The 72,089-nt window shown below is 36.2% G+C and overlaps 2 protein-coding genes across 4 annotated transcripts; one reads left to right on the top strand and one right to left on the bottom strand.

Moving 5' to 3' along the window:
• Window positions 1–19,961: 19,961 nt before the first annotated feature.
• On the top strand, window positions 19,962–34,342 carry LOC129257089 (solute carrier family 25 member 44-like). Of its 3 annotated transcripts, XM_064097257.1 has the most exons (5): window positions 20,177–20,296; window positions 20,821–20,922; window positions 25,637–26,319; window positions 26,941–27,080; window positions 30,059–34,342. In XM_064097257.1, exons 3-5 carry the CDS (start codon window positions 25,722–25,724, stop codon window positions 30,248–30,250), a joined length of 930 nt encoding a protein of 309 aa, XP_063953327.1. In that variant the 5' UTR covers window positions 20,177–20,296; window positions 20,821–20,922; window positions 25,637–25,721; the 3' UTR covers window positions 30,251–34,342. The 3 variants fall into 3 exon arrangements, with proteins under 3 accessions (XP_063953326.1, XP_063953329.1, XP_063953327.1); XM_064097256.1 differs by lacking the exon at window positions 20,821–20,922 and having other exon boundaries at window positions 19,962–20,296; XM_064097259.1 differs by lacking the exon at window positions 20,821–20,922 and having other exon boundaries at window positions 20,005–20,296; window positions 25,695–26,319.
• A 3,218-nt stretch (window positions 34,343–37,560) lies between these two features.
• Window positions 37,561–69,255, bottom strand: LOC129255525 (uncharacterized). The gene is made up of 17 exons (XM_054893875.2): window positions 68,422–69,255; window positions 60,347–60,508; window positions 59,360–59,584; window positions 52,494–52,688; window positions 51,511–51,756; window positions 50,676–50,808; window positions 50,039–50,399; window positions 48,117–48,329; window positions 47,469–47,715; window positions 45,658–45,848; window positions 44,791–44,946; window positions 42,507–42,742; window positions 41,995–42,170; window positions 41,028–41,185; window positions 40,657–40,763; window positions 39,931–40,141; window positions 37,561–38,669 (listed from the first exon to the last, which is right to left on the bottom strand). The coding sequence occupies exons 1-17, from the start codon at window positions 68,699–68,701 to the stop codon at window positions 38,406–38,408; spliced, it is 3,561 nt and encodes a 1,186-aa protein (XP_054749850.2). The 5' UTR covers window positions 68,702–69,255; the 3' UTR covers window positions 37,561–38,405.
• Window positions 69,256–72,089: the final 2,834 nt, after the last annotated feature.

Below are 72,089 nucleotides of genomic sequence, written 5' to 3'. Positions count from 1 at the left end.
TCTTTTCTTTGAATGATGATGACCTTTTTGATTTACTCCAATCTTTGCCAACTAGTCATACAAATTCTATTACTGATGCTGCATATAACCGTTTTGCTGCAAGTACCTTAAATTCAGAAACCGAAACTTTTGATTTGCACCCTGATGAAGACGAAATTTTAAGTCCTTCATCTGAATATATAACCCAGTCTCAATTTAAAGAAATTACCAATCAATTCTCTGTAGATATATACGTTTTCTCTTTTACACTTTAACATTAGAAGCATAAGTAAGCATTTTGAGGAATTCCAATTGTTATTAGATAATCCTTCCAAACTTCCCTTTACTATAATTGGACTTTCGGAAACTAAGTTATCCAGTGAGTCTAATCTTCCATTTGCACTGGATGGCTTTGATTTTATCGTTAATAACAGGCAAAATATGTCTGGTGGAGGGGTTGCCCTCTACGTTTCTCAAAATTACAATTTCATAACTCATAAAGAATTTATCAAATCAAACGAAATTGTAGAGTCTCTTTTTATAGAAATAAATATTCCCACTACTAAAAATATAATCATAGGCATTATGTATAGACCTCCAAATTCTAATTCAAATGATTTTCTCCTCTACCTTTCAGATTTATTAAAAGATCCACTCTTTGTAAACAAAGACGTCTTTATAATGGGAGACTTTAATATTGATATTTTGAAACATGAAAATAATAACATATCCCATGAATTCCTCGATGTATTCTTGACTGCCTCATTCTTGCCTTTGATATCGAAACCCACTCGTATGGCCACTCATTCCGCCACACTTATAGATAATATTGTTTGTAACACCCTGCCTTTGCCGGATTCTTCTGTAGTCATATCCGACATAACCGATCATTTTCTCGCTACCCCAAATAGCGATTTCGCCGAGATCCGGGAAAATCCCTGTAACGCGCATTGCATTATGGGATAGCTTTTCGGTATTACAACTTCCTGTTCGGAAGTCCAATGCACTGTTTTGCCATTCAGATCAACAGTGCCGTCATGCACAACAACACAACGTCGCTTTCGCTCGGAAAGTTCGTGATCACAACCCTCTATTTCACGATACAGTTTAACGGCCTTTTCTGCTAAAGTCACTAATTCTGCCCGACGCTTTCCATTGCACGGGATTCATCTGTCAGTTAAGATTTTTTTAAGTTCCGAAACTGATTTTTATCAATTTTGTGGTCGACGAAAAATTGAACGAAATGAATGCTGTATATATTTAGCGTCTAGTTGAATACGATCGTGATGTCAGGCCGGTCGCTAAATGCACAATTTTAATATATTTATTATTTGTTTGATTTTTTATAACCAAATAAAAACATGAATAAAAATTATTTTCACGTGAAATATATTTTTTATTTTTATTTATAATTCAAATGGAATAAAAACTGACCAAATGTAATAAAAAGTATTATACTCTGTACAAATTACGCTGGTTGGCATCGATTTCAGCGTGGTGGAAAACTCAGTATCGCGAACCTCGCGCCAGCATGACTCTAAACCGGAAGTGGTGATGACGACCCGACGGAGTGAAAATTATCTCGTCTCGCGCATTATGAGATTTTTGTTCCTATTTGGGCGACCATTGAATAATCTCCACCGGCCATCAAGACGAAGACCAACTCATGAAAACATAGCCCGACTTGACGCCTCTTTAGAATCTTCAGACTGGTCGCGTGTCTACAACACAGATGATGTTAATGCATCATTTGAAAACTTCCTTGATATATTTTGTAATAAATTAGATACTTACATTCCAAAAGTAAAAGACAAAGAAACGGCGTACAAAAAACACAAAGACTTCCATGGATCTCCAAATCAATTTTACGTTCTAACAGAAAAAATAATTTGTACTATAAATTCAAGATAAAAGGTACCGAGCAAGCTAAAATTAAGTATTCCAGATACAAAAATATTTTGACTAAAACAATATGACTAGCAAAGAAAAATACTTCACGAAACAATTACATTTATATAAGAACGACATGCAAGGTACACCTAAGATTTTAAAACATGCCATGAATTTATCAAATAACAAAACTATAACTAAAATAAGGGATAATGACGGAGTAGTTAAAGACTCTGAAATTATTGCCAATATTTTTAACAACTATTTTTCTTCTATATAGGGGTAAACTTAGCTCATGAAGTCCCTCCTTCAAACAAAAAAATTTCTGATTATCTGGGCATATCTAATGCAAATTCTATATTTTTTACCCCTGTTGTTGAACAAGAAATTATCGATATTGTGTCTAGTTTGAATAACAAAAAAAGTCCTGGTAATAATGATATCAACAATTATATTTTGAAGGGTGTAATTTCTTCTATTGTTAACCCTTTGGTGTATATTTTAAACCTTTCATTCCAAAATGGTCAAGTCCCCGACAACATGAAAATTTGTACAGTAATACCTCTTTTCGTGATAAGCTTAATGTCAATAATTACAGACATATTTCCTTATTATCCTCCATATTTAGTTTTGTTTAGTTTGAATGCGGCTTTTGAGAAAGGACGTTTATCGTACACCCAACGGCAGGGTATAACATTATTGTATAAAACGGGAGATAAAGAAGATATCAGTAATTGGAGGCCAATAACGTTACTCAACGTTGACTACAAGCTGGCTGCAATGGTCTTAGCTAATAGATTGCAAAATGTATTAACATTACTGATAAATGAAGATCAAGTTGGTTATGTAAAAGGTAGAATTGGGTATTGTAATGCAAAAGTGATTCAGGATATTATTGACTACACACAACTTGAAAAGGTTGATGGTCGTCTTATATTTGTAGATTTCTACAAAGCATTCGACAGTCTGGAGTGGAATTTTATAGATGAATGTTTAGAAAAATATGGTTTCAAAATAATGTTCAGAAAATGGGTCTCGATCCTATATACACAAATATCGAATTGCGTTCTTTTGAATGGATATTTTACAGAAACATTTTACCCCACTAGAGGGATAAGGCAAGGTTGCCCGTTATCTGCGTTACTTTTTATCTTAGCGGTTGAGTTTGTCAGCAACAAAATCAGAAGTGATAAGGATATAAAGGGAATTTCCTAGGCATAACTGTTGATAACAAACTTTCGTGGAAATATCATATTGAAAATATTTGTAAAGCGATCTCACGCAACATCGGCATAATAAATAAACTGAAATTTCATTTTCCACCATGAACCTTATTTATGCTTTATTCTTCTTTAATCTTACCATAATTGAACCACGGCATTCTTGTTTGGGGCAATACCCATCAAGTTTTATTAAACAGACTTCTTTTATTGCAAAAGGAGTCTCTCCGTATAATTAACCATTCTTCATTTCTTCACACACAGACCCATCGTTTGCTGAAAACAAGCTAAGAATAAATGATCTATATCTGTTTAACTTAGGCCAATCTATGTATAAATGTAATAACAATTCACTTCCTCACGTATTTGATTCAATGTTCCTCAAAATCGTTCATTTCATTATTACCCTACGAGACAGTCTAACGAGTTTCATTTACCTCTTTTTAGAACAATGTTAGCTAAAAAAACATTTATATACGATATTCTCAAATTCCACAAAAATTTCGTGATTCGTTCACGCATGTTTCAAACATAGATCATTTTGATTCCCGCTCAAGTCATCAAATATTTATTCTTAAACAAAGAAAAAAATAATCTTCCAACACACCGTTTGTTATACTGGCCCCAAAATATGGAACGAAATTTCGGATTACATAAAAACAACTCTATCAACAATTAGCTTTAAGTATTAAAAAAAAAAATGCTTTTGTCATCCTATGTTATGAATATCTTCCATCTTTCTTTTCCTCTTGATATGAACCATGAACAATTGTTGTTGAGGCATTTATATTTTGCCCCCATTGATACATTTGTTGAGCACTCTATTTTATTAAGTAATTTTGTTTGTTTTGAATAATATTTTATTCCTCTTCCAAATCAATAAGTTAGCAATCACATTTCATATAAATCAAGATTTTGTACATGTATACGAAACAAAGAAATATATCAATATCAATGAGATTACGAATTTTTAGAATTATTACAAATGAAGTTAACTGCCAAAGTTTTCTTCCATAACAATGTGAAAGCACAGAAAAAATCATATCAATCGACAAATAAAACAGACTTTGTTAAAGATGATTTTTTTTCCATTAACAGAATAGAAATAATCTCTTTTGCACATAATTGTACAAGAAAAAAAATGGATAAAAATTATTTTAAAGGTTAATCAGAGCAAGAAGATTTTATGACTGGAGTTCCAACAGGCAACAAATCTATGCAAGCAGCTCTTCATTTCTAAAGAAGCACAAAAGAAAGAACGGCAGTAATAAGGACCTTTTTTATGTCTGCCTTCGAAGCCGCCAGTTTCAGCGAAGAAATCAGAGGAGTTAAATTTTACGTATATCCATTTGTATAAGTTTTCCATCTTTCATATCAAGTAGCAAACTGAAATTTGAACGCATTACAAGACATCAAAAACCTAGCACTATTACGCCGAGATGTTTGCCAAGATAATATTAATTAACCTTTAATTAGTGAAAAAAGTAAGAATTTGACCTTTACTGAAGCCAGATTTTAACACTTTTCCGATCGTTTGCGGCGAATGAAAATTTCAAATGTGGTCGGTGGAATATTGTTATTCATTATTGTATATGCCAGATGAGTCCCGCACATGCCCAGTCGAGTAAATTTGAGTCATATTTCAGGACACATTGCAGAGTATATTCTCGCATGCCTCCCAATTAGGTACTACACATTACAACCAGACCAAGATGCGGCGAAAAGTAATTATCATTACAATAGCATATTTCCCTTTATGACCTTTTTTATAGCTGCGGAGTCATGCGGGAATCATTAATTTGTCTACACAATTGCAAGGGATGTTGAGCAAAGTGCATGCCTTTCTGCTGGCGGGTTTTAACCTTGTTCAAAGGGATTTTATTTGCTTTTACTCCATATCATTTGAAACCTCCTTGATTAGAGGAAGGTTATTTTGCCTAAAACGTCCCTACACACTCATCTTACCCATTCCCCCTCGTCTCTCTCCCCCAGACACTCACTCATGCTCTTTTCAAAACTCACCACCACCCACAACTCCCCCCTTTCCCCGTCACAAAACTCACACGTCCATCGACACACGTACACCCATACACTATACATGTATATCTGGTACAACTACTAGTATCTGTATTTGAACAAATAAACAAAACAGAAAAAAAATAAAGCAACCAATACATCCATAGTATTAAGACAGGTATGCATTGATTTGTTACCATTTTCTTAAGTGCACCCCCATCTTGCCCTTTTTAAACGCTATTTGATATTCTGTATCTCTTTATTCTTAATTAATATTAATTCGTGCCCGTCTCACCGCTCATGTCTCGTTGCCTTTCCTTCTCTTCCCTTTTCTAGCCCTTCGTCTTTTCTTTGTATTGTTTACTGTATTGTATTTATGTTGAAGGCGTATCCCGCCACAAGACTTACGCCAGAGGTCAGTGGTATATACGCCTTCTTCTGTAAAGCTAATATGTACATATTTACATCCTTCATGACAAACTGATTTTTGTATAAATTTATGTTTACGAAAAATGTCGAAATTTGTGAAATGGAAGAAAATAAATGTTTATTTGAATTGAATACTCGCTCTTTAAATGATCATTAATGTAGATGTGTTTTTTTGTGAGGGCGCGTTTAGCGACCGAGCGAGCCTAATATTTTCGAATCTGAATAGTAAAAACTTTGATTTTAGATCACTTGACGACATGAATGAAATACTACCATGGGCGTCAATCGGTGGGGGACGGGGGGGGGGGGGGACGTGTCCCCCCATGATTTTTTCAGGGGGGACACAATATCAAATGTCCCCCCCATGTTTTTGTCACAAAAGAAGTGTGACCATCTGGGGGGGCGGGGAATATGTGCATACCTTCTCAAGGAAATGAGAGTTGATTCCCCTTAAAAAATATAAAGAAAAAAAAACGACTGTCATGTACTTTTCGATGCAATTAACGGTGGGTAAATTCGCATTCAAAAGCAGCGCAGCTAGCCGTCTATGAGGCTGCACGGGCCTAATCACTAGTGGCAGGCCATAGATATTCATTCGAGCCAACCCATTGCTATTTTTTATAATTTTGATATGGCTGATTGACAAAGTGTATGCATATGATTGTCCATCTAACACTGATTCTATTTTTGGTAATTACTGAACTTCCTTTTCCCAAATTGGGAAGAAATATCACAAATTTTGGACTATATTTTGACTGGCGGAATGATTAGGGCTATTTTGCTGTTTGAGGTGATGAATCTGCTCCCCCCGACGATGTCTTCAAACACGCCAATTTATTTTTAAAATGAGCCGGTCGAGGGACCCTTTTCTGGTCAGATATGGATTGCCAGATATATATCCTATCCACTGGTAGTAAACATTCGATCCCAGAATTTCATCCTTATTTTTTATGAATTTTTAAAGTGCCAATTTAACACACGAGTCTATGGGGAATGAATTAGGCCTGTGATACCATGAGCCGTTCCTGTACGTACGACGCCGGGGTACACGCGAGCACCCACATGGAGACCCGCACGTGCGTGGTTGTTTTTTTTTCATGTGGGTATGCACGGCATGACAGCATAGGCGGATCCAGGGGGCCCGAGGGGCCCGGGCCCCCATATTGGCGGAGCAAAAAAAAAAGGGGAAAAAGGGAAAGAAAGAAAAAAAGAGAAGAAGAAGGGAAAAGAGAGGAGAAAAAAAGAAAGGGAAACATAAAAGGAGGAAGACGAGTGAATAAGATAAGGGGAAGACTTGGAAAGTAATAATAAAAAATCTTTCATGCCGGGATATAAAATTTTTGCTCGCGCTTCGCCTTCGCATCGCCTTTTAGGTGATTTACATATCTTGCTCAATATGGAGCTTAAATATCAAATCTTGAAGTCAATATACAAAACATATTTCAGCTCGAAAATTTAACTTTCATTATTTTGTTTGATTTGCAAATTTGATTTTTAAAAAGTGTTCTGTAAAAATGTTTGTTTTATGGTCTGAATATTAACATTTTCTGCTTGCGCTGCGCGCTCGCAAATTTTGATTTGTAAGGTACCTATTATTTTCCTGTATTCCATAAAGTTATCAAAATATCCCTATTCAGGTCAGATTGTGGAAACGTATCAGCTAGCGCTGCATGCTCGCATTTTGATTGATGAGTTATGTTTATCTCAATATTAATTCTAAAACAAACTACTTAAAATCCCCATTTGATCACATGCAGTTTATCAGAAATTTCGGCTCGCGATTTCCGCTCGCATTGATTATTGAAATATATCAACTCATGCATCTTATTCATAATTACAAAAATGCTTTAAATGTCCAGTTTTCAGGCCATAATATTAAGAGATTTCGCGCTCTCATGCTTAGGAAGAGAAATAGGAAGATAGTCATCATTTTCATATGATGACATAATGTCCCGGTCCTATGTCAAAACTCAAAGTAATAATAATGAAACTTATCAGCTCTTTTTAACTGTGATCCATATCCACCTCACAATTTTCCCACAAAGTGCTTGAAAAACAGAGCTTAAATTGACCCTTTTCAGAGCGGAATATCACATATTTTTAGCTCGCGCTTTGCGCTCGCTTTATTGATTTTCATGATAAGAAATGTATTTAAATTACCCTAATTCTACATGTTCTAGGTCGAAATCTGAAACACGCGTTTATTTAGATACGCAGCTTGTTCTCTATTTAAATCATTATCCAGTTTAAGATCACAATATAAAAAATTGTCTGCTCGCGCTTTGCGCTCGCATTATTAATGTAGGAAAATTTCCAATTACTAATTTTCATGATGATTTACAAATAATAATAATAATAATATAGGGTATTTATATTGCGCACATATCCACCTTGTTAGGTGCTCAAGGCGCTCCTATATTACCCGGCTAAGCTAGGCGTTCATAGCGCACACAGCTTCTTGCACAGCGCACACAGCTTCAAATCATGAATAGAGTGGCCAGAAATTTTCCGTTCGCGCTTCGCGCTCGCATCAATAAATTTAGTTATATACTTATCCTTTACACGATTACAAAAAGTGCTTAGAATTTCCATTCTTGAGGTAGAAATGTCAAAATTTCCACCTCGCGCTTCGCGCTCGCATTATTTGGTAGTTAAAATATGTAACGTCATCATGGCTATCACGCAGCCGTTAACAGATCAGATCAAAGCGTATATCAAAAATAAATAAAACAATCTGTGCTCGCGCTTTGCGCTCGCATTATTAATGTAGGAAGCCGATTTCCAATTGCTCATCATTTTCATGATTTACAAAATATGAATAGAGTGTCCAATTTTTAGGTTTGAATCTCGAATTTTTCAGCTCGCGCTTCGTGCTCGCATTAATTATTTAGTTATATAATTAACCTTTTTCATTCTTCATGTAAAAATGTCAAAATTTTCAGCTCGCGCTTCGCATTATTTGATAGTTGAAATATGTAACGTCTTCATGGCTAACAAGCTGCCGGTAACAGATCCTTTTTTATCAGATGAAAACGTATATTAAAAATTTTTGCTCGCGCTTCGCGCTCGCAGCAATTATTTAGTTAGATACACATCTCGTTTAGGATCATAAACATTGCCCAAAATATTTTAATTTTAAAACAAAATACATGTACATAAAATAAACAAAAAGCTCACACTTTTTAAATAAGGCTTATATTATATATTATATATATAAATATATTACCCCTTCAAAGAAACAAACAAAAATTAACTTCGAGCGGCCGATCGGGGAAAATGTGGGTGAAAAAATATTCCGGGCCCCCCTATTGGCGAAGGCTGGATCCGCCCCTGTGACATACGGTACATGTAGCGGTGGAGTATGACGAAAGTGTAATGGATCTGGAAAGTATACCTATAAAAGTGATTGTTGCTTTTGTGTCCCCCCCATGCTCAAGTTTGGATTGACGCCCATGAATACTGCATTATGTCTCTCTTTTAACATTCTCCTACTATTCCGGGCCCCCCTATTGGCGAAGGCTGGATCCGCCCCTGTGACATACGGTACATGTAGCGGTGGAGTATGACGAAAGTGTAATGGATCTGGAAAGTATACCTATAAAAGTGATTGTTGCTTTTGTGTCCCCCCCATGCTCAAGTTTGGATTGACGCCCATGAATACTGCATTATGTCTCTCTTTTAACCTTCTCCTACTATTCCGGGCCCCCCTATTGGCGAAGGCTGGATCCGCCCCTGTGACATACGGTACATGTAGCGGTGGAGTATGACGAAAGTGTAATGGATCTGGAAAGTATACCTATAAAAGTGATTGTTGCTATTGTGCCCCCCCCCCCATGCTCAAGTTTGGATTGACGCCCATGAATACTGCATTATGTCTCTCTTTTAACCTTCTCCTACTAGTACGAGAAGGTGAAAAGATGACTGATGTCGGTGTGTGAGTGAGTGTAGGTTTTTCCACTAATAGCATGGCCTAGCATTTTTCCTGTCATAATGGCAAGTTGATAGATCTAAGCCTAATAAGGGTACGTACCGGCAATTTGAAGGTACTGATTCATTTATGCCAACTCGAACGACCACAATTTTGTAAAGATGAAGTCCCCACGCATGCGTACTCTTATTCCGACGACGCAAGTCATGAATATTCATATTGGCTTCCACAACTGCGGTGGGAAAAATAATTTCGCGTACGGCGGGGGGGGGACTCGATATATAATGCGTAGTGGGTATGTGCCCGGGGGAGGGGGAGTCAAATATATTGTTGTACACATGCGTGATAAAAAAAAACGCGTTTAAAGGTCAAGTCCACCTCAGAAAAATGTTGATTTGAATCAATAGAGAAAAATCAGACTAGCACAATGCTGAAAATTTCATCAAAATCGGATGTAAAATAAGAAAGTTATGACATTTCAAAGTTTCGCTTATTTTTAACAAAATAGTTATATGAACGAGCCAGTTACATCCAAATGAGAGAGTCGATGATGTCACTCACTCACTATTTCTTTTGTTTTTTATTGTTTGAATTATACAATATTTCAATTTTTACGAATTTGACCATTAGGACCTCCTTGCCTGAAGCACAAAATGTTAAAATAATGGAATTCCACGCGTTCAGGGAGGAATGAAACTTCATTTCACATGACAATGACGAGAAAATCAAAATATTTCATATTTCATATAATAAAATACAAAAGAAATAGTGAGTGAGTGATGTCATCAGTTCCCTCATTTGCATACCGACCGAGGTGTGCATATAACTGTTTTGTGAAATGAAGCAAAACTTGAAAATGTCATAACTTTCTTATTTTACATCCGATTTTGATGAAATTTTCAGTGTTATGCTTGTTGAATTTTTCTCTTTTTATTCAAATCAAGTTTTTGTTGGGGTGGACTTGTCCTTTAAAGGGGTGTTTTTTGCAGTTTTGGACGAAGGCCACGCATGCATTCGTTAAGGGTATCAAAAACACTGATTTTCAATAAAAAGGGTGGTTTTGAAAGACTGGTCAGTATGGTCAATCGCGGGGTCAAACGTATTTAGGGTATTTTTTTCCAAAGCTTTTTTTTTAAGACTATAGCCAAATGTGTTTAGAGTATGTTTTCCCTAAGCTTTTACCCCGGGGTCATATTCTGGCGACAACTTGTGTCGGGGCCAAAATGTGTAAATAAAGCCCGCGAAAAACTTGTTCAGGGGGTTATTTTGCACACAGAGAAAAAACTCGTTTAGGGGGTATTTGGAAATAATTTGGCCACGCGTGCCTGTGTTTACAGGAATGCATTTGACTGCCCCCCCCCCCCCGGGTATATGTGCCGCGGAGGGGACCCCCATACTTACACTCAAATTTCAGTTCCAAGGCATAGCATTATTATCTTAATTATTGAGAAAAAGAACACAGAAAGCCGCTCCAAAGCAAAGCATTTTCTTTTTATCGAGAAAAAAGAGGAAAGAAATCTGTACTGAAGCTTAATTGCAATTTTTTTCGTTACGACGTTCCGGCCGCACTGATCCGCTACAGCTATGAGCTGCAATTTTGGTGAAAAGCGGCCGCAGAGTAGTCTACTGGGCAAACCTTCAGTGGCAGTTCACTCGAGTTAAGGGTCTGAATGTGCAGCCTACTCATGCCTTGTGTACTGAAGGCTCTCTCGCCCTGTATTAGAACAGCAAGTTTTGTATGTTCTAGTCTTTGCGTGGAGGCACACTTGTTGATCACAGTTCCAATCAGGGTCTGTGCCTGCAGACTAGCCGCAGAGCGCTGTCCGAGCCCACCCGCGGCGCCCGTGCCGCCGGGCTAGCTGTATGCACGTTAGCCCATTCAATAGGGTACACGCAGGCGACCCGTTCCACACAGCAACAAAAAATTAAACAATGCTGTTTACTATATGAACCTTACAGCAATTGTTTATACAGTTTAAACAAGTGTTTAAATCTTAAGCAACAAAGTTTAATTTTCAATATCTAATCTTCAATAAATTAAACATGATTGTTTAAATGGTTAAACAAATACCAGTTGTAAGGTTCATATAGTAAACAGCGTTGTATAAAATCTTAAACAGCGTTTTTACTGTGCAAGGACCCCCGTTTTCACAAATATTTGTAGTTCCGAAGCCCGTTCCGAGGGCGACGCGTTCCGAGGACCCTCCTTTTTACGATAAGCCTGCTCCAAAGCCCCCGTTTTTTGTCTCGCCCGCAGCACATAACCGCCACATTTTGGGTCGAGTACGGCCGGGGGGGGGGGGGGGGGGACTCACCCCGGGGTCTTACCAGTCTGTGTTAGCTCCGATAGTCTCACCATAATTTACACAGCACAATTCGGGGAGCTATTACAAAGAGTATATTGCTCCACGATTCGGACAATCATTCTTCTTACTCATTATACCATGTCCGATGCTTTCATGTATTACGTATCAGTCCCACTCATATGGGCAGCCAAGGGCCACAATCTAAAAAATAAAGCTACTCTAAGAAATAAATGTTGTATCTCAGAAATACATGTAGTCTTTCAGAAATAACTGCAGTCTCTCAGAAAAAAAAAATCGTATCTATGTGCTTGGTTTATGCAGCTACGCCCTCTATTGCATTCAAATTGTCAATGTAAATGCGAGTTCCAAATTTTTATTTTTCAGAAAGAATATTTATTTGCGAGTTCCAACTTTTATTTTTGACAACAAACACTTATTTCGCCTTAGACTCTATTTTCGGCCGTTTCGTATATTTTTGTGATAACATATATTCCTGCAAAAGCATGCAAATATGTGAATGTGTTTATTTCCAAGAATTGTTTCACATAATTTCACACAAACTTATGATTCTGCGGTTGTCTTTATGTCTGTGGCTGTTTTTATTTCTGTAGTTTTCTTATTTTTAAAAAATTGTTTTATTTGCAAGATTATCTATTTCTGAAAGATGACATTCATTTGTAAAATATACTGCTATTTCAATTACGATATTTTTTCTGAATGAGTCTTATATTTCTAAAATCTTTTATCTATGTTTAACAAGGCTTATTTCTGATGTGTCTTTTATATCTCAATTATATACTTTTCTGGTAAAATAATTTTATATCTGACTAAAATGTCTTATTCGTCCGAAGTACTGCATTTATTTCTGATAGACTACATGTATTTCTATGATACTACAATTATTTCTGAGAGTTTCTTTATTTTTGAGATTGTTAATTTTGGCCCTTTTGGCTGCCCATACACTCAGTCCTCCCCACAAATTAAATGCCTGTCATGTCTTATCTGTAAGAAATATTGGGCATTCGGCGGTGGTGGCCTAGTCTAGTGGTGGCCCGCAGCTGTTATTGCTGTTGCTCCTTAAATTGTTATGAAATGGGTTTGCACTATGGTATAGATGTGCAACATTTTGGATGACCACAAACGACATAGTAACCTGTTAATGTCCACGAAATTGGAACTTACCTCCAAAGTACCGTACCTAGAAAACAGTCAAGATTGTGAAGCCTTATCGTGAAATTAGTCTATCGTGTGTGTCGCTAGAGGGGGGGTATGGGGGGGTGTGACACCCCCCCAACATTCGTGGCAGTCGGCAAAATCATATACCAGTTGGCAAAATGGAGGATAGGGGAGAAAAAGACAGAAAGAAAGAGAGAGAGAGGGGGAAAGAGAGAAAGAAAGAAAGAAAGAAAGAAAGAAAGAAAGAAAGAAAGAAAGAAAGAAAGAAAGAAAGAAAGAAAGAAAGAAAGAAAGAAAGAAAGAAAGAAAGAAAGAAAGAAAGAAAGAAAGAAAGAAAGAAAGAAAGAAAGAAAGAAAGAAAGAAAGAAAGAAAGAAAGAAAAGGAAAGAAAAATAGGGGTACTAACTTCGAAGAAGGTTACGACTTTTAGAGTAAAGACAACCAATTGGCAAATCCAAGTCCATGTAGCCAGGCTTAGAGTCCTACTAGTCAGCAAAATACTAAGTACAAAACAGATGGAGCTATAATAACACACAAAGTAAGCCCCCGGTCCTCCCCCAATATGAACAAGCTTGTTAGTTTGCAAATTATACCACAATTATTGACGATTTAACAAACACATTAGTTTTGTAAAATTAGAGGCAAGACTAGCTACATAAATATTGGGTGGGATGAATTTCCAAGGTTTAAGTTGAATAATCAAAGCCAAAGTATAGTTGGCAAATTATAAAGTGGGCCTATTAAAGTGGCAGAACACTATACGCTCTACCAGTCAGTAAAGTGATGTACAAGTACTGCCCCGTTTCAGATCTGAAAAGAACAGAACACATGACTTAAAAAAACTGGTAACTCTGCAGTTGGCAAATTCATGAAGACAAGTCTACAACTTGTAGACTTGTCTACAAGTTTGCAGTTGGCAAAAAACACAAAAATGTTCTAAGTTATTTTTACTAAACTTTTTTTTTAAGTTATGGTGTCAGAAGGTGCTTAGGGTGGGGATGGGGGCAGGTTGGGGTTGCATCATTCCTGGTGCTCGCATTGTCTGACTAATGAGATATATAGTCCTGTTGTATTTTAAGCCCATAAAGATTATGCACCAAACTATCTCCTTGCACTTCAAGTTATCATTGTTTTATGTAGTGACATATGCTTTTTCATGACTATATACTTAAAGTGATTGCCCCCTTTTAAGGCCTTAATAAAACATTTCTAGTCTGTGCTTACGTTCGCATTGGTGTGGACCGATATAGATACCGGGCTGGTGTTAAATCAACACCGGCGTTTTTGCAGTGCACGAATTCCTAAAGACAGTCCTTAAAATGTCCCTTTTTCTGATCTAATTATAACAAATTTCAGCTCGCGCTTCGTGCTCGCATCACTTAATTAGTGAAATAGTAAATTCCTACAAACAAGCCATAGAATGCCCCTCTTCAGGTCTGAATTTCAAAAATTGTCAGCTCGCGCTTCTCGCCCGCAATATTTCATTAGTGAAATACGTATCATGTTCATGATTACAATGACCACAAAAAGTGCTTCATGTGCCAGTGTAATTCTAACAAAATCAGCAAACGCTTGGCGCTCGCATTAGATGACTATGATGAGATACGTACGCACTTCATAAATTCCAAAAGATAGTCCTGAAAATGTCCCTTTTTAGGGTTAAGTTATACAAAAAATTTCAGCTCGCGCTTCGCGCTCGCATTGTTTGTTTTGTAAGACGGGTACGTATCATGATTACAAAACTTTGCTTATTATGCCCCTTTTTAGGACTGAATATCAAACATTTTCAGCTCGCGCTTCGCGCTCGCATTATTTGATCACTAAGATACATATCCTTTTAATAACACAGTCCTTAAAAGTCCCTATAAGGTCAGTATACCTGGTAATTGAGCGCGCTTCGCGCGCCCACTTAATGACTCTAAATTTTTGCTGGTGCCCCCCCCCCAATGCCGTGACCCACGGTACGCCACTGTTAGCAGTAGCACTCTTGAAATTTTAGTTGAGACATCTTGCACAGAAGGTCAATTAAAAATTAACAAATCTTTGATTTTGATATTATTAATGCATAGGGTATATCATTATACTGCAAGTTAGCAACTACGGCACACTAGCCTTTCTATTTTGATCCAAAATGTTTATTTTTAAAGTGCAAATATCTTTGTATATCTTTGTATAATTTACCTTAAAGTATTCACCAAATGCCACTAATTCAATTCTAAAAATTCAAAATCTTTTAGCATGTGATTATTGTAGGGGGGGGCACATCCCCCATCAGACTCCCCCTGTGCTCACGTTGGCGCTGTCACGCCAAATTTAGTTGGCAAATTTAGCTGGTACACCCCCCCAACAAAATGCTTCTGGCTACGGCCCTGGTGTGCACTCGTTGTGTACGAAGTAAATGGGAGAGGAAAGAAGTCACAAGCGCTGAAGAAATAAACGGCAGTTAATGGAGTGGTGACTTTTATCAGGAAAATGCCGGTGTGCATGGGAACTGAAAAATAATGACAGCAACAACGCACATGCAGTAACAGAGGGAGAGAGGGAAAGATTACAGGAGAGAGACCGAGGCAGCAAGAAAAAAAAAGAAACCAGAGAATTTTAATGAACAGTGATTGAGATCAGTAGAGGGAGGGGGAGTAGGGGCGGATCCAGCCTTCGCCAATAGGGGGGGGGGGGGGAGGGGGGCCGCGCCCGGGATTTTTTTTCAGCCATATTTTCCCCGATCGGCCGTGAACATGAATCGAACATGAATTTTTTTATTTTTTTCTTCGAAGACGAAGGGGTAGTCGTAATAGTTACTTCCTCGCTTTATTTTTATAAATAAACATAAATATATATCATAATCCTTGTTTATATAATGCGAGCGCGAAGCGCGAGCAAATTTTTTTGAAATTTTATGTAGTTTTTCCTAAAAATTTTGACATTCTAGGCAATGTTTGCTATCCTGAAAAAGATGTGTATGCAACTATACTACGAACGCGAAGCGGCCGGAGCAGAAATTTTTTATACACGTTTTGAACTGATCGAAAAGGTAGGCCTACCTACTGCCAAGTTGCAGTTAGCCATGAAGACGCTACATATTTCAACAATCAAATAATGCGAGCGCGCGAAGCGCGAGCTGAAATTTTTTGACATTTCTCCATGAAGAATGGAAAATTTTTATCAATATTTGTACTCGTAGGATATATATATAACCAAACTATTGATGCGAGCGCGAAGCGCGAGCGGAAAAATTCGAGATTTAGACCTAAAACGGGACACTCATGTTTAGTAAATTATGAAAAGGATTAATGAAATCATCGTATCTGACAATGGTCCTCCTTTCTCCTCTAACGAATTCGCTGAATTTGCCAAAAAGCTTGGAGTTAAGCATATAATACCATCTCTCCATACAACAGCAAAGCTAATGGCAAAGCAGAGTCTGCTGTCAAGACTGCAAAAAGACTATTTACAAGATGCAAGGATACCGGAGATGATGTTGATCTAGCCTTACTCAACATTCGCAACACCCCTACACAAGGTATCCAGAGTAGTCCAGCCCAGAGATTCATGGGTCGTTGGACTCGTACTCTCCTCCCCACTTCGATCGACTCGGTTGCTTGCACCTGATCGCAACCCACAGGCTGATCTTGAGAGACTGAAAGAAAGCCAGAAACGTCAAGCAAAGTATTTCAACAGAGATACAAGAAAGTTGAAAGATCTCTCACCAGGAGCAGTCGTACGAGTCAAGCCATTCAACAATGACAAGAAGTGGAAGAAAACAGTTATCCTTAATAAACTGGATGACCGTTCCTATGAAGACGTTCGCTGTGAGGGCTAGGTTCTCAGAAGGAACGGAGAACACCTCAGAGCCACATCTGAACCACAAGATGTACATGACACTGGTCCTGCTCTTTTCAACTGGAGACGTTCTGATGGTAATCCTCAACCTGATGTACCAACTACTGAGCGCCATACTTCCTATACCAGGACCCAGATATCCCAAGCCGCAGATATCAACAGTCCGGAGAAGTCGCGTGATGCAAACTTAAATACCTCAGAAACGGCGGAACCAACCAACCCAGCTTCGGCCCTAAGACGATCTAGACGTCAGCGACGCGAACCGCTTAAGATGAGGGATTTTGTTACGTTTTGAACATTTAAACCAAAGAAGGAAAGAAAGTGAATGCTGAAATAAATAAACTGAACACTAACATTTCTTAAACAAGTTTTTTTTTTTTTTTTTTTAACTCAAGCGAATTTTGAAGTCAGAACTGAAGCAACAACCAACTCATTTATCAACTCATCTATCTGGACTTTTTATTTTGTGAAATTAACCTGGACAATTTAACCTGGACTTTTAAAACATTTTGTTTGCAACTGGAAGAACTGTTTTTAACTCAATTATTCTTTTTTGCAAGTATAATTTTTGTGCAACTACAAAAATGTGAAAGTCTCATAAATTGGTATTTTGGTTTTATATTTTGGAAATATTTACATACATTTAATTGTTTGGTTTATGATTGATTCTTTTTTAATTATATACATTCTCTCTAGCACAAAGCTCAAAGAAGGGAGGATGTTACAATATCTGCATGTTTATGAGATTTGAGGAGCATGTAATGATCCTGCCAAAAGAGGGCGCTGCAAACGTTTACTTATTAAATGTTAAATGCTACTCCCTCGACTATACAGAAGCTGTGTAATTCTGTTTGATTCTGACTGATAATATAACTTGAAACAATTTTAAGGACTATTTTTTTAAGGAATCAATTAAGTGTATACATATCTCACCAGAGTCATCTTTTTTTGTCTCCAATAAGAAGATTTATTTACATTTATAACAAAGCACATTATAAAAATGAACATACATAATAATTATGACAGGACATTTTGAAAAATTATATTATATAATTATATATAATTATATACAAAACAATTACATATAGGTATGCAATCATTCAATACTCTTACATAAGTTATAACATATTGAAGCATAAAGTGAAAACAAAAGATTTACTGAGTTTCATACTTCGGTAATTTCTCTAGGTAAGTAAACATATCTTTTTTTTGTACCGAGCTTTCATTTCTATACTCTACTTTCTATTTCTCTTAAGATTATAAATTTCAAATTATCTCTCTTTTTTTCCAGATATGTTTCTTGAAACAATTACTTTGTGAATGCACCAAAGTGCAATGGTCAGAATTAAGACCAAATTTTCGTCTACTTCATCAGTTTAAACAAAATTTTATAATTGATTTCTAAATATTTATGAAATAGTTTTTTAATAAATTCTTTCAAATATTCAAAACATGATTTATTCGAATCACAAGAAATGAAAACGTAATGGATATCTTCCTCCATTTCACAATGCGAACATACGTTATCATTTACTAAACCCCATTTGTGTAGGTTTCTTCTCACAGGTAATAAGTTATAAAGAAGTTTGAAATTAAATTCGCGTAACTTGCACTCTTGAACTTGATATAGATTACGTTTAAAAATAACTTCCCAATCGAAATGGGTTCCCAGCTTATTTTCCCAGTAAATACAACAAGTATTGGTGTACATGTAATCGGGACAAAGCAGTTTATATAAGAATTTGCTACTATACATTCACTGATGTTTTTTTCTTTATCTCCAATGATCAAAAATGGTATTTGTAAATGTGGTGCTAATTGCTTTGGCTGAGTATAGGGAATCGAAGTGTCCCAAGTTTTGGGTATCGATTAGAGTAATAATAATAATAATAATATATATCAAAATTTATAAAGCGCTTTATACGAAAGTTTCAAAGCGCTAAGAAAGAAGGAAAAAAAAATATAGGTACAAGATATCTCAGTAAAAGAGCAACAAAGAAACTGAAAGTGAAAACCCCATTGCGAAAAATCGATTAGGCATACAAATAAATAGATAATCGGCGAATATACAACTTAAAGGAGAATGAAACTCTTGGAGCAAGTTAGCTTTTGTGAAAGCAGCCCGGGGGGGCCACTGCCATTCACGAGTGGATACCATGCGCGACCATGGGGTCTCGAAAAGCACCCTAAACACGTAATTTCCATATTCTGAAAATGCACCCCTTAACAAGTATTGGCGTCTAAAACCCTACCCTTAACAAGTATTGGAAATAAAACGATACTCTTGGCAAATATTTCCTGAAATGAACCCCTAAACAAGTACAGGAATGTTTTATTGTTACGGGTCCTTCGGTCTTCGTCTTTAATTTATTTGGTTTAGTACGACCCCACCTTCTACACCTCGCGCAAATCGGACTCTAAACACGAAGTGTTGGGGCAAAAAGGACATCCTTTAGAAAACATTTTAATTTTGTTTTATCATCCCCGAAAATTCGACCCTAAACACGTAATTTTCCTAGCGAAATAGATACCCTTTTTTCATTATTTTTGTGATTTTGACACCCTTATCACGTTACGTACGTAACGTGCCCTATCGTGAAAAAGACATCCTTTTTACGTGTTTTTTTGGTCGCGCATGGTATCCACTCGTCAATGTAAGTGGCCCCCCCGGGGAAAGCAGAAAAATCAAAGAATAAGATCAACAAAAGTTTGAGTAAAATAGGACTAGCAATAGAAAAGTTATGAGCATTTGAATATCGAGATCTCTAATGCTATGGCTCCCATTGGCAATGCGACCAAGATCTATGATGTCACTGATGAACAAATCTCCCCTTTTGGACACTGAAAATATACCCCAAAACATCTCTTTTTGCTCATTCTAATCATATGACAAGCGATTCATCAATGATATAATGTTGTGACACCTCTGTATTTGTCCTCTCATAAAGAGAACACCTCACCTTGTGATAGACTCTATAAAAGTGAGAATATAAGTGAAATAAGTACTAAAGTAATGAGGGAGTTGTACGTGTGTGACATCACAGATCTTGGTCGCATTGCCAATGGGAGGAACTACATGGCATTAGTGATCTCAATATTCAAATGCTCATAACTTTCTTATTATTCATTCAATCTTCCTCAAACTTTCAACAATATGTTTCTTTGATTTTTCTCTTTGATATGGATTCAGCTGGTTTCAAGGGTTTCATTCTCCTTTAATAAAAAATGTCAACCTATTCTGTCAAATTATCGAAATGCGTGACATCCTTTCACATTTCACACTTTCACGCAAATGTGCGCTTGGCATACTATTCCTGGGTATTTTAGCAAGACTTTTAGCTGGGATGCCAAGCGCAAGCATTAACAAATTTTGCCGTCGAATCTTTGGTTTTATTCCAGCGGTACGGAAAAAAAGATCATCAGCGCCTTTGGCCGCGCGCGCCGGCTAGCTATACGCTAAAATTGCGACGTTCTTGCTTCTCGTGTCTAATTTTTGAGTCATATGGATTATGGTAAGTAGATCATTGATCCTATTGGGTCAGATATAGCCTTTAATGAAACTATATTTTTTACTTCACTGGGAAATGCATTACAAAATTCAAAAAACGTACATTGCTCTTTGAATTCATGAGACATCTCCTTGATAAGATTAAGACTAAAATGGCACTGACACTCTTGAAAGTTGAAAGCGGCATTTTCATTATTGCAGTCCCACATATTGGGAATTGTGTTAGGATTTAATATAATAATTGATAGTGACCCGAACCCTCGTCACTCGAGCTTAGATCATAAGACATGAGTAGGCCTAGTTTTCTTTTCAGCTTAATATCTAAAATGTGGGCGCTATAATTGCTAATGCAGTCTCGCACCCGCTGACCACTCATTCAAAATTTCAATGAACAAGGTTATGACTTGTGATATTATAACCTAAACCTAGTCCGACTCCTAGGCTAGACCAAAACTTTCAAAAGCTTCGGTCTCTGTTATAATGTTGGTTGTTCAGCTGAACTCCGTTGGCTTCACTCACCAAATACAGAGACCAAAATTCTAGCACGATCTGTACAGGGGACTCAATGGCCATATGTTTATGGATATAAGTTCGGATAAAACAGGGAGGTGAAGTTGCGCGACAGCCGAGGTAAGTCACTGTTTAAGTGTTTTTGTTCCTTTTTTTAACTTGATAATATTTCCCCGTTTTTTGGCAATTAATGCCAAGAGGGAATATTTGCATTTCGGACGCGTTAATTTAAAAAAGTTTCATTCATTAAAAGACAAAAATTGAAGAGCCCCGACGGGGGGATTTTGCATTGTAACTGTAAGTCACCTAATGGTGGCTGCACGATAGCGAGCCGCTTGTGTACGAGGAGAAATAAAAAAAAAAAAAAAACTCCTCGAAACATACGGCTGCCAGCTGTCTAGATATAACCATGTTCTCAGTTATAATATTAATTATTATATCTCCATGTGTGGCAAAATAAGGGTGGCAATGTTTGGCTTATTTTCTCTTTTTCTTTGAGACAAATGCTTGATTTTTTTACACTGACAGTTTCCATTACACCTATTCGTCATACAACTTGGCCCTTATGTAAATTTGATTCTTTAAATTATTTTTTTCTTAATTAAAAATAGAGATAAAAAATGAAAATTTTCTTGCCATATTACTTTCCACCAATAGAGGGCATACACAAAAATATGCCCAAAAATCAAGTTTTTGAGCGCTCTGGTGAATACAAAAATTATTCCCAAGTTACTAATGAAAAATAAATTGCAACTGTATGGAAATTAGTAATTTTGGTCACAAAAGTGATATTTTAATGATTTTTTAAAGTGTGTGCTCTCACTGCTCTGTAGGGCATTTTCATGGTAACTGACATTACACGGCACAATGTTTTCGCACCTTTCATTGTGTGTATCTCTAAAACAACAAATGATGGGAGTTTGCTTTTGATAGAGTTAATAAAGTGAACCTTGCTGTATACTCTGATACTAAGTTTTCGTATGTACCTGCATTTTTTTACGCATCGGCAAGCAAAAATGTGTCGGTAACTGACATTACGCAAAAGGACATGCAATTTCAGGGTGTTCATTAAAATTGAAATATCTCATGTCCCTGAGTAGATAGAGTAATAATTTGAATATGTAAATATACCTCCGTTACTAGTTTAAGATGTGTCAAAATATTAAACAATTCGTTTTTGTCTCGCCTGCATAGCAGAGCGAGACTATAGGCGCCGCTTTTCCGACGGCGGCGGCGGCGTCAACATCAAATCTTAACCTAAGGTTAAGTTTTTGAAATGATATCATAACTTAGAAAGTATATGGACTTAGTTCATGAAACTTGGACATAAGATTAATCAAGTATTACTGAACATCCTGCCTGAGTTTCAGGTCACATGACGAAGGTCAAAGGTCATTTAGGGTCAATGAACTTAGACCATGTTGGGAGAATTATTTTCAAAATCTTAACCGAAGGTTAAGTTTATGAAATGACATCATAACTTAGTAAGTATATGGACCTAGTTCATGAAACTTGGACATAAGGTTAATCAAGTATTACTGAACATCCTGCTTGAGTTTCAGGTCACATGACGAAGGTCAAAGGTCATGTAGGGTCAATGAACTTTGGTCAAGTCGGGGGTATTTGTTGAATTACTATCATAACTTTGAAAATTTATGGATCTAGTTCATGAAACTTGGACATAAGGTTAATCAAGTATTAGTGAACATCCTGCCTGAGTTTCAGGTCACATGACCATGGTCAATGGTCATTTAAGGTCAATAAACTTTGTCCGTGTTGGGGGTATTCGTAAAATTACCATCCTAACTCTGAAAGTTTATTGATCTAGTTCATAAAACTTGGACATAAGAGTAATCAAGTATCACTGAACATCCTGTACGAGTTTCAGGTCACATGACCATGGTCAAAGGTCATTAAAGGTCAATGAACTTTGGCCGTGTTGGGGGTGTTTGTTGAATTACCATCCTAACTCTGAAAGTTTATGGATCTAGTTCATAAAACTTGGGATATAAGAGTAATCAAGTATCACTGAACATCCCCTGTTAGTTTCAGGTCACAAAACCAAGGTCAAAGGTCAGTTAAGGTCAATAAACTTAGGCCATGTTGGGTTAATTGTTGAATTGCCCTCATAACTTTGAAAGTTTATGGATATTATGAAGTATCACTGAACATCCTGTACGAGTTTCAGGTCACATGACGATGGTCAAAGGTCAGTTAAGGTCAATGAACTTTGGCCAAGTTGGGGGTATTTGTTGAATTACCATCATAACTTTGAAAATTTATGGATTTAGTTCATGAAACTTGGACATTAGGTTAATCAAGTACCACTGAATATCCTGTGCGAGTTTCAGGTCACATGACCATGGTCAATGGTCATTTAAGGTCAATGAACTTTGGCCGTGTTGGGGGTATTTGTTGAATTACCATCCTAACTGTGAAAGTTTATGGATCTAGTTCATAAAACTTGGGATATAAGAGTAATCAAGCATCACTGAACATCCCCTGTGAGTTTCAGGTCACAAAACCAAGTCAAAGGTCAGTTAAGGTCAATAAACTTAGGCCATGTTGGGGTAATTGTTGAAGTGCCATCATAACTTTGAAAGTTTATGGATAGAGTGAATGAAATGTGGACATGGGTGTAGTTGACAGTCTAAAGTCTCCGTTCAAATGTCATTAATGGTCAATGAACGTGGTATTATGTCATTATATGAATGATGTTTTTGTGAATGATTATTTTATAGTAGTTTTCAAAGTTAGCACTGCTGCTATATTAAATTGCGTAATGCAGGCGAGACTGCCAGAGGCGTTCCACTTGTTTATTATCATATACGATTTGGTAACCTGGGCTGTTAATGGACACAACTTTTCAATTCGCCTATATGTAGATCTTATACCTGATATGTGGTCAATTTCTGTTGTTGGTATTGGCTTATTGCTTACAACTCTGTACCGGTATTTGATTTCAGTACTGAAAATATTGATTCCTCTGTTATCTATGATAATTTAAACAGCATCAGTATATTTAGACGCATTGGGTATACAGGTCTCTAGAACCTAGAAATTGTGTAAAAAGTATAGAAATAAAAACCTTATTATCACTAATGGCAGATCGACGGGAGACCATAATTAAAAATTTACTTGTAAAGAGTACTAGTTGATTACTTTATTCATTTCCCCTGAGATCTTAGAAAAATTTGAAGTGCTTGATTTTGGTCCGCTCTTACCTGACATGCACAATTCAGTTCCAGCTACATTTAAACGTTTATACACTGGGAACTTGCGAGATGAGCAAAATCTGAAAGAGGACGGAATTAATAATATGCCATCCAATATTAAAATACAACGACTTAATTTAAAACCTGAGCACAATATATATCTCATCGATAATAGAAATGGAGAAACAGCCCCCCCCCCTCATTGAATGAAATCTTAATTCCTTTATTGAACATATAATTCTGAATGATGAGATAGCCATTAATGAAGCAATGATGTTTATGAATAATCTTTTATTAGAAACAGCCAAAATTATTAATGCTAATCCCCTACTAATAAAAATATCAAGATAAGACAAAACATATTTGATTAAATCTTGGTATAACCACAGCTGCTATAAATTGAGAAAAAATATCGAAATGCTAAAAAAATAGAAAAAAAAATCCTTTACAAAATCGAAGACAGACTATAATAAAACATGAAACCCTTGGAAAAGATATTTGAAAAAAAATAATTAAAAGGCAGAGATTCTTATTGTAACTGTACAAGGTCTAGATCTACGATGGTGATGATGATGATCATTATTATTTATATTCAGATAGATCCTTAGGCTACTATTTGATTGGTTGTTTGATGTTTATCATTCAGCCAATTTTACAATGACGTCATCATCCGTGCAATTTCGGATCCATAAGATTTTGTCCATTGCAAGCTCACGCCAACACCACTGGCAGTACACGTAAAATACGGTGCGCATGTTTTAATATGCGACAATCAACAGACTGCGTTCGCACTGATCCTCAATGCACTTTTGCATTCAAATTTATTAATACCCATGACAAGGATCTATTTTTAGGTGTCATAAAAAACAAATAATGAATGTTATTTTCATCCGTGCAATGGACAGAATACTTCAATTCAGTGAAAGATTAAATGAGTGATCCATTCAACTCGGCTATGCCTTGTTGGATGGATCATTTTATCTTTCACATCATGAAGTATTCAGTCGATTGCACTCATGAACATTCATTATTTGTATATTATTGACCAAATCATGATACTAATAACACATGACATACAGGTAGAATGGAGCAGTGCTACATGGTGGTCAGGGGTGATAAAAGCATAATAAATAGCTGTTGCTCGGAAGCATATCACCCCCCCCCCCCCACACATGTAGCACTGCATACAAATATCAAACTTACAAAACATCCAAATTACAGCAACAAAAAATCCAATTCAGCGTTTAGTGAAATCTTTATAAGAGAATAATGAAGGGCAATTTATGAATAATGAATGATGTTTTAAATTTAACTCGAGAATGATTGAAAAGTAGTAATTACAAAGGTGGTCGACTGGTAATTAATAATTTATACAGACTGGTGAAATAAATGATGGGAGTATTGTCTGTTCTGAGTCTGTGTGTAATTTTCACCTGTACAGGGCAGGGGCCTCATTACTTTCTTATTTCATTTTGGATTTGTATGTTTTTGAATTGCAGTAATGTCTCGCCTCATTGTGTCATGCAGCATTCTGTATAAAGTCACAACAAAGAAAAATACCTCTGATATATATATTATGATACAGTGAGTTTCCTTCTATTATGGTTTCCCTTTCACAGATCAAATGGAGCTTATAAGGTGAAGGGTGAAGGAATCAAATTAAATTTGTTCTGACAGATTACATTTTACCAGAATTCTTCAAACATGGCCACCAAGAAAAGAGTCATTCGAATCATTGAATGGGATGACATGGACAAGCGAAAGTTCTTTGGGTTTGGTGCCATGCTGTCATTTGCTGTTCGGACTTCAGTCTATCCTTCCCATCTCATCAAGACCAGACTTCAAATGCAGCATCAAAACAGCCTCTACAAAGGGACATGGGATGCATTAAAGAAAATCATCAAATATGAAGGGGTCAGAGGATTATACAAGGGTTTTGCTGTGAATCTTGTATCTATAGGTTCAGAGCAAATGTACATTCTTAGCTATGAGATGATGCGAAAGGCTTGTGAGAATATGGACAACACCCCTCGTACTTTCATAGCTGGTGGATTTGCCTCTCTGGTTTCACAGACAATACGGGTGCCTGTTGATGTTCTATCCCAGAAGACTATGATGCTGGGACTAGCAGTTGATGCAAAGACAGTAACCAAACCCGTAAGGTTCAATGATGTTTTTAAACTTGCCCAAGAAACATACCATAATCATGGGTTCTTTGGATTCTACAGAGGATATGTTGCTTCCCTATTGACATTTGTTCCTAACAGTGCTCTTTGGTGGACATTCTATCACAACTACACAGGTAAGCCCTAAAGATCAAATTTGAACCCATCAAAAGATCAGATATAATATTTAGTGGAAATAGGGATGAGGGTACAGACTCTCCATTAAACTCTGAATGCATTTATATAATTTTCTAGTCTTGGACCACCTTAATGATGAGCAGTCTGCAGGTACAAGCCCTGATTTATAACAAGTGGATGTTTATAGAAGCCTAGCACAAATTTCACCTTGTCATGTCTATTTAGGACAATCAACAGTGCACAATCACATTCCACACAGGCAGTCTGGAAATTGAGACCACTCTAATATTTTTTTTGAAAAAAGGTGTCTGCAAACTCGATGCTGATGGCCAAACTATGTTATTTCTGCTGTTCCATGAACCAAGTAAAACCTTGAAATTTAGAGCAATATTGGACATGGTGACTTTAAGCAATAAAGTGCCTGCCGCATTATGAGAAATTTATGGAGTACGTTTATATAAAATATGACCTGTCATCTTGGCAGGCATTCAAGAAAAGAGAAGGACAATAATATGTTGTGCAGAGCCTGCTGGAAGATCAACTGAAGTAACTATCCTTGTAAAATGAGAGTTATATTTTTGTTATTACTCATTTATAATTTTTGTCATTTTTATATTCAGAACTAATTGCCTCCTGCCTGAATACCAGTCTTCAACTCCAAGTGCCTATTCTAGCTATTCAGGCAGTCTCAGGGTCCTGTGCAGGATGCAGTGCAGCATTTATCACAAACCCTATGGATACTGTTCGGACAAGATTACAGGTAAGTTGCTATTGAATTGTGCCGTTCTTGTTATTCAATGTTTCATGCCTAGTGCAGCCATGAATGAATTAAGAAAAAAAACTTGTTTTCTCAAAATTTCCTCAAATCTGGCATGTTTTGCATCATCTAGCACAGTGTATCTTCTCATGCACAGATTCTATATGGCCAAACAACGTGCTGCAGAGAAGCTTTTAACCCTAAAAAGGTTGGATCACCCCCCCCCCCCATTGAGATCTTTGCCGCCGATCATGCGAGCGCCACAATGCATAATGGTAGTGTGCGATGTAATCTACAGGACTGTATTGTTAGGTTTTCCAAAATAATAAGATTTGCATAGAATGCCAACCCTTACCATTAAACCCAATCACTCAGTTAAGTAAAAGGATTAATAGCGGCCATCTATGCAACAGTGGTCTGAAAATCACTGTTGATTTTTACTTAGCCATAACAAATTTTTAGGTTTTTGTCTCACCTGCATAGCAGAGTGAGACTATAGGCGCCGCTTTTCCGACGGCGGCCACGTCAACACCAAATCTTAACCGAAGGTTAAGTTTTTGAAATGACAGCATAATTTGGAAAGTATATGGACCTAGTTCATGAAACTTAGCCATAAGGTTAATCAAGTATTACTGAACATCCTGCCTGAGTTTCAGGTCACATGACCAAGGTCAAAGGTCATTCAGGGTCAATGAACTTAGACCATGTTGGGGGAATCAACATCAAAATCTTAACCTAAGGTTAAGTTTTTGAAATGTCATCATAACTTAGAAAATATATGGACCTAGTTCATGAAACTTGGACATAAGGCTAATCATGTATTACTGAACATCCTGCTTGAGTTTCACATCACATGACCAGGGTCAAAGGTCATCTAGGGTCAATGAACTTTGGCCAAATTGGGGGTATCTGTTGAATTACCATCATAACTTTGAATGTTTATGGATCTGATTCATGAAAGTTGGACATAATAGTAATCAAGTATCACTGAACATCCTGTGCAAGTTTGAGGTCACATGATTAAGGTCAAAGGTCATTTAGGGTCAATGAACTTTTGCCAAATTGGGGGTATCTGTTGAATTACCATCATAACTTTGAAAGTTTATTGGTCTAGTTCATAAAACTTGGACATAAGAGTAATCAAGCAGTCAGACTGCAGGTCCCAAGAAAGTGGCTTCTTTCATCCAAGTGATATTCATGACTTGAGATGTTTTGCATATTTAATGAGCTTGATGCGGACCAAAACACCTCTTTTCATTCGGTCATTGCTGCTCTAATTGTGCATCGAATTTCATGAATTTGGTACCATTGTAAAGAAGAAGAATCATTCTTTTAGGTCATGTGTTTGGATTTATTCAAAGATTTTGTAATATAGGCTAAAATTTTGATCTAAAATATGCTACAAAACAAATATTTTCACCTGACAAAAGCTGCTATTTTCACACTTTGTTTTTGTTTGAGCCCAAATGATTTTTATATCATGATAAAGCTGAATATGTATGCTTTAAAATGATATAGGTTTCAAAATAAGAATTGGTTTAATCAGGTCAAGATCACACTTTTCATTTGCCAAGTACATAAAGCAGCTTGAAAACAAGAATACTGCACTCTGATTGGTCAAAAAGACCACACAATGGCAAATTCCAACGGTTCCAGTGCCTGGGTTCGTGGGAAGATCACACTTCCCATGTGAACCTTATCCAGCCTGTGAACCTTATCCAGCCAATCAGAACTCTGGATTTCATGCAAGTACAAAATTTCAGAAATCTCGTCTTGTACCTTGGTGGGAAAAGTGTGATCTTGACCCGATTAAAAGGTGCCGCATATCAAGAGTGGCATTGTGAGAAAGTACAGAAGTTCAGCTTTATGGTGATATAGATATCATTGAGGCTCAAAATAAAAAGTTTTGCACAATTTGCAAAAGAAAACAGAGGAAGAAAATTCAGTCTTGAGGCACATATTCAGGCCAGAAATTTACTTATTTAACAAAATATTGTATACAAAATAAATGACCAATATGAAAGAGTAACTTTTACTCTATCTGATGGTGCAATAATATTTCATTTAAGTTGAGGTTAAAACAGGTAAATTCTTAGAGAAAGAAAATCTCATGAATCACGAGATTTTGCAAGGAGGAGGATTCAGCCACGAGATGATTTGGATGAATCTGGCCTTTTTGCTCATTAGCATAGGGACCTGCGGTCTGACTGCAAGTATCACTGAACATCCTGTGCGCATTTCAGGTCACATGACCAAGGTCAAAGGTCAATGAACTTTGGCCATAATGGGGGTTTCTGTTGAATTACCATCAGAACTTCGACAGTTTATGGATCTGATTCATGAAACTTGGACATAAGAGTAATCAAGTATCACTTAACATCCTGTGCGAGTTTCAGGTCACATGATAAAGGTCAAAGGTCATGTAAGATCAATGAACTTTGGCCAAGTTGGGGGTATTTGTTGAATTACCATCATATCCCTGTAAGTGTATTGGTCTAGTTCATATAACGTGGAAATAAGAGTCATCAAGTATCACTGAACATCGCATGCGAGTTTCAGGTCACATGACAAAAGTCAAAGGTCATTTAAGGTCATTGAAATTTGGCCATTTTAGAGGTAATTATTAGATTGCTGTCATAACTTTCAAAGTTTATAGATATAGTGTATAAATTGTGGATATAGGGTAATCAAGTATCACTGACAAGTTTTAGGTCACATGATCAAGGTCAAATATCAATGAACGTAGTATTGTATCATATGAATGGTGTTTTTTGTGAATAATTATTTAAAAGTAGTTTTCAAAGTCAGCACTGCTGCTATATTGAATCGCGTGATGCAGGTGAGACCGCCAGAGGCATTCCACTTGTTCAGGTTTTTAGCTTGTCTGATGAATAAAGGTACTCTTGAACATCTGCTACAAGAGCAGACAAGTGGCAAATACATGTACCCTCTATTAATGAAATTCCTTTCCTTACTGGCAGGTCACTGGTCAGAAGTCCATCACTAAGACGTTTCGCCAACTGCTTGCAGATGAAGGCATGGGGGGACTGACCAAAGGATTGACAGCACGCCTCCTGTCTACCATCCCGACCAGTCTCATCATTGTACTAGGCTATGAGACCATCAAGAGATTTAGTTTACGGAAAGAACTCATGGACAGTATCCAATGGTGACATTAGTTTTTGGTTTGTAGTTAGTTACAATATGATTATAGACTCTTACATGTATAATAATGGAATATTTTATGAAATATGTATTTTTTTAAGTCCTATGATTTCATACATGCATGTACTTGTATGTCGTTCTATCAGGCCCCCTGTGTGTGGTTGTACTTTGTAAATTGAGGTTTCTGTTTCTGATTTCTTTACTACCGTAATAAATGCTTGAGTATATAGATGATTGAACACTTCAACATTAAAAACAAAGAATTATGGAGATTAATTATAAGAAAATGTATTGCAACTTGTGTCTGCACCTGAATTTTAACCATATGGCTATGAAGATTTTTTTTTTTCTAGGGGGGTACTGAATAACCAATCTTGTCTTTTAATATGATTCATTTTTTCACCATTATTTTATGAATTTTTTGTTTCACATCTAGTGCATATTTTGAACACAATGATTTTGCAGTTCCAGAGCTGTTCCCTTTGATTTGTGTTAAGATGTTCTGTAGGGAATGTTTCCAAGTACATTTTCCCCCAAACCCTGCATCTCATCATAGGTCTAGAATTTAAATTTTCTTTGGGCAGTGCCCCCTTTCTCTTGTTCACATTAAAGTACAGTGGAAAATTTAAAAAGCTGTACAGAGAAAACCAAAGGCCAATGTAAAGGATACTATTAGTTGTCCTGGATTAATGTCAGCCATAACATCAGCTCTAAGATTGTAGGATTATGTTTTTGAAAAAAGTTGCATATACATGTAAAACAAACTATTTAACAAAATGAAGTATTACATAGGAAATTATATAACAGGTTCAAGGATGTAGCCAACAGTGAGTGCGTGTACAAGTCACATTTTCATGCTTTTACCCTAATAATACTGGGGGGGGGGGGCTGATTCACTCCCTCAACATTTTTCGCAATAATTCCGCCGCACAAATTTCTTGACCATGTCGCTCACTAACTTTTTACTTTCATCATTTGTATATTATAAGTAGAGACATATAAATCAAAATCAGAATTTAGCCCCAAATTTGAATATATGCAGTCATTGGTTTGAATAAAATATATGACAGTATTCATTATTTACAATTACAAAACATGATTGCTGAAAGGTGCATGTACTCATAATACCTCATTATTAACAATGAAGAACACTTGAATGAAAATAAGCACAGAAATTAGAATCAATGTATTTTTAATTTCATGAGAAATTTGCATATGCATCTATATTTGCATGATTAATTATGCATAATTTAAAAATGAGACAGGGTATCATGAATCCGAAGATGATTTATTGTATATTCTGTGTTATGACTAGTGCAATGCATACCAATTTTGTTAAAATTCGGTAGATTGATAGCTGAGATCTTAGGAGGATGGGGGGGGGGGGAATTTGTAGTGGTGGGCTATGTCATTATTCTATTTAGGTGTCAAAATAACCAATTCTTTTTAGGGTTAATTTTTTAGTCTCCTTGCCCCCTCACAGAGAGTCTTGAATTATTGTAAGATGATGCTGATATTGGTTCCAGTAATAAATATGTGCATCTACTGCCTTTTGTCAGTTAAGTCGATGAGAAACATTTATTGCCAGTTGCTATGATATTGTTACATATTTTAAACATAAGTTTTGATTTTATTAAGTAATTCAGTAAACTTGTTTTAAGTTCCTAGTCATTTTATCATACACCTTTACATTTATTTTACAGTGAATATATATCTTTGTATGTATCTTTTTAAAATTATGTCTGTTTATATAAAGCAATGTAATCCTCTTCATTGTGAGAGCGTACAAAAAGAAAATAGCTGTAGAATTTCTACAAATTTTATGTTAACTTTCAAGATATATTTCTTATTCACCACCTCATCCCAACTGTAATGAGAATGCCGCAGTAATGTATGGAATATAATTTATTCCACATAACATTGACATGTCCTATCACAAGAATTAGTAATTCCTCCATTTGAAAAAAAAAATTAATTGTCATACAGCCAGTTGCCTGGTTACCCAACGTTCATTTTGATTTCTCAACAACAACTCTCCTGGTTTGGATTTTTTGTTTAAGTTTAACATACCTTGTCCTTATTAGATGATAATATGGAGTAAAGTAACTTTTTACCTCTTTTTGTGTCAGTGGAATAAAGGCTGAAACACAAAGAGGATCAGACTCCAGTAAGAACATAGATCATACAGTCCATTCATGTACATGTACCATGTGTTTTAGCTCATGCTGGCACAAAGAGCTGTGCATAGTGGAAATGACCTTACCAAGGTTTCGACATTTGACCTGTCCATTATGGCTATAATCATGTGATAAAATAAATATCAATTAACTTGGATACCACTAATTATTTCAGAGTTAAACATATACAAAATATTGACATTGCAAAAATCATATGGATGCAGTCACAATATTGGACATGGACAGTTGCCCATCAACAAAACCTCAGTCTGCAACAAAATAATAATACATCAAAATCTTTCAACAAAAATATTCCTAATAAAAAGTACCAGTACCAGAATCCAGAGATTGCAGCATTTTTGTATTTCATAATGTGTTTGGGTCTCAGGGACTCTGAGTCTGCTGGAAAAAAAATGACTTGATTTGCAAGAGCAAATTATTTCACTAAGTCCATATCTAGGCCTCTTGTAAATTTTTCATGTTTATGATATTACTTTTCTTTAAGAGTCCAATAAAAAATGACCGCTGTAAAAGGGTACATTCTTATAAGACATTTGGAAATGAATGTGCTAAAGACTGCGATAGATCTTATCTTTAAAAGTAAAGAAATATCTTTTTGTTAATCTTAAAAATGCTCCCTCTCTCATGTCTAGCTCATCAGTGTGAACTATGTAAAATATATGTTTTCACATGAAATGGTATTTTATATTTAATGTAGTTTGATTAATTTATTGTGTGGGAAACTTTTGAAATGGAAATGATAGCCGAATACTTTTATGATGTGTTTATGAAGACTGTATTTTTATGTTCACTTCATTTAAACTTCCATGTATAATGCTAGGTTCCTACAGTTGGTCTGTCAAATCTGATCTGACCCAATCCAATTCCTGTTTGTTCATGTTTGGCATGGTAATCAGTAGCAATCAACCTTTCAATAGTATCAATCTACCATCACCAATATCACTGGCGATCCATAGTCAGAGAAGGAATCCAGATTGCTATGAAACAAGTAAGACTTTTCTTATTCATACCATCCAAACACCAAATCATGCATGTAGATATGCAGTGGGATCTAAGTCTCTTACAATCCACTTACACTGCCCGAGAAAGGAATGTGACATGCAACTATTATGTTCCCTATTTGTCTACCAATACCTCTTCACTTTAAAGTTCTAACCAGACGTAATGTCTTTCAGGGATTTCTTCGTTATTGGAATATGTTGGTTTGAATATTTCCAATATCTAAAAGAAACACCACGGGTAGCACAGTTTATTATGGAAACTATCGTTTACCACAGAATCGTTCTTTATTTTGTTTTCTAATGTCTTCTAAAGATTGATTGTGCATTAATGAAACCACAACTTTCACGTTGTGTACATAATGATGCCAATATTATTGAGTCACTGGATACAGAGGGATGTTTCATAAAGCTATTCTAACTCATGAGACTGTAATAGCCTACTGTTCACCAGAAATATGTGATGATTGAATTAAAGTTAATTTAACTTGCGGAACTGCATAATTCATGCGATTATGTAAACCATAAACAATCTCAACACAGAACTGAAATTATGTCTCTTTATAGTTCTACTAATGTATGTGTTATGAATTATCTTCAATTGAACTGACATTCTCCTTAATCCTCATGAATATTTAAAAGTTCATATTCAGTTTTGATTGGAGAAATATTGTAATTTTTATTCGTGAACAGGATTGTGTTTGGTTGTGTGATTTCTGATGGGCTAATCAAGAGCACTGTCTCTGAACAGGTTTCTGAGAAACACTTGTGAGAAACAGGTCATTAAAAAGATGCAATATTATGTATATTTTAAACAAATGTCATGTTGTTTGAAGCATTTAATTTATCACGCAACTTGAAAATTATCTATTAAATGACTATACTTATGGAAATACCAACAAAACTTTGATATTTGATTTGTGTACAGTATTCACAGCTTTCAATATTATGATTTAGTGTTCATTTAAAAAACTAGACTAGGATATTAAGCTGTAAAACGAACAACAGAATGGGTCAGATGTATAAAAAGTATAAATTGCTTTTGCATGGCTTTTGCTTGATTCCGTATGCATACAAATTGGCGAGCAAATGCTTTAGCTAGTAAGTTCAAGCAATCGCTGACTGCTAGCATATCCTTGACGATCGAAATGTCCCGGGGGGGGCACTCGACCAAAAAAGTGGTAGGGGTGTGCCGCGGGCGAGACAAAAAACGGGGGCCTTGGAGCGGGCTTATTGTAAAAAGGAGGGTCCTCGGAACGGAATTCGGAACTACAATTTTGTGAAAACGGGGGTCCTTGGAACGGATCGCCAGCGTGCGAGTACGTGCGTATGTACCCCTATGGAACGGGCATGCGTGCATGATGCATCCAGCGCGGCCTTCGCCGGGTGCGCTAGCGCAGAGACGATGGTCGGACAGCGCTCGGCGGCCGCTTTTCACCAAAATTGCAGCGGATCAATGCGACCGGAACGGCGTAACGAAAAATATGCGAAGCTTTGGAGCGGATTTCTTTTTTTCTTTTTTTTCTCGATAAGAACAAATTGCTATGCCTTGGAGCGGCTTTCTTTGTTTTTTGTCTCAATAAGACAAAAATGCTATGCCTCGGAACGGAAATTTGAGTGTGAAAATGGGGGTCGCCTCCGCGGCACATACCCACTATGCATTATATTTATATACTGAGTGCCCCCCCCCCGGGCGAAATGTTCGCTTTATGCATACGCTTTTTAGCAAAAGCTAAAAAGCGTATGCATAAAGCGAAAATTTTTGCTTGTGCGTTCCCATGGTGTACAATAGCCTACATGTACATGTTTTCTTCCTTCAAATGCCAAATATATATATTTATCAAAAAGAAACAAGCTAGTTTGACACCACGTCTAAGGAAAAGGTGTTGAAAGTAGCGCTAATTTGCTCTGCCACTGTGCCACACCTTTGCGTTCGAGTGAATCGAGTCTGACCTTTTCTGTCAGTCGTGTTCGCACTGTCCAGCGCGACGTCTACCGATAGCGATTGCTTTCTGGTGGCAAGAAATGGTCTCACTCAAGCACTAGCAAGGGATTATCAGGGGTGTGAGAGTTCAGATTTTTATCTGATTTCAGATTTTTTGTTTGTTTTGATTTTCAGCTTAATTTCAGCTTATTTTTGGCCTTCCTCTGTACAAAAAGTATGGGAGCTCTTTCTATTTCAGACTTTTTCAATACTCTTCAGCTTTTTTCAGATCTTTTTATTAGTGACCACTCACACCCCTGGATTATGCATATGAAATAAAGCAATTGCTGAAGCATGATCTTTTGCTTGGCTATAGAGCTATTGCTTGAATCAATCGCTTGCCAGCAATTGCTACTTTTTATGCACCTGACCCACTGAATGCGTCAATGGATGGATGGATGAATGAATGGATTCTGGGATGGATAACTTGGGGAAGAATAAATATGTATGGTACAGTCAATGACAACAGTAATGGTTATTGTGAACCTAGAGCTCTAGATTTGCAATCTGAAATTCCTAATTCATTCTTAAAACTAATGATATCGATTACGTAGTTTGGGTCACAATAAGGAAATCGAGAATTTAACTTGAATATAAAGATCACGGATAAAGATGTGCTTCATTTCATTTATTTTAAAAATGAAAATAATGTCAAGACCTATGAAGAGGATACATATATCACCGATCAAATAAGGCGAGCGTGAAGACACCTTGTTCTATACCTTTAACCCTTATTAAACTGGGGGTAAATTTGACCCCCCCTCGGCAAATTACGCCGCCGCGCAAAATTTGTTGACCTTTACTTTCAAGTCTTGTGCATCTCTTGAGACCAAATTTGCGACGCCCGGGTATGCGGTTCCGAAATGATTACGCAATATTTTGTAAGCGCATGTCGGTCCCAAAATTGCTCAAAAACGTGACAAAGTCAATGCAAATTATGTTTTTCAACCAAAAATCATAAATGTATGATTATTTTTATACTTTTGTTGGTTTGGATGGATTTATTCTGTTTTTTTTTATCGCAAAAGTGTCCCCGACAATGTTCATCGGAAAAAAAACCAAAGGTTTGAAAAAACAAGGAAATACATAAGAATTAAAAAAACAATAAGATACATAAGAAATTAATTATTTTTCGGCATTTTTTTTTGTAGATTTTTGTTAGAAATGTAAAAATCTACATGTTCACCAAAAATTAGCATTCTACTAGCTTTATACATTGAGTTAAACGCAAAAACATATACAACAAACAAAATTAGGGCATATTTCATACGCTCATTTGCATAATTAATGAATAAACATGAGCAATTAATTTTTTGACAATTTTACGTAACAGTCTTGTAGTTTACATCTGGCTCTATACGCGTGTGCAAATTATCGCGGCGATCGCGCGATCATGGCCGAGATCTGAGGGGGGGGGGGGTGTCAAATTGACCCCCAGTATATGTTGGTCTGAAATAGCCCAGTTTACACTGCGACCAAGGGATTTTCGATCCAGTGACCTGAAATGGGGACATTTCAGGCACTGTTTGGATTCATGAGCAGGATATTTTGTTGCTATACTGACCTGAAAACGGCACATTTTGGTAGTCGTGAAAAAAAGAAAAATATCTCATAAAAATTAATGCGATGGCGAAGCGTGCGCTGAAAATGTTGATACATTGATTTCGTCTCCTTCTTCTTTCCGCCGCAAATAGGGGCCATAAAATGTCTCTTTTACCTTTACTCCTCCTTTTTTTCCTCTCCGACCTCCTCTCTGTGTGTCTCTTTGGCCTTAATTTATTTCCTTTCTCTCTTCCCCTTTTCCTTCTCTTTTTCTTCTTCCCTTTTTAATCCTCTCACTTTTCATTTTATTTCCTTCTCTTTCTCTCCTTTTTTCTTTGTTTCCCTCTCCCTTCTCTTTCTCTCCTTTTCTCTTTGTTTCCCTCTCCCTTTTCCTACTCATTCTCTCCCTTGTTTTCTTCCCTTTTCCCACTCTCACTTTTCCCTTTTTTTTGTTTCAAAAGGGGGTCAAGGGTCAGATGTGCCCCCTGGATCCGCCACTGGCTGCGACATGCGCTTCTCCTCGTAAATCATTTTTTTATTTTATCTATTGAATTGATAGATATGAATACAATTAATTGAATAAAATAAAATTACAATCATTTTTATTAGCGAACTTTATTATTCATTTGTTTTCATATTTTTATATGCATTATAATCATGATGCATATTGAATCATAGGTTGAATTATTTGAATTTCTATAAAAATTCCATGCTTCCCTCACAGCATTCTAATATATTTCGAAGTGCCCTGGGCATTATGACCACTGAGAACTAAGCAGTCTTCATCATTTTATTGTAAAACAACAGGTTGCATTTGCTATTCCAGTGTATACAAACAAATAAAAATGAACGGTTTGTGAACAGAAACGCAAAGCAATATAAATTCTATAATATAAATATTAATATCTCATTTCGTAAATGGGTGTAGGGGCAGAGGGCTGCCTCGGCCAAAGCAAATGTTTCTTTTGTATAGTATAATAATATTATACTTAAATTTAAGTGATGATTGCAGTTAGCAATAAATCATTGTAAGTCATTATGCATGCACCTCATGGGTTGAATACATAAAACTCGACAAAATTCAAAATCATTTTGATCATGCATTCACATAATTCATCATTCATACAAAATAAAACGTATTTATACATATTAGCAGTCTTTATAAACATAATTCAATCATGATACCAATGTATGTATTGGAAAGGGCTAATTTCAATTTCATTTAAAACTGCACTATTACAGCATTCTAATGATCTGATATCCCAAGTGTATAACCAGCATTTATCATTAAAAAAACAAAACAGTGGGTTACCATTTCAGTAAGTACTAGATGAAAATCAAGAGTATTGGGGACAGAAAGTCATGTGAATTAATAAACATTGCAAAGTTAATGGCTCTACCAATATATAAAAAAATAGTATAAGAGCAAAGTAGCCCCTGATCAAGCGGATTCGTAAATAAAGAGTAGAGTGCTGGCTAGTCCACTGCCTGGTTCCAAGTCTGTAGTCTCTAGATTTGTTATGTAATCTATTGCCTCCTGCTTTGTTGTTTCGTTAACTTTAGCCATGATAGACTGGCAGAAAGATCCAAAGCGTGTGGTTACAGGGTCGAGTGTGTACCAATCACTGTCTACCATACCTCCACCGGGTGCAGACGAGGGGTCTATGGAGTGACTGCAGACGTCATACACGCTCTCCGCCCATTCCTGTGTGCGAACATTTTGAAGAAAAAAAAGTTAATTACTGAAAGTGTACCCCTTTCAGCACAGTTCTGATGATACATTTTTTTCTCCCGCACCCTACCGAATTTGGAACTCTGAGATCATAAAGAAAAAATATATAGAGAAACAACGTCTCATATAATCATGATAATGGTAATTAGATTAACAAAGTGTTTGTTTAAAGTTATGGAGGCGGCACGTGCAAGTTACAATTTTTTTATATAAGCCTTCGTCTTTTCCGATAGATAAATCAAATCAAATTAGATTAGATTGAATCAAGAATAGAATAATAAAAAGGGAAATGAAGAAGGAGGTGTATACCCGTGTGAGTGTAAAAAAAACCTGACACCTCACAAATCCCCCATTTAAGAAAAAACATGTCATGAACGCATAATCATTTTATATGGCTGGAAAGAGTATCTTCTCCCAAATAGTTTGATACCAAATTTATGACATCAATGTTGTTGTTCATAGTTATCTTGACATGTATTTTAAACTGCAGGGCGCCTTTGTAAAGCAGTTTTAAGAACTGAACAGGCCTACCCTGCAGTATAAAATAAATAAAACAAAATAAATAAATAAATAAATAAATGTTAACGCTTGGACGATCAGGGGGTATTCTTTGCAGGGATGTAAATTTTGGGTTGCGCCAAAATAAGAAATGACTGCAATAAATGAATCCATATGCCAATGATGTCATAATCCTACTGGAGTTAGTAAACATATTTGCAATTCCCTTTTCAATTAAAATAACTTGATAATTGATACTAAAAAGTACAATCATAATGTAACTTACTGAAAAGTGTTTTGGAATGGATTTTTATCATGTTAATGCAAATCTTGTAGGATTATGACATCATTGCCGTCTTAATTCATTCATCATTGCAGTGATGTAGTCATACCTTACATTGGCGCAAATCAAAATTTGCATTACTGCAAATAATACCTCCTGATCATCCAAGCGTTAAAACATACCACATAAATATGATATAAAATTATTTGGAAGAACATACCCTTTCAGGCCATATATAATGATTATGTGTTCATGACATATTTTTTCCCTTAAATTGGGATTTGTGAGGTGTCATTTTTTTTTACTCGCACAGTATAATCTCAGTATAGGATAAAATACTCAAAGAAGAGCAAAAAGACATGATGAGACGAAGAAGTACATTTCGGCGGGAGTATTAAGACGCCAAAATGAAATTATGAAGAGAAGTGCTCATTGAATACGAGATCACCCTACCTGATCCATGTAGAGATAGGAGATAGAGATGATTGGAATGATCTGTATACCGACTATACAGGCATGGCGTTGAGGGAACTGATCAGGTTCACAGGGCCAGTTTAATGTGTAGTAGAAGATGCCATCTTCCTGGAGCTGTCCAATGACTCCCCAGCGCTGGATGAGAGATGGAAAGAGATGTCTGTTGTTCTCTCTCACTTGCCAATATGTCCTGATGGAAAAAGAGTTAAAAGTTGCTGAATCATCTGACGTTCGGATGCAGTCCGGACCATACATATTGGCGTATTGCGTAAGTTTTTAAAGATACCCAAGTGTAATTTAGTTGATAATTCGCTCAAAATGATCTTATTTGTGTTATACTTTGAATGTGAGAATAAATTCTTGGCGGATTTCATTTTGCTTTAAGCGGATCCATTTTATTCGATTCAATTTTGGTTTATGAAATATAAAACATAATTAATGCTGTAGTCCGAGTATTAATGGAGTTGTTGGTCATAACTATCACCTCAAATGCGAATGAAAACGCAATATTTCTATACTAAACTCACTCAATGCTGATCGACCAGCGATGTTCAATAATAATTATGAGGAGTAGGCCTATACACAATTATGGAGGTTAAAGACAGCTATTGTCCTGACAATGAGCAATATCAAGTTCATACAATTATGAAGAACATATTACATGACTATTCTCAAACTCTAGCTATATGAAAACATTTGTATTACTTTGCTGCACGAATCTCAGTGGCTGTTGTGATCTGTCCAATTGCCTGTAGATTGGCATCGTTCATTGCCAAACCAAGAGCTGCAAGGGCATGGTAACAGTTGATTGCCTGACGAGGGGAATAAAGTTGAAATGGTGAAGAACTATTGCTTAAACATAAGCTATTATAATAGAAGTAATTTGATTCAACTAGCATGACTGTTTATGCTGAGTTTACGTCTTGCAGTATACATGGTATATCAATATATTTGTAAATATATAGGCTTATACGCTGTAAAATGCATTCTTCCTGAGATCGACAGTAGTATATCGGCAAAATGATATAATAATAATAACAAAGAACATGAATAAATTGACAATGATGAATGTTTACCTCTGCTATGGCCTCCTGTTGACGAGTGCCTCCGCCGATCCCAGTCGCCCAGGATGATCCGGTATACCAGTCCTTCTGACGAACCGTAGGGAAGTAGGGATCATCTTTACTAGGACTTCCCACGTCCCGAGCCATTGCCATAATGCGGTTGTAATTATCTGTGTAAATAGAAAATACATTTTCTTTTTGGAAGGTATATCCACTTAAGGTACGCCCAACTTAAGATCAATAATTGATTCTTCTTCTGTCCTCGGACATGTATCATCCAAAGGAAGGCTGACTTTTTTCCGTCACACTTTGTTCATCAACCATTCCGACAGTGGGGGAGGGGTATGTAAAATTGATCTGTGTACTTTATCTGCGTAAGTCGCACTCGTGGACTAAAGTGAAGAGTAACATCATACCACAAAAAAGGAAGACCGCTTTGTATTTAAAATTTTTAAATAGGATAGTCCCCTATTGAAGTATTTCCTTTTATTTTCCATTGAAGAGGGAGCCAAAGTTAAGTGAATTCTGTTTGATCTACAGAATATTGTCCTTCAACGAGAAAGAGAACCAAGGACCTTTGTAAATTCAGGTGGGAGACTTCCAGATTCATGGGTATACACCCCTACCCGCCCCGTACATGACCCCTTGACCCACTCCGCATTTCGAGTTAGTATTCTAATATCTTGGCTACCGTCTTCTGAAGCTCATCTTCAAAGGCTTTGGTTATTATTACCATGATTACTACATAAACTATAAATGTTCATGTTGTATTTTTACATTTTATAAATATTACATACTGGTATTTTGCTTTATCTGAGATGTTTACAAATACAAAAAATAAACAAAAAGTTTACTTCTCCGAACAAAGTTACTGTTGATTAAATGTTGATAACAATGAATGTGTCACTTCATAATGAACGATGAGCATCTGCATCAATCTTACAAGAGCATAAATTTTGATAGAAGAAGAAACACGAACCTTCCTTGAAAGCCCACACTGGATAGTATTTGGCGTAATAGGCAATGGCATAGAGCCAATAGCCAAAGTGGTAATGATGGTCAGCATAGCTAATGAACCCATAGTTTGTCCAAGGGAAAAGCTCTTCATTTGGTCCTGCTCCACGCATCCACAAGCCTCCCCATACAGTGTCGTATCTGAGGCATGGGAAAGTAGGTTCAGAAATCATGGTATTAGCAATATCGTAAAAATATCAGTGGAGAAAAGGTTTGGACTAGGAATAGGCATATATTGATCAATATATATGTTTTTTATCGCGTCTTGAATTCTTCCCAAATTGGCTTTCTGATTGGATCAATATTAAGGTTTTTATCAAAGATGTGCTCTTTCTCACCGCTCTCCTAATTTATCTGTACAGAAATGTCTGCCAATATTGTGTAAAGGTCTTTCAGTGAAATATAATATTACTAGTACCTCATTAAATCGCTTATGTTAACATGATTTAAAAACATCTTAAACTAGAATTGTATTACCGGATAACATTATCTTCTGCAATTCCACCTACGATGCCGAGCCAGAGGTCTAGACAACGTCGAAGAGACTGATCAAGTTCGATGTAGTCTTCGGTGCCGAAAGCTCGAGAGATACTGGCCAAACGAGCAACCATTCCTATGCTTTTTCCTGCCTCATAGCTATGGATGGATGCAGTGGTACAATCTAATTCTAAGGTTTGCTGGGCAGTGTCCTTCTCAATAGCCTGAAGAACATTCTGAACAAGTAAATCACAATAAACCCTGCATGTGTAACATTCAAATATTTATTTGAATTTATTTATTTATTTTATTTCAACGGTTGCCTGTTGTAGCATTGTTACTTTATGTTACGTCAGCAAAACGCAGCGACGAGTTCAAACGGCAGGCAGAAATGGAAAATATCCTCATTTAATTCCGAAAGCTTCGGCCATTCATTCTTTCTTCAGATTATGTTGTTGTACTAAATCGTATAAAAGGTAGGTATCATGTAAAATATATCGATTAATACAGCTGTGTCAATTTTGGATTAAATTTGTGGGTAAATTATACCAAAAAAACCACTGATAAACCCTGTTTTTCACTATGTCTATAACTGCTGTCTGATATCGATGACTTTAAAGGCCAAGTCCACCCCAGAAAAAAAATGATTTTAGAAAAAGAGAAAAATAAAAAAAGCATAACATTGACAAATTCATCAAAATCGGATGTAAAATAAGAATGATATGACATTTGAAAGTTTCGCTTATTTTTCACAAAACAGTTATGTGCACAACTCAGTGATATGCAATTGAGAGTCGCTGCATGTCCCTCACTATTTCTTTCGTTTTTTTTTATTGTTTGACTAAATAATACAATATTTCAATTTTACAGATTTGACAATAAGGACCCTCTTTTTAGAACCACGAAATGTTACAACAATGATAATTCCACATGTTCCGAGAGGAATAACGAGGAGAAATATTTCATATTTCATGTAATGAAATACAAAATAATTAGTGAGTGGATGATATAATCAGCCCCCTAATTTGCATACCGGCCAGGATGTTAATACAACTATTTCGTGAAATCAAGAACAACTTTAGAATGTCATAACTGTGTTATAACATAAAAGTTCACACAGGTAACAGAATTTTGCAGGTCACAACCGAATCGTAACCATTGGATTCGCCTCCACAGCAGTCAGTTTTCACCTAGTCTACAATTGTAGACCCACATCTGCAGTGTGTGTATCACAGCTGATTCAAGGAGTCTGCATAGCAGACTAGGTCTACTAGAGCCTGCAGATCTGTTGGTTGTAAAGTGATACAAGTAGGGGGGGTGAAAACTAGTCTGCTATGCAGACTCTGAAATGGCTCGCTTCGCTCGCCCTTTCAGGCTGGTTTGCTTCAAAAACCAGCTGCAGATCCCACTTCACGAGCCATTCAGAGTCTGCACAGCAGACTAGTTTTCACCCCCCCCCTACTTGTATCACTTTACAACCAACAGTCATGCTTTTTAAGCGTCTGTATATCAGGGACTGTTTCATGAAGTTTCTTATAAGGTCAATTCTTCTGAGCCAATCAAACGGAAGGATTTTAGTAATTTACGACAGTTGTTAGTGAAAATAATTTGACGACTCGTTACATGAAATTCCCCCTCCCTCTTCATACAGTAGGATCTTACAATAAGAACAATATTAGCTCTCTCATATTGTTTTAGATATATTTTATATGAGGTGCTCAGGAAGATCTTGATGTAGTTGATATGGATTGAATTTGGGAGATAGCGTAGATATCAAAACTGAAACCTAAGAAATTGGAAAAACAGAAAGACTGATGCTGACAAAGGGAACCTATTTGCGGAGTTCCCTAAGCCATGGACCTACTACAAAAAAGTTTCCAAGTATCAATTCCCACTGCTACGCAGACGACACACAACTAAATTCATCCATCTTCACAATGTATCACACGAGATAACTCATCAGCCCCACAATCATGGTACAAATTTTTCCTCGACATTAGGAATTCAACAACTTTGATGTCAAACTAAAATTAAAAACCTATTTATTCCAGTAGTATGTAGAGCATCTGGGGAGCTCTTGCAACGCAATATAATATATAGAAATATTTTTTGCGCTATATAAATACATATTATTAATATCATTATTAACAATAATACAGATAGATCTAACAATGATAGGGACACATAAATCTAGGTGTTTCATCCCCTATTGAGTAGGGACAGTTTATGGAAAATGTTTTCTGAGATGTCTAGTAGAGAAATAGAATCATTTGTGTTACAGTACCTGCAGTTTGTCTGGTTGACCCTTGATTCGTTCGACAGCGTCCATGTTTGGTTCCATGGAGGCAGGAGGAAGGTCCTCTTCCATCACCCAGTTGTCTCCTACGTATCCCTTATACCCAAATGGAGTCTCTACAAGATTGTCACCTAGCAACGGCTCCTTTTAAAACATGAAACAATGAGCATAGCATCAAAATCAAATACAAACGAAATTTGGCGGGATCGGAACTTTAAGGTTATCGAAATAAACAGTATTCTAGTAATGTACTGTGAGTATGTTACTCGATATTGCAGTGGTAAAGTGAGGTTCTGTCAGATAATATTGAATTGATATAAGCCAAGGTAGTCTTAGACTTGTGTCATTTACCCCATTTGCTATAATTTTGAATGAATATTCCAATCTCTATATGAGAGCGTCATGCCTGATCTATGTCGACAATATACTTAATTTAACTTGAATTGTCGTATTATCAAATGGAAACATGTGAACGATTAAGACAAAACATGGACCTACTACAATCGGATAAACAAGTGTACATAGACTCTCTAGTTGACCTAACGTTTCAGCTGGTTCGTATACGGAAAATCTAACTATCATGCTAGATATATAAGTACATTTCTAGAACTATGTGAACATTTTTATCTTGGATATTCGATGTTATATCTATTTTCGTCAAGATTGGAAACAACACAAAAACTTACAAAAAGACAACTAAAAGTTAATTGAGGTCTATAGTAACGCCGATGAGCTCGCGTTACAATCATAAAACAGAGATTTTATTAACTGCTTGATTTCACATTCATTACCGTTGCTTAATCAAAGTCATCCTTGGAATGGGCACTGACGAAAGGCACAAGAATGTAACAATACCTGGTGTGGGAGAGCGACAGTCAGCAGGTCCAGATTGGCATTGGTTTCAAGAAAGTCATCACCTTTTTTATTCCAGTCGAAGCTAATATAACCTTTGTCTCCTTCGGTACAGAATCTGGTCTTTGGCTTGTAAGAATACACGCCTGCAAAATCTGCAAGCTTATCAACCCATGTAAAATTACCCGGTGTGCCTGGAAAAGAAAAAACTCATTATAATTCTGAATCACTCTATAGCACTAGAATTGGCATAGTTAAATAGACTTTAATATAAACGACGAAGGAGTTGAGATAGAATCATGAGGCGTCGGGCTCTGCATAAAGTTTTTGCATCTTACAACAGCCAAGGCAAAGGCAAACAAAATGACCCCTTAATCATGTTACATTAAGGTTAGGCTACAATCGGGGGCTACCACTTCTTGTGTGTGAACGGAATAGCTTTGATAGCCTATGCGAGGGGATAGTTTTCGGTGATGATTACGAAATCTTACTCACACCTAAATAATAAAAGTAAACGTATGATTGAATAAAATGTCATTTTCATTGTTAATTTCACAACGTCATTACAGCTTCACCTGACTATCATTTGGAAGTATGAAGGGAAGATTCTCGATTGGTGGCCCATATGCGGACAACAGGGGCGGATCCAGCTTTCGCCAATAGGGGGGGGCCGAAAAATATTTTCATCAACATTTTGCTCGATTTGCCGCTATAATCTTATTTTTTTGTTGATTTTTCAGGGGGTAGTCCTAACTAAAGACTGAAGTTTTAAGAATATGTTAGTTTTTATTGTTATAAACAAAATAAGGTTTCACATGTGGTCTTAATATATAATGCGAGCGCGAAGTGCAAGCTCAAATTATTTGATATTTTATTTCCTTAGACCTGAAGATTCTGAGGAGATTTTATAATCATGAAAAAAGATAAGTATCCAACTAAACAATGAGAGCGCGAAGCCCGAGCCGAAATTTTATTATAGTAACGTGAAAAGGGACTCAATTAGGACTGTTTTTAGTGATTAATGAAGAGGGTAGAAGTATCACCCATTAAATAATGAGAGTGCGAAGCGCGAGCTCAAAATTTTTTGATATTTCGACCTGAAAACTGGACAATCTAAGCGCGTTTTTATTTAAATAAAGAACAAGTTGTGTTCACAAACAATTACATGCGAGCGCGAAGCACGAGCTTAATTTGTTGATATACTGACATGATAAAGGAGCATTTTGACAAATTTTGGTAAGAATTTTCAAAGAGGATGGGTAACTCCCAAATCAAACAATGCGAGCGCGCAGCGCGAGCCGAAAATTTTGATAAACAATTTGTTTAAATCAAACAAAATAATGAAAGCTTGATGTGCGAGCTAAAATATTGTGTGCAAATTGATTTCAGAACTGGATATATAAGTGCCATTAATCCTCTTGAATGGGATTTATTACACAAGCAATGCGAGCGCGAAGCGCTAGCGATTTTTTTTATATAAAGCCTATTTTCCAATTGATCCCCTCACCTTTTTCTTGTTTCCTTTCGGGGTTGGGTCGGGCCGGCCGTTACGAGGCTGCAAATTACACATCATGGGTATGATACCTCTTTTTCTTTCTGTTTTTCATAGTTTCTATCAAGTTAAAGAGTACACTTTTTTCTGCAGGTTGTAAAAAAATAGGGGGGGCCGGGGCCGGCTCGGCCCCCTCCCGGATCCGCGCCTGGACAAGCTCATAGCAATGTGAGTTTTGTTGACATTTTCGTCTCAACGAAAGCTCATGTGTGTGAGATTTCCTGTTGAATGTAGTTAATTTGTGTGAGATTTCAGCACTTACCACTTCCAGCATAGACGAGCTGCATATTACCAGTGAATTTGTCTACCAATGGTCTCGCAGGAACGAAAGACGCTCCATTTACGTCGAATGTCATGGTCATCTGTTCAGAAAAGAATACGGCGTATTTCCTGGTAGAGTCCGTAACACCTTCGATGGTGAGGGGCTCGGACAGTTCAAAGATAAAGCGGTTGTCGGTGAGTGTAAACGGTTGTGGGGTTGGTGCGGGATCCCCACCAGGGCAGTATATCTAAAAATAAATTCAAATTCAATTTTTTTTCAATTCATTAGAAAGAGGTAATTAAATGAGAATGGATATTGAGGATGTGTTAGTAACTTTAACTTCCAAATCTTTCTTACCAAAAATCTTATCCGCTCTGCAATGAAGCTTTATTCCGGACATTAAGCATAATCAGCCACCCCCACCCATAAAACACTTAAACTGATTTAGTTGAAAAGGCATATCCATTGAATTGTATCTGATTTATATTACTTTTATTACTTATTTGGATCATATGTGAATTTAACTGAAATAAAAAATAATAATTGAACGGTATATTAAGTATTTTAAACAAATCTTATTTTTGTCGAGAATACCATACCCCCATTTCCAATTCTTATTCCTAGATTAAAATTCTAACAATTATTTACTTTTTCTGGTTGACGTCTCCAGTTGGCTGGTACTGACTCCGTCACAAATTGTCCAATCACATTTGCAGCAAAGTTGACATTGGTATAATTAACAGACAATGTCATGACGATTGTGAATCCATCGTCTTCCAAATCACAGGTGTTTGCGTTACACGTGTTCCAAGAATACACAGAGTTCCATTCATCATTTACATCAGCAATTAGATATTGGACCTAATGATAACCATGATGAATCAAGACAAATGTGAGTCTCTCTCATATTTCTTTCTTATAACATTTGATGTCAATTGCTATGAGATAATGACTACTGGAACCAGGTAGTCCATACAGAAAACTAGTATTCAGTGAATTATGAAAGAGAGGGAAATATATAAAACTCTCTAGATTAAAAAAATTGTTTTTATGTATCCTCATTATTTCATGATTATAATGTAACTCTTTAATTACTTGGCAAAGTATATACGGCATTGAAGCCTGTCTATAGTGACCAACCCAAAATGTGGCCTTATTGACATGTGGCTACATCCTCTTATTAAAGGTCAAGTCCACCCCAGAAAAATGTGGATTTGAATAAATAGAGATAAATCAAACTAGTATAACACTGAAAATTTCATCAAAATCGGATGTAAAATAAGGAAGTTATGGCATTTTGAAGTTTCGCTTATTTTTCACAAAACAGTGATATGCACAACTATGTGATATGCAAATGAGTCAGTCTATGATGTCCATCACTCACTTTTTCTTTTGTTTTTTATTGTTTGAATTATACAATATTTAATTTTTTTTTTACATATTTGACAATAAGGATCAACTTGACTGAACCATATAGCATTAAACAATGCTCATTCTACAATTAATCGTTGTTTTTCTTGACAATGAGAAGAAAATTAGAATATTTCATATTTCATATAATAAAATACCAAAGAAATAGTGAGTGGATGATGTCATCACTCTACTCATTTTGCATACCGTCCAGGATGTGCATATAACTGTTTTGTAAAATTAAGCGAAACTTTTAGAATGACATAACTTTCTTATTTTACATCCGATTTTGATGAAATTTTCAGTGTTATGCTTGTTGGATTTTTCTCTTTTTATTCAAATAAACTTTTTGTTGGTGTGGACTTGTCCTTTAACATCATCTCCTTTCCATGATAGCCGATGTAGAGGCCGCCATAGGCAGGTGTTTATACTATGAGGAGGCCGGTAAGAGGATTTTGACGATGAAATAAAAACAATATGCAATAAAAATTACTAAAAACTCAACAGCTAAACTCCAAAGAATGTAAAGTGTAAAATCATTTACCTTGGTTATGTGTTTTTTTTTTCATTGAGACACATTCTTTTCTAATATATTTGAATTATGATCACAAATATGGCACCATAATAGCAAGTGACACCTAAGCCGAAATTACGGATATTTGTAACAAACAAGTTTTGACAAAATTAATTTGTGTGTATAGCAGTTTCTATTATGAGCACCGTGAGCTATAATAACCTAAGAATATTTTTCAATTGTTCGTTGTAAAGTCGTGCCACCAGCTTTATGAAACATCCACCTGGAGATTTTTTTTAAGTGATGTGATTTAGCAAGTTGAAAATATTCTTTTTGAAATTCTAAGAAAAATCTTTTAAAAAATATTTGAATATAGGCCCTACATAATTATGTGGGATTCTCACCAAACCTTCGTGAATACATTTTACACTGTTACTAAAACAAACCTTTCTTTAGCATTAACTTAAAATGACGAGTCATTGTGAATAAAACAATATACTGAAAAACCTTTAGTTAAAAAGATGCCAAACTTTGATCGTATTATAGCAAAATATACAAGCACAAATGAAGTATGTTGATCATAATTACAACTCTTCACCTGTCTAGTAATCACTAATTACTTACAGATAGAAATAAGAATCATCACCTCTTGAAGACTATTAGCAGGACTACTAAGCTTGAGGGTTGCTGTCACCTCGTACCCTCCAGCAAGATCCCGTTGACACATCGTAGAATCCACACTCGCAGTTCCGTAGAACCATACTGGCATTCGTTGACCCCTCGAAACAACCACATCACTGCTATTGGTGCATGCCACCGTCAATGGATTTCGATACCAGTAATAACTGTAGTCGTGTTGTGGGACGACGTACTTGTTGATGACGTTGATAGCATAGTTCACGGAAGAGACAGCCCCTTCGAGGTCGATGGTCACGGTTTTACCATCGGAAGAGATTTCACAACAAGTTTCATCACATGTCATAAAACCACCGTTGTCCGAATCCCACCTAATATAATAAATAATTAGGTGCAATACATACATACATTATATATATATATATTTATACATAAAATGAGCGATGGTAATATGTATTCAAAAGCATATTATCAGATGAGGGATCTGTATACAATCATGCCCCGACATTTTGTCTAGAAAGTTTGGCGAAACGGTTTCAGAAATGGCTATAATCATGCTTAATTTCAACAAGCATCAATTTCATCTTTTCCCCCTCTGAAATTCGTGACGTGTGAGTAGAAAATTCTAAATGTATAATGTTACTCACTCGGTAGATTCGCTCGCTACCCACTGAACATCACCGATATGCTTGATGGGTTTTGTTAGATGAAGGACAAAAGTAGCTGATTCTGAAGATGCGTTGCACGAAGCTTCCACGTATCCACTCCCTGCATTTTCAACTGTACAACAAATAAATAAGCAAATGCGTGCAATATTTTCCTGGAACATCGGGTGATGTATAATGTAAAATGATAGATGATACAACATCACTTCCCCATTACCTGTCCTGTATGTTACATTTTGGAGGTCCCGTTTTCTCCTTTTCTCCACGTATTCTTCTTTTATACTATCACCAGTTAAAATGTGTTGACAAAGATTATGAGACTCGTTTGTAATGAAGGATATTGTTCCCTAATATAATGGTTCTACCGTGTTTCCCAATAATTTATTATGTCAGTTCAAGATAATACACCAGTCGACGCCAGTAAAATAACATACCCACAAAGTGGCATGGTTCCCAAAACAACCACATTTCTGGAATTATGTATAATAATCGTTAGGGTTGTACAACGAATCACTAAATTTTGACTCGACTCGAGTTATCTTAGGGTTCAAGTCGATTCAAGTTCTTTAGTCACTGCACAAATGTCAATGGGATTGAATCATGAAAAACTGCTCGAGTCACATGGTAGGTGACCCGACTCATGACTTAATTACAACCCTGTAAATCGCACGAGATTACAGGGTACACTGACGACTGCAATAGCAATAGTGTTGATTATCATTCATTTTATAGCTTAGATTTCATAATCTTCATTAGATATTAAACACTCGTACAACGTTACTCACAGCAATAGCTAATCAAGGCTTCATGCTCTTACCAGACTCCTCCTCAGGGCATTCGAAAGATGTTGGCTCGTTGTTGATAGCACGCAGACAATATGGTGTAAGGACCGGTATAGCATCGGTGAAGAGATGTGTTAACATACCCGACCCTCGAACTAGTGGCAACTCCATTGTGCCACCGTTTGGATCGGTGTAGAGAAAGTTGGCGTACATCTCTCCAAAATCAGTCATAATCGGATCATTCTCATTGTCTTCAAGGCCAACCCTAATCCCTGTGAGTCCTGAAGATTACAAATTGGTGATCGAATAGACACGTGCCTTATAATTTAATATTCATTAGTTAGTCTGATAACACTGCTGTGTCAGTGGAGTATAACATGATTTCATTGAGACTTCTGACATTGACAGAGGGGTGCATGAGATTATTTTGTTTTGATCAATTGATTTCATAATAAAGATAACCTTTTTTATACACAAATACTTCTCATACTACTACTACTACTACTACTACTACTACTACAACTATACCACTATACCACTACTACTTCTACTACTTCTACTACTACTACTACTACTACTACTACTACTACTACTACTACTACTACTACTACTACTATACTACTACTACTACTACTGCTACTCATAGTACTACTGCTGCTGCTGCTGCCGCTGCTACTACTACGATACTACTACTACTACTACTACTACTACTACTACTACTACTACTACTATTACTACTACTACTACTACTACTACTACTACTACTACTACTACTACTAATGCTACTCATAGTACTGCTACTATCACTACTACTACTACTACTACTACGACCCCCTCTTCCTCCTCATACTAATACTACCACCACCATCACTGCTGCTGCTCCTGATATTGCTGCTACTACCGGTTTGATGGAGTCTCCCCATTATCAATAACATCAAGTCATATTTTAAAGAGGCACAAAATTGGACAAAGGAGAAAGTGTCTCCATTTTTTATTTTTTTTGGTTAAGATGACGTACCAGAGAAGATAGAGAAGGGAAGACTATCTGGAGCTGAAGTCATCTGCTTCATGCCCGCTCCAAGTTCTTCAATTTTGTCCCAAGGTGCTCCATCCTTTCCCGGAGTTAGCTCATAAAAAGGATCCTGACGGTTGGGATCAGTCCACCTTTCCAAAGTGTAAGCTTCGTATGTAATTCCCATCTCGTCCATTGTTGCTATTTTTTTTTAAACATCAATATTTATTAAAGCATATTAGATTTGCAATGATAAGATGGTCTAGGATTGAAAATGTACAATAACTTACCTATTCTTAAAAGCGTTCGCACTGTTCTAGTAATTTGCTTGTATACAAAAGACAATATTATTGGTTTACAAACAATGAAATTTTGTTTTTGGTAAAAGGGGACCACAGTGTAGAAATGGCTGCTTATCAAATGTGGTAACATGTACATAATATAATAACAACCCAAGCGAATGGATACATGTTTATTCTACCGTGTGAGTTAAAAAAACACAAAAAACAGGATACCTCACATGTCATAAACACATAATTATTATACATGGCCTGAAACAGTATCTTCTCCCAACTGATTTGATACCGTAATGTATGTGGAATGTGTTAATGCTTGGATAATTATGAGATATTTTTTTAACTGTCATTGTAAAGTTCGATTTGCGCCAATATAAGGCATGGCTGCAACGAATGAATCCAGATCCAGTGGTCTGCGTCTGCTGAATCCTCCATTAAAGCTGTTGATTAGTATAAGATTCTTTCCTGCTATCCCCATCTTTCAATACCCATAATACGTTTGCTAGGATCATTGCACGATGTATGGCATCGTATGTGACTACGGGCTGCAATATTTAATTTTAACATTATTTAAGGCAATCTTACGATTTAATAAGTTGCCTGTATTTGAGACCACCCCCCCTAAAAAAGAAGAATAAATAGAATGAAAGACCATGCAAATGTCGTACGGGGATCATACGATGCCTTATGATACCGGGTGTACGATGCACCTGTGCTGATATCATGACGACCCAGTGTTGAATCGCATGATGTTTTTACGATGTTAAGATGTGTATAAGGGCCACCGCTCACCTTACGATTGGTCTGCGATCCGATTATGGAATAAAACGTAGTAGAATTTGATGATAATATTAAAACATGGAATATCTTACTGTGTAATGTTCTAATTCATCGTAAGAATACCTATGTTCAAACATGTGACTATCCTATCATCCTTATTAGAATAAAAGCGAATTTAATATCTAGTCCTAATGACGTCATAGCAGTCATACGAAAGGCTACGATTTGAAACTAATTTACCCTTTGCTCCAAACTAATGGCTTGCAATCATCTAAAATTATTATATTAGAATTCTTCAAATAAAAATATACTTTTCATTCACAGTCATTTTCAGAAAATAAACAAAATGTGGTTTGTTCCAAAACCGGACCATGAACTATAGTCGTAAGGTGTGCGGTGACCTTTAGGACCACTACTTCATGGTTGGTATAAAGCCACTTTCACAATTGGACACTGGTGGTGAGACTGCTTAAGCCCCTTTCACAATTGACGTACGACCATTTGCGACCTTTTGGTCGTGCGACAGGCTGCAACAGGCATCAATCGCTACTCATCTCATAAGATCGCACAGAGGCTTTAACAAATGCAACAGCTGTCGTACAACAAAAATAACCAGTAAACCCCGTTGCACGAGTAAGTCGCATATGCTCTTATTGTGCAGGTGCGATCACATGCGAGTGTTGCTCGAGGGATTGCGAATGGAACGGTCGCATACATGCGAATGCAACGGTAGTGCAATCGGTCGGTCTTGCAACAGTCTTATGGCCTATTATTATCGCATCCAGTCGCAAGACTGGTCTCTGTACAAGTAGGTCGCTAGCACATGTGCAAGTGTTGTACGACCTCCAGTCGAGTAAATGCGACTACTTAGTTGTGCCACCTATTGCACCAAGTCGTACAACGTTGAACAACACTCGCACGATGATCGCCCGACCGATGGTACGACCCCGGTACGACCTGATGCGAGTGAATCGATCGTATTTGATCGCGTTTGGATTTTGAACATGTTCAAAGTTCAGATGTGACCAGCCACGACCACCTCGAGTTCGTACGACCGTCTACAACGACTGCGAGTGCTCGCAAGACACCAAGAGATCGATCGTGCGACAGCAAGAAAAAACTGTTGCAGGTGGTCGTAAACAGGTCGTACGTCAATTGAGAAAGGGGCTTTACAACCGTTGCGATTGTGTGCAACATATATTGTGACCAAATGATCGCAAAAGATCGCACGAGCAACTGTGAATTTCAAAGCCCCTTAAACTACGCGCTAAAAATAATTGTAGGCCCTATGATTATCATGAATCCGTGTGAAAATCGTACGATCGTCGTCGGATACGATCACCTCATGAACGTCTACGGGGCTTCCTACGATGACCATTGACCAATACAGATTTAAGCGGGGCATACATTTGACTATGAGGCCGCCACTGCCTGATAATTTATTATCATTCATTATAGCCAAAGCTTGAACACGTTTTTTCTGTTACATCATAATTATTCACGAGTCGTTGCTTTCTTATCAAACTTTGCATGTCGCTATTACGTAAATATATTGTATTAAACATTCTTCCATTTCATTTAATTTATTTTCCAAATTCAAATTTTAAAGAAAGAAAACATAATCATCAACTCACAAACAGGAACATATATCGCATGTAATTTGTAAATTTTGTGATTTATTTCAATTTATTATAATAAAAAAATAAAAAAACATATATCGCATGTATAAAGAATGTTTAAAATGGTAAAAGAAAAAGCTAGTCCGTGCAAAAAGTACATTACAAATTGAATGTGGAGGAAACATCAAAAGCCACGAGGCCTTATCGAAGGGTATCGAATGTATTCCCAAATTAGAATAATGAATAGGAGAATAGTTTTAAATTGTTCAAGAAATGTCAAAGCCAAGGTAGAGGTAACAAGAGAACAGACAGTAAGAGATTGGTAATGAAAATGAGATTAGATCAAAGCCAGAAAGAGAAATGGACATGTAGCATGTTTCTATAAGTTGTATTACTTTTTATTTTGCAGTATATAGAATTTGTATTTTCTGAATGATGACAAAGTAGGACGTGATTGTAGTTCAAATGGGATGTTGTTCCAGGATATGGTACCCATGAATATGATAGTGGTTCTTGAGAAGTTCAATTTCAATAAAGGTAAACGTATGTCCTCCTTGGCCCTATATATAGTACTGTATGAATGAACTGCACTATTTTGAGCAGACAAATTGTTAAAAGTTGACGGCAATAAGCCTTTAAAATAAGAATACATGATTATGGCTAATTGCGTTTGATTTGTTTGAAAAATTGCTACAACATTCCACAAGTTCCCCACATAATATCGCAGTATGATAAATGGGGTAATGTCATCGTATTATATAACACTAATGGCACTTTCGTATGAACAATACACTATGTATGGTTGATCATACCGACAATCTTGTTTATTTTGACGAGACGTCGTTTACATGTATTTTTTTGGTTGATTTTTCATCAATTATTACTCCTATAGGAATTTACTTTATTTTACCTTTGTAATAAAACAAATGGAAATGGCTACACAAATGATAAATATAATTAAAAATAATAAAAACAACAACGGACTGAGAATTGATACTTGCGGAACCACGGTGTTTAAAATAAAATCACCATATGATACAATTCCTGTATATAGGCCTACATATTGTTTCCTGTAAACCGCGCTAAAAGTAGTCCGCAACTTTGTTCAGGAACTATACACAACAACAAAAAGTAAGTCCCCCTTAAACAAACATCCATAATTTCCGAACCACTGGGAGTTTTCAATATATTTTTTACATGACCTTGCAGGGAATTTTATAAGCTACCCTCTTAGTGAATGTTACGGACGTATTTTATGTCATGCTTCAGTGAGCACCGGCAGAATGCACAATTGTCACTTTTTAAAATTTTAAAAGTCACAAGCAAAAATTTTAAAAGTCACAAGCAAAATATCATGACTTTGATTCCAGTTTATTGGAACGAATTCCACATTCTCATCATAAAAAATAGTCAGAAGGCTTGTAGAAGGTACTTTCTAAAAGACGATACAACTTTTTTGCTAAGTTTCACGGTTGAATAAACACAGTCAAAATTTGCTATTATCGGAATTTTTACACATTTCTATCGATGAAAATGATCGAATATGATGACAATTATTTTTGGGAAGAGTATCTTCAACACTATTCATCATTTCACGGCTCAATGAACATTTAATGAAAACAAAAAATACGATTTTCAAATATCATTGGTAAGTATTGTTTTAAGTTGGTAACTGAAATTATCTTTTCTCAACCTTTTTCGTTATGTTCATGACCAATTAACATGCTTCAATGATTCAAAGGCATTTTAATTAAACATTCACGCTTGAATGAGCATGTGGAACGTGATCAGCTCTTGTTGACGTTATTGGAAAAAAATTAAATTGCTAACTATGGATATCTGTCACAAACCTTCTTGCATAGTTAATTTGATTGGATTTTTATGAAAATCCCGATATCCAATGCTTCATTGAGCACACAATATTAAAAAATTATGCAAATGAGAAGAAAGTTCAAGGACTTGGCCCCACTCTGTGCCGTATCGAATGCTTATTTGAGTGTGCGGGCCCTTTGGATATAGTGTCACTCAGAAGCCATGTGCGAAGTTTCATGAGAAAACTATTGGCAGAAGTAACAAAAATCGACTATGAAACAAACCATTATTTCAATTTGTTGAAATTCTGACTTCCTCTCTCATAGACATTGTGTACAATATGTGTTCATATGTTTAGGAATAAGTAACCCCTTATTCAATGTGGTGGAACTTTTTCTCAAAGCTGTCTTTAGCAGTATCATTTGGCAGTAATGTTTATCAACCTATAGGCAAAATTCTATGCAAAAATGAAATCGATTTGTTTGTTTATGGATGAGTGAGCACGCCTCAAAGGGGGAAAAAGGGTCATTTTTAATGTCACAGACTCATTTTGAGGGGTTATAGTGAATAATGGGGGCAAATTCGGTTTCAAATATAGCTTAATTGGTGTTGTTTTTATCATCCATCATTTTTATCACCACACACTTTCCGAACTTTTTACACTCTCATGGTTGAGCGAGCACACTCGAAAACTTAGGAATTAATACTCTTTTTACTGCATAAATGTATTCTTTTCCTAATAATTTCTCAGTATCAGTTGAATTTATGGACAAATCAGTGGTGGATCCAGAATTTGAAAGTAGGGAGGTGCCGAAAAATTGTTTGAGGGGAGCCACTAACATTTTCCAATTTTAACATGTTTTAACAAGTTACAGAGGATACTACCATAAACCCCCTATGAGATGATACGTCACAAAAAAATGTGCTCACTCAAGCATGAACATACGTTTTCAAAATTTTGTGTGGAGTGGCTCAATGATGGATAGTAAAACAACGTTAACATCATAAAATTCACCAAAAAACAACCTTTGCCCAACTTTGTATTACACAATCTGAAAAACGACTCTTGTGACTTTCAAAAATGGTCATTTTTAATTCAATCTTTGATTACTCATTCATGACCAAATCGATCAATCTCATTTTCCCCCAGGAGTTGTTTAGTGAGTGTAAAAAACCACCTACGAAATATTATATCTCAAAATTATTCCTTTCAAAAGTTACAGCATTTTGATTTAGGGGAGACTTACTTTTTTGTTGTGTATACATCAGAGCCGGCGCTACTTTTACGATCATCATTATTTTAATGATACTCATGCTTTTTGTTTTATTTCTTTGTCAGTGAGGTTTTAGCCTTGTTTTGGAGGCAATAAACTTCTTTCCTCGTAACATTTTTAGAGGTATTTAAGTATTAAACCCACGATCTTAGATTTTAATATCTTTTATTGCATACGTGTAAGTTTTAACTTACAATAAAACAGCCCTCTTGAATAATTTTGCTGCTACTTGGCTTAGAAGCTTCTTAAATTCTCGAGCATAATGATTATACCGTATAGCGTCATGAAACTTGTCGTCATAGTAACTGAAATAAACTTTGCCAATATTTTTATGAAAAACAGTCTGAGCGTCTAAGGTACCATCTCCAGGTTTTTTTTTTCTTTTACGGAGGGATAATAACGATTGATTCGATTTGGGACTATAAGGTCAAATGTAAAAAGCGACAGTCACGGTCCCTGTAGACCATATACTTTAAATTCAATTTAATTAAACATTTTATTTTCTTTCGATTGACATTACACAGGTTACATCCAGTTTCATATAAAGTAAACAAATCAATAATATATATAACAATCAATGTAAATACAATATATATAATTTCTATACATGGAAGAAGACGTAAAAAAATAACCCAGGAAGCAGCAGGCGCTTGTGTTAGGATACGCATGTAAGAGTATACAACTAAACAACAAATACCAAAAAGGCGGCTAATAATATAGAAGGTAAAGAAATAGAAGAGAGGAGAATAAAATAGCTATAGAGGGGTGGGTAAGTAGAAGAAGAAGAGCGGCAAAATTACTTCGCATGATACAGGATAAATATGAATGACTGAATAGTACAACAGGCATTTATGATACAAAGTAGCAACAACGTAACGTATTAATGGCATAGTGATTTTATAACTGGTTACATAACAGGCGCGTTTATATAAACATGTGTTTACACGGAGATTCAAATGTCGGCAAGTATCAGGAATTTTTTAAACTTATATTTAAAACTTGATGTCGAAGAGAGGGGAAAGGGAAATAGATAGAGAGATAGATAGGGAGAGAGAGAAAGAGTGGGCGGGGTCTTATGATTAAAATGATACCTGAGTGGGGAAACTGTCTGATGGGACTAAGAGGTCCATGGTTAATTTGGTTGCAGGCAAAGTGACCTGTTGGTAGAGCCCCATTTGTCCGTAGCTCTCCGACCCGGTCACTTGGTGGTGCTACAGTCAATAGAGTTGTTGAGGTGCCGAAGATGTCTGACACATCCAGGGTATCTAGGGGAGTATCTTGTAGTTGGGCACAGGTAGGTGGGAGACCGCCAGCATCTGAAAATTTTAACATTTATACGAAGGAATGCATGTATTATAATTTCATTTATGTTTGTATATTAGTGAATTTATTAAATCATTTTTATAATTCACTGCTACTATTATTAGTAATAATATTATACTAATTTTATCATTAATTTCATTATTTTATTGTCATTATTATTATTATTATTATTATTTTTATTTTTATTTTTATTTTTATTATTTCACTCTTATTATCATTATTATTACTATTATTTACCTTTATTACTATTGTGATCACTAGTGTTATAACTATATAATTTAATAATAATCAACACCATCATTACTAATTAAACTGTAGATAATTCATTCCATTCCATTCCTTGTTTTTATTTGGAAATAAGTCATGATTGACTATTTTTGCCACACACTGTATGAAAAGTAGGGTAAACATTTTTATTATTATTATTATTTTTTTCTATTTCTTTTATATTCATTCCTTTTTTTCTATATATGAAAGAAAATAAATACCAAAATTTAAATGAATGAAACAAAAAAAACTGATTAATAAGATATCAGCAAATCATAGGGGGATTACTTCCCGAAAACGATAAGGTTGTTGATCGCAGATCTTATGAGATATTATATAAAAGAAAAACATTCTAACAAAAGGGGATAATGTTTTAACATGTTTTTCGGTACTTTGAATTCTCAGTGTACCAAGCCTCATTTGTGATAAATTCAGCATTTATTTTAATGTGAGTGACAATTCCAATAATCTTTTGCTAAATATCTCACCTCCACAAATGGACTGGCAGTCATCTTCTGTCGGGAAGTTATTTTTGTTGTCAGGGCAACCAGTGTAGATAAATTCGACGCATGATGATGTTTCCGTATCGTAACGCCACCGGGGCAAAGATTCCCCGCAATTATTGGGATCGAGAGGGAGACTACATATATCTGGAACAAAATTCAAACAAAAGACTACAAACTTTATTTGCAAAGTTAGTCACTGAGTGTGGTACGTGTAAACCAATTTAGTAGGAATGTAGGTGATAAATCAACATTCAGCGAGATGTACAAAATGACGCCAAACTCTTTTAGGCATTTTGCTCATGCAGGATAGAGAATTTGATTAGCAGATTTATTATTAAGTTCACTTGGTTTGTTCGGATTTACATGATAGTGGTCGCATTGAATAAACAAAATAACTTAAATTCAAATGCAGCTATGTAGGAAGCAAATACACACAATAAGAAGAATACATAAGGCTTACTCTGCAAATTGGGGAATACTATATAGTTTGCGTTTACATAAATTAATTGAGCTGCCCAAAATAAGCGCGAAAAAAAATCTACGAAAACCCAACCAACAACAGAAGAAATAACAATAATCAACCAAGATTTAATGGATGCTGATTGCCATCTTTATCATCAAAACTTGAATAGCAGCAATAAAAATAACGGTATAATGATAATGATAGAACTACTTGATTCAGTAGTAGTAGTAGTATAGGAGAAGTAGTATAGTAGAAGTAAAAAATATACCAAGTAGGGGTAGAAGTAGTAGTACTACAGTAGTATAAGATAGATAGATAGATAGATAAATTGTATTTATTGTGATAAGAATTCAATTAGCAGCCAAAGGCTGAATTACATAAATGTGTACAGAGTTAAATTTCAGTATACAAACAGACAGTAAAAAAAACCGTATATCAATGTATAATATAGGAAATGAGATACAGATGAAAAAGTAATGTCAAAAGGAGGAATGTGGAAAGATTAGGAGTAGACTAAAGTTATATACCTTTAACATAATGAACATTTTAAGCAATGTTAAAAGAATAACAATAGATTAAAGAGTGGATTGTATGAAATAATACTTTTTTTTTAAACAACAAACAAACGAAAGCTATTAATTAGGGGCAAATTGAAGGAGGAAAACATGTATTCCATACAAAAGATTTCTAAATAAAACAGTAATCTGGGTTGGGATTGTTCTCGGTATGCTTGATAATGATTCTAAAGTCACATTGTGTTGATGGTAATAATAATAGTTGTAGGAAACGGAGTCATGGAAAATAATCATAAAGAATGATCTCAAAAGGAATTAAAAGCAATAAAAGAGGACGTTGAAGTAATATGATCTGTACAAAAGATATAATTGTAACGTGGGTTATAACATTATGATCCAGTGACTTTTCGGAGAAGAAAGTTTAATGATTACTGCAGAAATTAGCAATTACAAAAATACTTTATATCAGTTACAGTTTAAGAGAATACACAAATAAAATAACAAAGGTATATATATATAGGTTCGACACATGTTCTTCTTGTTCTTCGTGTCCTTGTATTTGTGTTCCTCTCAAATCATGGGCACCCAGATTCGAAAGCTTTCCGAGCAGTTACCAGTAGTAGTAGTAGTAGAAGTAGTAGAAGTAGTAGTAGTAGTAGTAGTAGAAGTAGTAGTAGTAGTAGTAGTAGTAGTAGCAGAAGTAGTAGTAGTAGTAGTAGTAGGTAGTAGTAGAAGTAGTAGTAGTAGTAGTAGTAGTAGTAGTAGTAGTACTGCTATTGTACAGGGTTAGGCATACAGGTAAAACGTAGTATTACTGCGACTAGTATGACATTCCTCTTCCTACTAGTACTAGTACAATTAGGGAAACTGAGACCTGGGCCACATTTCATTTTTAAAAAGTTGTTATGATAGCAACTCTTGCTGGAATGTCAACTTTCCAGAAGAGCCAATTGAAAAGCAGAATCTTCTTTGTTGTCACGGTAGTTGACTTTCCAGCAAGACTTGCTACCATGGAAACTTTTTTAAATGAGGGCCTGCGAGTCAGGGCCGTAGCCAGAAGCATTTTGTTGGGGGGGGGGGAGGGGGTGTACAGCTAAATTTGCCAACTAAATTTGGCGCGACAGCGCCAACGTGCGCACTTGCGGGCACAGGGGGGAGACTGATGGGGGATGTGCCCCCCTCAGATGCTAAAAGATTTTGATTTTTTAGAATTGAATTTGTGGTATTTGGTGAATAATTCAAGGTGAATTTTACAAAGATTTTAAGACATTTGCACTGCAAAAGAATACACATTTTGGATCAAAATAGAAAGGCTACTGTGCCTTAGTTGCTAACTTGCAAGTAGTCGTCAGGAAATATGGCTCCACAAATTTTACATTGAAGTTTGATCAGCTTCCGTTTCTGAGGTTGCTCAGGTTGATCCATTGTTGACAATCGTCAAATTTGCAGGGGCGGCGAACCATATTTTCGTGTGTTTTTTTTTTTTGGGGGGGGGGAGCAAAGCAAAAAAAGGCACTTACATGTAAAAATTTGCATTTTGTTGCAAACGGATATTTTCACCATGAGATTATCATCTGTGTGAGGTAGTTGTGTGTTTTGTAGTAATTGTGCAAAGCCTTTGTGAAGTGATTTCCGATGGATAAAATATATATTTAAGATTCATTGTTTGAAAAAAATTCAAATCTGAAGTTGTGAAACTCGCTTTTTGGTCAATCATGGCACTAATTACTGTTAAAAAGGCATCCTCGCCGAGATGTTGCGAGCGCGAATCGTAAGGTCAAACTTTTGGACATTTAATTTAATAAGTCATGAAAATTAAACATTCCAAGCAGTTTTTGTTATCATGAATTTTTTTTGATATACTGACCAGTAAAGGGACCTCATAAGGACTGCATTTAGTGACTGATTAATAAGATATATTTCTCACGAATCGAAAATGCGAGCGCGAAGCGCGAACTGAAAATTTGTGATATTCCAACCTGAAAACTGGCCATTCTACAATGTTCTAAGCAGTTTTTGTAACCAAGAACAAAATGAGTACCTTATTGAACAATAATTGATGGAAGCACAAAACGTGAGCCAAACATTTGTGATATTCTAACCTGCAAACTGGACATTCTAGGCATTTTTGTAACCGAGGACAGGATGAGTACCTTATTAAACAATAATTGATGAGAGCGCGAAGCACGAGCCAAACATTTTGTGATTTTCTAACCTAAAATAAAATGTTTTATTTGAGAAAGGGTTTTTAATTTTGAAAAAGGGCACATTTCATTTCGAAAAAAGGCACTTTCCATTTTGAATTTTTTTCCCTTCGAGGATTTGTTTTTGGGGAGCAGGTTCCCCCTGCCCCCATCCCCTGTTCCGCCGCCCCTGCAAACCTGTTTGAACTTTCAGGATCACAATCCAACATATTAACACTAACTATTAACATGAATCAGGGCAGATAATTAGCAGCATCATAGGCGGATCTAGGAGGGGCCCGCCCCATCCCCCTATTGGCGGAGCAAAAAAACAGAAAAAAGGGAGAAAGAAAGAAAAAAAAGGAAAAGAAGGGAAAGAGAGGAGGAAAAAGAAGAGGAAAGTAAGAGGAGGAAGACGAGTGAATAGAATAAGGTGAGGGGAAGACTTGAATTTGACAATAACTGCAGATTGCAGATGAACATGAGTTACCAGTTTTTTACGTCTTGTGTTCTGTTCTGTTCTTTTCAGATCTGAATTTTACTGACTGGGCGGCAATTATTGTACAGCACTTTACCGACAGGTAGAGCCTACAGTGTTTTGCCACTTAATAGGCATAATTTGCCAACTATAGTATGGCTATAATCATTTAACTTCAACTTTGGAAATTCGCCCCACCCATATTATTTACCTAGTCTTGCCTCTCCTCATTATGCAAAACTAGTATGGAAGTCAAATTGTCAATAATTGTGGTATAATTTGCAAACTGGTAAGCTTTTTTTTGGCTTACTTTGTATCTTATAGCTCCATCTTCTTTGTCCGTTGTGTTTTTCTGACTGGTAGGGCTCTATAAGCCTGCCTACATGGACTTGGATTTGCCAACTGGTAGCCTTTACTCTATTCAGTAACCTACTTCGAAGGTAGTACCTCTATCAGGCTCTCCCTTTTTTTCTCTCTCTCTCTTTATTTCTCTCTTTTTCCTTTTCTTCCCTATTCTCCATTTTGCAAACTGGTATATAAGTTTGCCGACTGCCACGAATGTTGAGGGAGGGGGGGGGGGGGTGTCACACCCCCATACCCCCTTGGCTACGGCCCTGCTAATAGACAACTGTTTACTTAATATTTTACAATCTATCATAATCAGATAATAAATTATTTATTTCAATATTTTACTCGTTGAGTAGACCTAACCCTTTCGACAACGCTCCTTTTTTCCTAATTCAAAACAAATATAGAAGATTTTTCTCTATATAGATGCAATGATGTCAGCACGTCTTCTTACCACTTGACCTTTCTAGATCTTGAATTAAAACATGTTTTCCTGATCGTCCCTTTTTTTAGTCTTTATTTTAATTAAAGCTCATTTTGCATATCATAGACTTGCCTTTCTCTGAATGAGAAGTAGTGACCCACGGCGACGTCATATGACAGGCCGTTCATGGCATAAGCCGTCATTCATTCACTCACTCGAGCATGCCGAGTGAGTGAATGATTTGTACGTTTTTTGCCATCACTCACTCGGGAGAGTGAGTGATTGAACAGTTTTATCCAATCAGAGAGCTAAAATCGTTACCGAGACCCCCCTCACTGAAGTGGTTGTACATCCGTTCGAGTGGATGTACAACTGCTTGAGTGAATGTACAACTACTCGAGCGGATGTACAACCACTCGAGTGAATGAACAACCACTTCAGTGAGGGGGTCTCGATAACGATTCTAGCGCTCTGATTGGATAAAACTGTTCAATCACTCGCTCTCCCGAGTGAGCGATGGTAAAAACGAATGACGGCTTATGGCATGAACGGCCTGTCATAACGTCAGAGGTCGTGGTTCGCTGGACATGGTAGATGAATTTTCTAACCGTTCCGAAGCCCGAAGGTAAAATAAAAGATATACAAATTTAAGTGTACACATGTAAAAAGATACATATATTCATATTCATTTTTTAATTCTTGTTGGATTGTTAACACCTACTCCATTACTCAATGTTATAGATAACTTTTCGACAACGCTTCTTTTCTTTTGCTAATCCAAATCGAATATAGAACTTTTTCTCCAGATGCAATGGTGTCAATACCTACTTTTATCACTTGACCTTTCGAGTTGACATTTCTTAAATCTTGAATTAAAACACGTTTTCCTGATAGCTCTTTTTCTCAATCATTACATGATTTAAAGCTCACATTGCTTAGCAATATTTGTATATTATTTAGCCTCTCTCTCAGACATATATATTTTCCTCTGAACAGAGAATATAGTAAAATCACTTATTTTCCATTGACAAGACTTAAAAAAAAGCATCTGCAATTGTCAACTACAATTCTTCAATCGCTTTGTCTTGATTTTCTTTTTATCAGGTATGGAGAAGGCTCATAATGCTTTTTAATGATATGATTTTCGTTATATCAGCATTTTTTTTCAAACACTGATTATCTATAAGCCTCATCTTCAAAGAGTGAGTTATATAAAACTTCCAGGATCTTCTACCACTTTCAAATTTAAAACATCGAAGACTTAAGATCGTAAACAATTGAGTGATTTTTTTCGATAACCAAGCAAACTTATATCTACATCTGCTTCTTTTGAAATAGACAGATTTTTTAGTACAAAAAATAATTCTAAACGGGCCTGTGTCCCTCCATGTAAACCATTTAATGCAATGGTATCATTGTCAATCTAGAGAGATCATTACCAAAAATCCGAAAATAAGGAAATAACAGTTTCCTTCAATCTCTGTTTTGGTTTTCTATAACTATATGGTAAAATAAAGCTATACATTAAATGTAAAAGCAGTTTCCATTGAATATTGTATATTTAAAAACCCCTTTGCATTCTGGTTTGATTAGATGATCTGATCAGTACTTTCATACGATAACTTGATTCAAATCAGAAGTTCTTGGAGTTCGTGACTAGAGTAGTTGTAGTTGAAGTAGTAGTAGGCCTGTAGTATTCAATTGCGTATTCATTGGGGCACGAGTGGGGCACTGCAAACCTAAAATCCCTTCATGATCAAAGAAAAATGAGGATAGAAAAAATAAATACGAGGAAAGGAAATAGCACCTGCTCGAAAACCGTATCATGAAGTGATTTTCACAGAAGTTTTGCTCTCATGCAATTAGACACAGATATGTTGAAAACTTATAACAGCGGACGGCGAAATACAACATCCTAAAATAGCAACTGCAAACTAAAATCAAAATCATGGAAACTAAACGAAACAGATTGTAGAACTATACTCTAAATTTCAAGGATTGAACAAAAATAAATCCAGATCTACTGCGCAGTGAACGGCCGAATGTTGGATTTAATTCTAACCTTAAATATCATTTTTTAGATCTCAAAGTATTCAAATTCAAATCTGTCAGCTTTTTTTGTTTTAATTCTTAATCTAATATTCGGATGGTCAATATTCACATCCGATATGGATTTCTTTTGAATCCTTGGAATTTTGAGTGTACGAACGCACTTTCATTATGGACGGCTATTTGCACAATAAAACTAATGATGATCAAGGTATTCTGAGCAAAGTTTAATGTTTAACTCGTTGAGTAGGTCTATTTCTGAAGACCATCTGTGATTATTTGTTCTGTCAGATCTGATGTAGATTATTGTACCAATTGCCAGGTTGCAACCACATCAATCAATCAAACAATATGTTATTTGGTGAAAATTGTTATTGATTTAGCGAAATCAAGAGTATGTTGACGAACTATCGAAAGACATGAATACAACCAAGGACAGGGTCGCATGATCTCAATGCGTGTTCATAAGACAGAGTAAAAGAAAAAATCTGAAGGATTATGTTTGTTGATAATAATTCAACCTTTCCGAATACAATTACCATTTTAAGGACAATGCACAATGTCAAAATAATGATCTGCAGCATATTTGACATGAAAATCACCTGAATTTGATCCACCAAAGCCGATTACTAAATGTGTCGAGGAACATTTTTTTTCCCTTATTAGGTATTTGATTTTTGAAAGGGAGTGGCCATGTTTGCTTTCTGCTTACTTACCAAATCTGAGTCGTGGGAATATTTATTAATTCAACTTCCTGTTCAAGTTAACATTTATTTGCTTCCAACATTAACATACCCGATTTGACAATCAGGGTGGCGTTTCATGAAAGTCCCATTTTATCCGACAGTTACCATAGGAACAGTGCCTCTCTGCCAATCAAAATCATGGAAAGATGTCAGATCTGACAACTTGTCGGATGAAAATATTGATGAAACGCTCCCCAGATCCCAATGATGTATTTACATGACCTCATGCATATGTGGTTAGATCTCGAAGGTTCATCTTCACAATAACAACAAAACAACCGTGCATCTCGATATCTAGATTTTCTGTTGTAAAATTAGCAATTTAATAAAAATCACCTTCTCACGTGGGCTGCAGTGCTCCGGACAGGTGGCATGGGATGAGGTTGTAAGCAAGCATCATATGATTATATCAAATGTGAAAATATCAGAAGTAATAAAGCCATAGGTGAAAATGCCAAACGCTATCAAAAATATACTTACTAATGCCCCTTTTGTCTCCTTGTTTCTAGTGTTGCTGTAGCTTGTCTGTGGTCTATATTATGGTTGTTCCACTTTATATGTTTGTCATTTTGCCTCCGACGAAGATTCTGCTAGGATCGAAAGCTTAGGCCCCTTTTGACTTTCTAAAAATATACTTAAGAAGTATTTTCTCGACCTTAAACCATGAACGACAATTATAGCTGAAATACTATTGCAATAATTAGACACCATCGGAGAACACGCTTACATTTGGTATAGGCCTATATCCCATATCTTCGTGTTTTATTTTTCCATTTTGAACTTTTACCAGGCATAAATATTTGCTCCACTGAACATGACTATATAATTTTCAAAAAGTGACACGGACTTGCCTGCCTCTGTCTGAGGACTGGTGAACCTCGGCGTCGTCGTCGGTGGTTCGGAGGGTGAACCCACTATTGGAGCAAAATCACCTTCACAATTGCAATCTTCCCCTGCAAATATAACTGAAACACTGATAACACAGGCAGCGACGAGGAGGAAGATGACACCGAATGTGAACCAGTAGATGCCATTCCCAGTCTTGGCTTTCTTGATATCGTCCTGGCTTTCGGCACGACCATTCGCAAGCTGGTCAGTTGATGTCATCTCCAAAGACGCTTTAGCCACCATCGCAAATATTTTGTTTTAAGTTGTGCACTTTCAGCTATTCCAGTGAGGGACTCTTCTTTCGTGATCACTACTGTTTATGCTCTTCCTCTTGTTGTAGTTCTTTCGGCAGAGTAAATTTGCGGGATCCTTTCTCTCGACTGCTTGCCAATACCAATTCTTTCTGGATATCTTTTAACAGTAATGTCTACTACTGGTTGGTTCACCTTTTTCTTGGAGACAACGCGTGTATAATACTCGAGCAAAAGGGAACTTAAGATAGAAGCTAAATCACGGTTGCAACCATGCATCATGCGTGGATCATATCGACACAAATGATTCTAAAACTGCTTTGGATTCAATTGAGAATCAAACAGTTATTGAAGAGTAGTAATGTCGAAAAAAAAGAATGCATGAACTTTGGACGGAATGAATTTGCTTGTGTAACAATCCCTGAAGGTCACTTTAAGCATGTTAAAAACAAAGTCAAATCAGAAGGAATACTGTCCCGAAGATTGGGAAGCTAGGGGTCCCCTTTTTTTTTTCTTGTCTTTTTTAGGAATGTAACAAATTTGAATGATAATGAAAATGATTATGTGTATAAGGGTGTGTGTCTGTTTGTGTGTTCTTAATTGGTTTATCAGCTAATATACATTTATCTATTTACTACCCTGATAAGGTAAAGATACGGGCTTTGATTACAAAACTGACCTAACTTTATCGAAGACCATCAGCTCCGAAGGGCAAACAAACATGACAAGCTCCAAATAAGATGGCTTTTAATTAGGGGACGTATTGAAAAGAACTTGCAATAGTGTAATATCGGTAGCAATGGTCGGAAAAAACAGAGATGATTGTATGTTTTTGAGGTGCCATGGAAAAATAACTGCTTTTGATTCACATTGAACATATCTATTTCTTTAGAAATTTCCCCTGGAATTTAACGAAAGTATCATCCAATTGTAGAATCCATCGGAGTCTCATCTCATTTAAAATACACAACTCAATTTCATTGTAGAGGGAACACCATCGAGGAAAATAATTAGTCACTGTGTTTGAATTATGAACGATATCATTGTGATAACAAGTGGATAATTTGAACGTTAATTTGCTCAGTCATGTCATTATCTACAAGTTTATTTATTGTAAATACTTGTCTGCATACGGAAGGTTATGCAGACAATAAGGGTGAAACAAAAGAGCAGAGCCCTAAGTTTTTGCATCCTCCTCTATATTTTTTTCATTATTCAAAGAGGACTTCTTTTAGTGAAAAATATAAAAAACAGTTATTATTTATTCGTCATAAATCACATGTTTACCTTTCTCCTTTTTTGTATGAAGGGTTGTGTTTTGTAAAAGCCCCATATTTCTGCTTATGTACCTTATATTAATACCTTAATAATTTGGTATGTTTGTACACATTTATAGTCACTGGAAGAAATAATCTTGGTCAGTTCATGTACGTCCTGGCTTGCGCTCATCTCGTACTCTTGTCACTCTTCATGTACCCATCACATACCTAAAGGGATACGGAGACCGTGTCTTTCCATCATGTACAGTATATTTTTCTAGGCGTCACGCGCGTAAAACATTCCCATAGACTTGTTTGTTAATTGGCACTTTTGAAAAATTCATAAAAAATAAACGTGAAATTAGAGGTTCAAATGTTTACTACCATTGGATAGGATATATATCTGACATTACATATTACCCAGGTTTCTAGTGGGTGCTGCCAATGGAAAGCACACGCTTAACCCCAAGGAAACTTTTGGGGGTGCTTCAGTACCCCCAGCACCCCCGCTACCCATGGCAATGAACAGACCACTGACCTTCATAAGAAGATCTGAAATACATTTATCCCGTTGCTAATACGTATTGATGACCATTATATTAAAGTTTTATAGAATAGGAACTTGGTAAATTAGGCCCATCTTGAAAATTCATTCATTCGTTAGCATTGGTTTTGATTAGTGAAACCACAACATGGTTAAAGTGCATTAATCCTTAGTGACCCTTGACTTTGATTATGTGACCCGAAACTCACGCAAGATGATCAGTGATACTTTATTACCCATATCCTCTAAATTATAGTTATTTTTTTCTTCAAAAACTCAACCTTAGTTAAGATTTCGAATAAGTTGATACCAAAACATTGAGCCTAAATGACTTTTATCCTTGATCATGTGACCTGAAAAAGACGCTAAAAGCTAAATGATTAGTAAAAGCATGTATAACACACTGGTTTAACCTTTCCCTCGGTAAGTGGTATGTTCAGGTCGTTTGATTTGCAATACTTAAAGGTCAAGTCCATCCCAGAAAGAAAGTTGATTTGAATAAATAGAGAAACATCAAACAAGAATACAGCTGAAAACTTCATCAAAATCGGATGGCTAATAAGAAAGTTATGACATTTTAAAGTGTCGCTTATTTTTCACAAAACAGTTCTATGCACAACTCATTGATATGCAAATGAGAGAGTCGATGATGTCACTCACTCACTATTTCTTTTGTTTAAAAAAAAATAGAATTCCACATGTTCAGGGAGAAATGAAAAAAAATCTGCATGGCAATGAGGAGAAAATTCAAATATTTCATATACAAAAAAGAAAGAGTGAGTGGGTGATGTCATCGGTCCCCTCATTTGCAAACTAACCAGGATGTGCATATAACTATTTTATGAAATTTAGCAAAACTTTAAAATGTCATAACTTTCTTATTTTAGATCCGATTTTGATGATTTTTTCAGGGTTATCCTTTTCTTTATTTTTCTCTTTCTATTCAAAATAATCTTTTTGTTGGGGTGGACTTTTCTTTAATTTGATATTTAATGTGAGTTCGAATCTGGAAATAGGTAAAAAAAAGGCAAAAAATATCATGAAAATTTCTTTCTTTCTTGAATAAAGTTTTTTTTTTATACCAACAGATTTCTAAAATGGTATTTTAGGTGCCAAAATAATGATTCCTGGTTACCTAGAAGCCGAGATGTTGTCGAAAGATATTGTAAATTCCAAGATGGCGGCCATATACATGATATAGGTCTCGGTGCAAATGGAAACATTGTTATTCTAATTGCTTATACAACAAACTTTCATATGGGGTGTTGCAAGAAACTTGCGATTGAACGCAAATCGAACGCAACTCCCAAAATTGAGCGTAAGTCCTCCGATTAAACGCAAATCTGCAATTGAACGCAAGTTACGTTCAATCCTGTTGCAAGAACAAGTTGCGTTTCATCAATTGAATGTAGATCAAGCGCAAGCTTTGCAATTGATTGCAAATCGAACGTAACTTATGTAAGATTTTGGAGGACGCGCAAAATTTGCGCTCGATTTACGTTCAATTGATTGTCCATAGGCTTGTGTACTAAATTCTGCAAAACAATTTTTTTTTGTATTTTGTTTTGAAAACTTGT

The sequence above is a fragment of the Lytechinus pictus genome, chromosome 3 (genome assembly GCF_037042905.1).
Source record: "Lytechinus pictus isolate F3 Inbred chromosome 3, Lp3.0, whole genome shotgun sequence".
In the NCBI taxonomy this organism is placed as follows: domain Eukaryota; kingdom Metazoa; phylum Echinodermata; class Echinoidea; order Temnopleuroida; family Toxopneustidae; genus Lytechinus; species Lytechinus pictus.
Note: the sequence above shows the minus strand (reverse complement) of the source record. Positions and strands in the feature narration are given on the sequence as shown.

Coding starts and splice junctions, on each gene's coding strand:
- LOC129255525 (XM_054893875.2), bottom strand. CDS start 68,701: ATGGTGGCTAAAGCGTCTTTGGAGATGACATCAACTGACCAGCTTGCG. Junction 50,400..50,675: donor GTAGCGAGCGAATCTACCGA/GTGAGTAACATT, acceptor TTATTATATTAG/GTGGGATTCGGACAACGGTG. Junction 41,186..41,994: donor AGTGTGGGCTTTCAAGGAAG/GTTCGTGTTTCT, acceptor CTATTTACACAG/ATAATTACAACCGCATTATG.
- LOC129257089 (XM_064097259.1), top strand. Junction 26,320..26,940: donor ATTCTATCACAACTACACAG/GTAAGCCCTAAA, acceptor TTTTATATTCAG/AACTAATTGCCTCCTGCCTG. Junction 27,081..30,058: donor CTGTTCGGACAAGATTACAG/GTAAGTTGCTAT, acceptor CCTTACTGGCAG/GTCACTGGTCAGAAGTCCAT.